We start from the raw sequence: 61,548 nt of genomic DNA, 5'->3' as shown, positions 1-61,548 counted from the left end.
GCGCGGCGCCTCGTGGATGTAAAAATCAGCCGATCACCATCCCTCCTCCAGCCGATCCTCCCCCTCCCGGTGACGGATAAATGTTATGTCCCACGAGTGTGACTTTGCCCCCCCCCCCCCTTTTGCTAGCGGCTGCGACCGCCAGTGTTCCAGAGTTACATGTACTTACTTACAGCCCTCCGCAAACTGCGTGGTAGGTATTCTTAATCGGTATTCTTGCTATTTTGACAATGTACCAGCTTTTGTGACCTTGTGACCTGGCCTCGGGTCACTGGAACATTAAACTCCAAGGCCAAGTGACAAACAGATGCTCCAAGTCGTGTCTTAAATTTGGTAGCGCTACGTGCTATAGAACTCACGCTATCAACGAAAAACTCTGGCATTCGGTTGCCGCTAAACTAGTCCAATTTTCCTCTGACCTTGTACGGGGTTTGTGACCTGGTGACCTGACCTGAAAAGACTAGAGATCTGAACTTTTCAGGACAAGCACTGGCGGATCCAGGCTTGCGTTTTGGGGGGGGCCAACTCATGCTGGAGCCAAACCTAGGGTACCCCCAAATCCTGTTTTCTCATCGGATTTAGGCCACTTATTTTTCGTCACAGCCCCGACACTATGATTTTTTTTTTTAACTAGAAAGAAAAATATATAAATGGTAGCCCACCCGATCCCATGCCTTTAAATTACTTTGTAAGCACTTACCATTGCTTTTGTCGACCAGTTAACCCGCTTCGAGTCAGTGCTTGGGTCCCTTTGCGGGCCGGGAGGTGGTAAAACACCCCCTGTCTAACTCGGCTCCTAGGCCACGCACTGATTGAACTATGTTTCATTATCGTTTGGGGGAGGGGGCAAACGGGCCACTTTAGACCTCTGGGAAGGTGGCATGGCCCTAAACGCCCCCTCCCTGGATCCGCCAGTGTAAGAGACCACTGGAGCTGCAGTTGGGTACCTCAGACGTCAGGGTACGCCCTCAGATGTATAGGACTCGCATGGAGACCTCTTATGCTATAGTGGACTGAAAGGACCCAAAGGAGCCTGTCAAGGGCTCCCGGAGATAGACGTGGGCCCTCAGGAGCCCGCCAGAGCCCCCAATAAGGGATAAGTGAGGCATACCAAGTGCCTGCAATTGCATATTGCATAAGCCATAACGCCTTTACAAATCAATATATTATGTATCAGTGGCAGATCCAAGGGGGGCCACATGGGTCATGACCCCCCTTGGTGCCCGGGGGCACCACAGGCGTGTCAGGGGCACCACCGGCCTAGCAGGGGCACCACCAGCCCGCCAGGGGCACCACAGGCCTAGCAAGTAGCAAGGGCACCACGGGCCTGTGAGGGGCCCCACAGGCTTGTCAGGGGCACCCCAGGTCTGTCAGGGACACCAGAGACCTGCCAGGGGCGCCGCCGGCCTCGCAGGGGCACCATGGGCCTGTCAAAGGGGCACCAGAGACCTAGTAGGGATACCACAGGCCTTACAGGGGCACCACCGGCCTTACAGGGGCACCTTGGGCCTGTCAGGGGCATCACAGTCCTGTCAGGGCCCAGGGGCACCAGCGGGCTAGCAGGGGCACCACAGGCCTGCCAGGGGTACCACCGGTCTAGCAGGGGCACCACCGGCCTCGCAGGGGCACCACCGGCCTCGCAGGGGCACCATGGGCTTGTCAGGGGCCCCACCGGCCTCGCAGTGGCACCACCGGCCTCGCAGGGGCACCACCGGCCTCGCAGGCATCACGGCATCACGCAGGCCCGCAGGGGCACCTTGGGCCTGTCGGGGGCATCACGGGCCTGTTGGGGGCACTTAAGGCTTGTCAGGGGCACCACAGTCCTGTCAGGTCCCAGGGGCATCAGCAGCCTAGCAGGGGCACCCTAGGCCCGCCAGAGGCACCACAGGCCTGCCAGGGTCCAGGGGCACCACAGGCCTAGCAAGGGCACCACGGGCCTGTCAGGGGCACCTCAGGCTCCCGTGCTACCCCCCCCCCCCCCGGATCCGCCAGTGATGCCACACCACGCGAAACACCGCCAACTACCAGCTGCCGCGCCATAAACACGTGCCAACAACAGTCTTTTTTTGAAGGTCGACTCCGCTCGCGCAACTTTTGACGGGTGGGACTAAATGCTTACTTCGAAATCTAAGCTACGTTGCGGCATTGGCGGTTATGTGCGGCGTGTATGCCGCATTATTAGTAAGAGGCGACCACTAAATTAAAGACTCAAACGCTCCGACCGGTTCTCAATGAATAACACTGCATACCAAAAATGCCAACCGCTCTCGTCATAAGATATTCAGCTTTAAATAACTAGGTTATCTACATCATCATTTTGAACCAAATTAATACTTTCAACTTAACTCACTCATTCCTTCCTTTGTTGTCTCCAAACAGTCGTTCGATTGTCTGGAAATCGTATGCTAAATCCCGTACCTGTATGCGACTGGTGCATATAAAGGCCGATAAAAGAATTTGAATAGGCTCTGGCATGCGATTTCCTGGCTACCCAAAAAAGTCTGTTTCAGTCTTGCTATCAAAACATGACCTCGCCCGCACAGGGGGGGGGGGGGGTTGATGCAACCCCCCTAAGGTTTTTCGCGAATAACTCGCTTAAAAAGCGGCTGATCGCGACGAAACTTTCAGTACCCTCGCATTGATCAATTTAACACCCATCCTGAAAATTTCATGACCCTGACCCAAATGACCTTTGACCTGTGACCTACTTTTCGAGACCATGTTTGGCCGGAACCGCGATTCAGCGTATGTCGGCTCGCATTAGCAGCGCGTTTGCAGTCTTTTCGTGGTTTCAAGCGTTCAAACATGTGATATGATGTTGCCCCCATGCATTAGGGTGGGTGTCAAGGTCACCTGAAGGTCAGGTCAGGTCATTGACCTTTGGTGACCTCGGTTCACTTTTTCGAGTTTGACATGTTTCTAGGTCAGTTTTTTCGAGCTGAATTCGAATTAAGCAACCCCATGAACGTTTACAAAGTAGTTTTGGTGCCTTCGTAACATGTTACGAGGCTGTCAGAGGTGGTTGACACCTACTACAAATACCTGGCAGGACATCTACTGGTTGACCTGACCTGACCTAACCCGACCTGGCCTAAATGAATGAAGACATCATCTGTGATCAAAACTAGCATGATGTTCGTGATCAGCACCCCGAAAAACCCCATAGCAGCCACACTACGACGTTCTAACAGGTCCCAATTTTCCCGCCTTTTGGGTCATTGACCTGACCTGGAAGGTCAACCGATAACCTAGGACCTTAAAATTGGGTATCATCGGCTTTCTCTCGTCACGGGCAACACGCTCGTTTTTTTTCCGCGAAGCTCTAGCTTGATCAGGAGCGAAACGGCAAGGGGTTATACCTTATACGTTCGCGGCTGAGTATTAATTTGGTTCAAAACAATGATGTAGATAAATTAGTTATTTAAATCTAAATATCCTATGACGAGAGCGATGGACATTTTTGGTATGCAGTGTTATCCATTGAAAACAGGTCGAAGCTATTGAATTTTTAATTTAGTGGTCGCCGCTTACTAATCATGCGGCATACACGCCGCACATAACCGCCAATGCCGCAACGCAGCTTAGATTTCGAAGTAAGCATTTAGTCTCACCCACTTTTGACTGACCCTCACTGCTACCATATTGCTTCCATATTATGCTGTGGAAACTTTACTTCACCAAGTGGCTAAAAACCTCCATCAAGGTATATTTTCTTAGTATTTTTTTCTGACGTTTTGGGGGGGGCCAAACAGGCCACTTTAGGCCTTTGGGGGGGGCCATGGCCCCCGTGGCCCCCCCCCCTGGATCCGCCAGTGAGGACAAGTGCCAAAAGGTTGCCCCAGAGGGTATGACAAATTTGAGCGCCGCCCTTTTTACGTTATTTGTGAAAAACCTTAGGAGGGTGCATCAACCCCCCTCACCGGGCGAGGGCTAACTAACATAATACATTGTATTAAAGGCTACCCGAACCGGTAATGATTCTTGCTTATTTGTTTAGCTCAGCCGTATTTAGAGATTTAGCTGGCTTTGTTCATGAATAACAATATCGGCAGGGGCGTAGCCAAGGGGGAGGGGCCATGGGGGCAATGGCCCCCTCCCTTGAGCGCAAAACGCGCCATGGGGGACCCCCTCAGGCCCCGGGATATTTTTTCAAACACTGGATAAAACGTCTTTTACTCGGAAGAAAATTGACATCGAAGTTTCATTTCTGTGGCCCTCTGATGACCCAACGGGCCCCTGCACTCATCCGATGACCCCCGGTTTCCTGGGGCCCCTGGTCGCCTAGAGGGCCCCGGTCGCTTGGGGGCTAGTCGCATGGGGGCCCCTGGTCGCCTGGGGGCCTGGTCGCCTGGCCCCTGCCCCCTGGTCGCCTGGAAGAACGCTTGTCACCTGCAGTGGCATAGCCAAGGAGGGGGCCAAAGGGACCATGCCCCCCTGGAAGCCAGGGGTCCTTATTCTATAGGGGCCCCTGGCTGACACAGTGGGCCCTTGGCGACGCAAAGGCCCCTGCGGCAGATCCTTTGACACAGCTGAGTAGTTATACTTTGGCCAAGAGAGCCCCAATTTTAGAGCCTTGGGGCCCTATTGAAACCAGGGGGTCAGTTGGATGGGATGGGTCCAACTTGGGTCCAACGGTGTGTAAACAGAATCAATGCGTTCCGACTGTTGGTCTGACCCCATATCGGTTTGAGGGAGCTCGGATCGGATCCACTGTCGATCTGAGGGGCCCCTATCGGTTTGAGGAAGCCCTCAAATGCCCTGAACGGGTCCTTAGTTTGTCTGAGAGCCCTCCGTCGGCATGACTGGGCCTCTGCAAGTGCAAGGAGGGCTTTTGTCGGTCTTAGTGGCCCTTAGGCGGCTTATATGACCCTCAGACGGCTTACGAGGCTCTCATGCGCTGTAGGGGCCTGTGACGAACTGAAGAACCCTCATCCGACCTACGGGCCCTCAGACCGCCCTCAAAACCGACTGGCGACTCTATGAAGCTATTCGTGGGCCTAGCTAACAGGGCCCATGGACTGCTTACCCCCTCAGTTCTAATATTTTTTGTTAATAGATATTTTTTTATTTGTTTGGGCCCCTCCAAAAAAAAAAAATATTGGATCCAACCAGATGGCTTTTTGGATTTTGAGGGGGTTATTTTGGGCCCCTGTGCGTTTGGCCCCCTCCTTGAGGAAATTCTGACTACGCCCCTGAATATCGGGCAACCAGAAAACTTTTTTTTACCTTCAAACAGCATCCAGTTTACCTTCAGTTTTGCCTCCAGTTTTCAAACAGCATCCAGCATCCAGTTTGCCAGAAAGGTAGTACCGGACGTCCGGCCGGACCAGAATTTTTGCATTTGCTTCTGCCTTCTGGGTGGGCAAATCGACGCCACTGGGTGGGCAATTGTGGTGACTGGGTGGGCATTTGCCCACCCAGTGGGTATGTTAGAGGAGGCCCTGTAATAAACACTCTGAAAGCATGTGGTGCTTAACCCTCGCCGGCACAGGGGTTGATGCAACACCCCCCCTAAGGTTTTTCGCAAATAACTCGCGTAAAAAGCGGCCGATCGCGACGAAACTTTCAGTACCCTCGCATTGATCAATTTTACACCTACCCTGCAAATTTCATGATCCTGACCCCAATGACCTTTGACCTGTGACCTCTTTTCTGTGACCATGTTTGGCCGAAATCGCGGTTCGGCGCATGTCGGCTCGCATTAGCCGCGCGTTTGCAAGCTTTTCGTGGTTTCAAACGTTCTAACATGTGATTTGATCTTGCTCCCATGCATTAGGGTGGGTGGCAAGGTCACCTGAAGGTCAGGTCAGGTCATTGACCTTTGGTGACCTCGGGCGACCTCGGTTCACTTTTTCGAGTTTTACATGTTTCTAGGCTAGTTTTTGAGCTGAATTCGAATTTAGCAACCATTTGAACATTTACGAAGTAGTTTTGGTGCCTTCGTAACATGTTACGAAGCTGTCAGAGGCGGTTGACACGTATTACGAATACCCGTCACAACCCCTACCGGTTGACCTGACCTGACCTGACCCGACCTGGTCTAAATGCTTAAAGACATCATCTCTGATCAAAACTAACACGATATTCGTGATTAGCACCCCGGAAAACCACATAGCAGCCACACTTTACGACTTTCTAACAGGTCCCGATTTTCCCGGTTTTCGGGTCATTGACCTGACCTGGAAGGTCACCCGATGACCTAGGACCTTAAAATTGGATATCATCGGCTTCCTCTGGTGACGGGCAACACGCTCGTTTTTTCCGCGAAGCTCTAGCTCGATCAGGGGCCAAACGCGAGGGGGTCGTACCAACCCCCCCCCCCCCCCCCTTGTGCCGTCGAAGGACTCAAAATGGCCTGTGCCGGCGAGGGTTAATGAGATACAATACTGAATGAGAAAATTGTTTTTTTTTGTTGGGGGCCATCTTTTTCGGTCTGAAAAGGCCCTTGCAGAGCTATGACATAACTATGCTGTGGTGTAGTAATTGGGTTGTGCGAGCCAGCGACAGTGATCTGCGGAAGCGAGACTGTTCCCGTGGGACGATTGCCCTGTCGGGACGGTCCGTCGCGCGATCGGTTTCGTCGCGATCGGCCGCTTTTTACGCGAGTTTTTCGCGAAAAACCATGTGGGTCCATCCGACCCCCCCCCCCCCTACACATGCGAGGGTTAGGGGAGAGATGTCATATTGCGCCCTGTTCTTAAAAGCGCCACACCTTCCTCCTGCCCAAAATACGATTCGAACGAATACTCGAATGTGTGCATTTACTCCACCACCAATAACTCGCTCTTATTCCGGTCCACGGGGGCAGGTGAGGTCTCTCAGCTTTCTCGCAGACCATTTTTTGTGATTTTCTCCATTTTCTTACGCGAAACAATCTATTTCGACCTTTGCTAGTGTCATGGTTTATCTTAGAGATAGTGATTCAACTAATCATTCAACTAATCAACTAATCAATCATTGTTAATTGTTCGTTTAATGCCAGCTTTGAAAGCTTATCACCACTGTGGCTTCGCTGTCGCCGCCATATTTCAAACTCATGAAAATGTGTTCCATTCGTAATTGCGCCCACCCTATTTGCGCCCTATTCTTCAACCCAGAGAAACAGCATCTGGTGGTTGGGAGACATTTCATTGAACACTTTGATCATTAGAGCGCTCACCTTAGTATTACCTTAGCCTTCACAGCATAAATGGTTAATGGGCTGACACGTTCAAATAGGCTACTTAGGTGGCAAACCGTTGTTTTTAACCCTCGCCCGTAAACGGCGATCTGCCACCTTCGCCCATGCAGGGGGGGTTGGTGCGACCCCCCCCCTTGGCGTTTGAAAACGGAGCGTCGTAGAGCTTAGCGGAAAAGACCAACGGATTGCTCTCGCCGAGATCTCGCGATTGGTGGTATATTTTTTGGTCCTAGGTCAATATTTGACCTACTTTTGACCGGTCAAAGGTCAAATTTTCGGAAAAATAGACTTTTTTCAACTTTCGGCGGCGATTGCGGCAAAACGGTGGGAGATATCGACTTGAAACCTTCACTATCGTGTTCCTTGATCAATGCTCTATCGTTTGGTATGTATTTCGTTTCCCTAGCTCTAAAAATGGCGCGTTGGGAGCGCCGGAAGTCGGCAAGGTCACAGTCGGCGGCAGAAATTCGAAAAATCAAAATTTAAATTTTTGAAATCTGATTGTATTTTTGGATTTGGGAGGTCCATTTGCTCCCTATAGAAGCTAATATTGCTGCATATTCCCATTGAGGTGACAAGAATTAACAAAATAGTGGTTCGGGCGCTTTTCAAAAATAGTACCGGACGCTGTTCCTCTTGTGACGTCATAGATCCGTGACCTGACCTGACCCGGTCAAGTTTCTTATACCATATGATAGCCAATACTTGCCCCAACATGCATGGGAAGTTTCATCACGATCCATCAACCGATGTCCGTACCACCGGCAGGAAACCTCGGGCGTTGGCACTCAGTTTGTGAAAATCCGGCCGGAGGTTGTTCCCTTTGTGACGTCATAACTCCGTGACCTGACATGACCCGGTCAAATTTTTTTTTAGCAAAAGATGCGCAAGGTTTGCCCCATAAGGTACCCAAAATTTGGCGGCGCTGCGCGCCGCCGTTTTTGCACTATTTCCGAAAAGCCTCAGGGGGGGTTGCACCAACCCCCCCCCTACATGGGCGAGGGTTAATAGGGCGCTTTTACATGGGAGGCATGGGCGCTTTTTGATGGGGAGTCCGTAAATGCGCCCTTTGCAGGTGTGTCGGAAAACTTTTCTCTTGTTAATTTTTCTGGGTGTGATACAAATTGGGAGTTGTTATTTGATGCCAAAATAACTGAGTTACAATTTGAGATATCATTAAGCATGACAGCTGGTCAACTTTAGCCGCAATAGGCCGATATCCTTAAGGTGGCGCAATATGACATCTCTCCCCTAAGTTATGAGATCATCTGAACTTGAGACTTCAGATTCTGAAGTGTTTGTAAAGTTCCACGGTACGGATCTAATATCCTGCTATGCATTATGACCATTTCTGGTCAGTCTTTGAACATAGGCCAAATTTTTCAAATGACCTTTAAAGATCAACTTTTGATTCATTCGAAGCGTTTTGATAAGAGGAACCCGAGGCTGGTAAAATTAATTTCATGCAAGGTTTAAGCTAAAAAATTTTAAGTGTTTGTGGAAAAGCAATTGGTTTTCTCATAATACCGATGGTGGCAGTTGTTGTTATTTACATGCTAAGCCGTTGACCCTAATTAAATCTGACAATATTATTCAGATTTCAGACATAGCGGTAAACGAGCTGATTGTTGTGTTAGGTTAGGCTCTTTCGGTCGATTTCAGAGTGGGAAGGATGATACGAATTAGGGGGAGACAGGGGGCCTAGGCGGGAGTCCTGGACCTCATGCTCCGCTGGGGCCGAGCCCATCCCGTGGGTTGGATTGCCCTGACACATGGATAGCCCTGGGCGGTGTTTCACGGCCCCGCGCTGCAGCACGCTGCGCTGCGCTGCTGCATTGTTGCGGCAGTTGATATGAATTCGGCTCCACGCTAGCGTTGCGAGCCATAGGCGCGGGAGCCGGGGGGGGGGGGCGGTGGGGGCAGCTTGCCCCCACTGCCCCCAACTCTGGGGCCGTGGGGGCGGTGCCCCCACAGCTTTGAGACGGAATACCACACTTTTTTGCAAATGTTTTCTTTTTTATTGACAAGCCAAGGGATGAAAAATAAGTGGCCTAAAACCGGTGAGAAAATAGATTTGGGGGGACCCTAGGTTGATCTCTATTATGGTGTGCCCCCAGTCGGAAAGTAGTTCCCGCGCCCCTGTTGCGAGCTTCCGCGTCTGCTGATGTTTCCATGGGAAATTGGAAACCCAATGCACCGGTGCGGGCAACGCACCCTGTCTAAGCAAAATTTTACCATCGATGACCTCTAGTGACATGACCTCTGGTTATGACCCGATCCAAAATTGGCTGAAGTATTATTTTTTCTTTTTGCTACTTTTGACGCTACTTCGAATACCTACCGCTTAAATGCCCAAAGCTGAGTTACATATAAGAATGATGCTCAATCCCCATTTCCCCTCCAACAGGGCGTGAGAGTCTAGGCATTCCTGTGGGGCATGGGCTAACAATGACTATCTCATAATCATTGTGGCCATGAACATCTACTGCCATTCTTTAACACCGGTTTCGCTGCGCTGAGCGGTGGCCGTCCCGTTTGTTGGATTCTACAGCTGGCTGGTGGAAAGCGTTACCGGCCGCCCGTCCACCGCCCGCGGGCCGGACCGAGCGGTCCCGCTGACCCTACCTGACCTGAGCCCGGCGCGATATGGGACAGGCAGACGGGGGTTCGGCTCAGCGAAGGAAGCGCCCACTGGTGCTGGGGACTTTTTTAACCCGCGCCGTGCTGGGGGGGGCGTTTTTACGCCCCCCCCTCAGGTTTTTCGCAAATATCTCAAAAACGGCGGCGCACAGCGCCGCCGTTTTTGGTACACGTGTTCCTACATCATTTCCGCACATGTTGTGAAAATTTCAGACCTAGGCCGTTCAAGGTCAGGTCACCAGGTCACGTCAAGTGACCTTACCTCAGAAAAAGTCCAAAGGCTCGCTATAGCTACACCGACTGAACGATCACTTTGAAACTTTCAGCGATTGATATGAGTAACAGTATGTATAAAATGTATATCTCGGATTTTTGATATCTGTGACCTAAGGTCAGGTCAATTTTGCGACCTCTCCATTATAAGTCAATGGGAGAAAATTGAAATGCGCCTCTTTTGGACGAATATCGTTCAAAACGCTCTCAAACATCGGTTCATAGGTAAACATGACACAATGAATAGGAAAAATGCACCTGTGACCCCTCTGTGTGCCCCTGAGGTCATCTCAGGTCATGAACGGTCGCCAGCAGTTTTTTGGCTATAACTTTTGATAGAGACGTGCTAGAGCGGTGAAAACACGTCAGATGTGTTCAGCTCGACGATACGGATCGACTGATATGCAACATGACCCTTTTCGGTCAGGTCATGACCTTGACCTGAGGTCAAATTTTCAAAATGACCTTTCAAGGTCAACGAATAGTTCATTCGACGCGTCTCGACGAGAGAAACACGATGCTGGCAAAAGTAATGTCATGGCGCTTATGAGTCAAAAGTTATTGACGAAAAAACGTTTTTCGTAAAAACGGCTATTTTTGGAGTTTTTGCCCTCTGGAGGCTAAACCGTTGACCTGAGGTCAAATCTGAGGACATTACTCAGAAAGGTCTGTAAAAGGGCTATCGAATGCGCTTTTCCGCGGCGCTGTAGCTCTATCGGTTCCCGAGATAGCCGTTGGCAGTTTCCAAAATGTTGAAATAGTCAACATTTTACCTTTGGTGACCTCTGGTGACCTAACCTTTGACCTGACCCAAAAAATGACCGAAGTGTTTTCGTCCTTATTTTTGACGCTCTTTCGATTGCCGCTTACCGCGTGTCGCTACGTGGCCCAGGAGCCGAGTTAGACGGGGGGGCGTGAAAACGCCCCCCCCCCCCCCCAGCACTCGGCGGAAAGTTCAGGCCACCAGACCTACTGTACATACGTGTATTTATAATAAACATTTAATCACTATGACTGGCGGAAATTATCACTGCATTTCATACAGCATTTTGAGCATTGACATCATAGCTCATGGTCGATGCAACGACATTGAAAGTGAAATGCCTAAAAGTCCCTCACACAACACAAAGTATTATAGCCTCTTCCACATAGCATACATGTAGCATAAACATAACAAAACATCAGACCGCGACAAGTATATCACACTGAATCCCAAAGTAGCGAGACAGCCGTGAGATCGGCGTATCCTGAGAACACTCCTCTACCCTCCGACTATCCACATGTCGAGCTCCTTGCTCTATCCCGAGCGAAGCTCTCAAGTCTCGATTCTCTCGTCCCCGATGAGATCACACCACCTGCACTGGCACCTCCTTGCCGCTGCGGCCACCGCCCGCTGCCGCTACCTTAGCCTTGGCCTTGGCCGCGCCGCTGTTGAGCTGCTTGGTGGCCAGCGCATTCAGTTCCAGCGAGTGATACAGCACGATCATGAAGCAGTAGGCGAGCAGAGCGGTCCACGTGCCGCCGATGGCCAGCACGGAGCAGTGCGCGCCCGTGGTGCCCTTCATGCCGGCCAGGGAGGCGGCCACCACGATGGCCATGGTCTGCAGGATCACCAGGATGGCACAGAAGATGAGCCACGTGAGCAGCAGCGAGCGGCGAGCGCGGCGCACACCGTGCACCAGCAGTGAAGAGAACACCAGGTGGAGCACACTGAGCACCAGCAGAGCACCGACCGCCTCCAGGGTCAGCGGCGCCTCCTGCGGCGTCTCCAGCAGCAGGTACAGCAGCGCGCAGAGGAAGCCGACCGCGCCGGCCGCGGAGGCGGTCACCAGCGCCACGCCGATGATGATCGATCCTGTGCGCAGGCTGACGCGGCCGAAACAGCATGAACTCTGATGGGCCATGGTAGAGCTGATGAGGGCTTCTCGTCTCTCGAACAAGTCACAGCACAGACGATCGATGCAGCGTCAGTGCTCGGCAAGTGATTACAGAAGCCCGGTCGGTTTTTCAGCCTTTTCTGTTTCTTTTTCCTATTTTTATCCGGTTGCAAAATATGCCGAGAGCACTCCGATTGACTGTGAGTTCGTTCAGTCAGGCTACTCCAGCTGCTAGCTCTTCCTCTCCTGTGAGTCCTCAGTAGCTGAGTCTGTCGACTCCCAACTGGTCTGCCTGCGCGCGCCTCTCCGGTTCGACTGTGGCTGGCCGCGTCATCGGCCGCCTATATAGCGGTCGGCGCCGAACCGGTCAGGTTCGGGCGGAGGCGGCGGCGGCGGCGGGATGTCCCGGCAGCGACGGCAAGCCCCGGCGAGCACCTGCGCCGGCCCGCCCGCTCTGCTGAGCTCCCTACCCGCCCCGCCCCGCTCTGCTCCTCGCACTACCTGCACCGCCCCGCCGCTGCACACGATGCTAATGCGCGCTGAACAGCGTCCGGTCAGCGCGCACAGTCCGGTCAGACAGTTGGGGGAGACGGGGAGAGGTCGGTGACCCTCCCTAGGGCGACTCTGCTGACGATCCGACACGGGACAATGGGAGAGCGAGCCGCGTGGCCAGACTGGGTTCGTGTCTCACTTAGACCAGAGTGGTATGTCTCATCTTCACGCGGCGACGGAGTTCTTGGAGTGTGAATAAGACGTGATTCAGAGGTTCTGAATTACGTGCTCAGGCGTAATAGCTATGCACTTCCGGCCAAGATAGCATCGTGCTCCCTAGAGTTTGAGCTGTGAATCGTATAAGGAAATTTCATATGTCTATTTTCATAGAAACGTGAGATACCTTTGAGCTCTATCGGAAGTCAAACTGCTCAGATTCCAGGTCATGGACAACAGGGGCGTCGCCACGGGTCCCCAACTTGTACGGACACATTCTGTCAGCCGTAATGCTCGTCAGATGTGTTAACCCACGCGGACCCAGGGAGGGTGTTTTTCGTCCTCCCCTCCCCCCCCCCCCCCCACACACACCTCGGACGAATAGTTGCGATAGCCCCGAATGCCTAGTGGTTTCGGGAAAAAATACAAACACATTTTTGATACCAACCTACATTAGGTCAAAGGGTTAGCGACATTAGGTCAAAGGTTAGGTTAGCGACCCCGAGCTGCGGCTTTTTTTTTGCAGATTTCTTCACCAAAAAAGGTCCTAGACCTAAAGCAGTGGTACCAACGCATTCGTCATGTCAAGACGCGTCGAATGACATATATGTAGGTTGTTTGAAAAGGTCAAGTTTTATGTTGACCTCATGTGACCTCGAATGGCCTTTGGTTGACGTTTACATTACACATGATCAGTCTCATTTGCTGTATTTGAAGTCACTGGCCACGATTTTGTCATTCCTTTTGATCTAAGCATTCATTTAGAGCCTCAGGATGACAAAAGTGACATGATTAAATGTAATATGACTGACGTATCAGTAAAATAGCATTTAGAAGGATACAGGGTGTAACGAAATTATCCGGTAACCTTCTTCCCGCTGCGATTAAGAAACAAGACAGCCTGAGGTTTTCCTTTTGATGAAGATATCGCCAGCTTTCATAAAATCATAATTAAAAATCCCTGGAACATTCCAGCTACTGGGTTTTCAAGCAGTAGGTTTGATGTGGACAGACGCCGTATTAGCATGTGCTCACATACAGTTGGGCGGTCCTGCAGTGCCGGGTGTCCCCTTATTCACCTCCCGCTGGACAAAAATCCTTAAGATCTCTATGAAATCAGGATGACAACTATTTCCAAGTCGTAGCCCGTTAGTTCAAAAGGATAAGAGCTTCTCTCGGCGTCACTTCTCATTCTCCTACGGACTTAATGTAGCGCTCCAGCCTGCACGAAGGCAGCGTGGCTTGAATCAAACATCAGTGCGCTTTTAGAAATCGAGCCCTCCCGTGCCGTCCGGTTGAGCGGCTCCAATGTTTGCCAGGATGCTGCTTCGGTAATAATCGTCACTGAAGGTGGTCTTCTGTGACACAATGCACAGCTGGAACATCGCACATAAGCTGAACATGTTCCAGCCTGGAATCCGGCCAAGATCCAGGTCGGACCTGGATCTTGGCCGGATGTTTGACGCCGGTGACGGCCGGCACGTTTGAGTTACTGGCAGCCAACACAAGGCCGCTTTGACGGCTCAAAGGACAATACAGCGCGAATAGCTGCCCACTCCACCAAACGCTCATGTCTTCCTTCGACCAGTGCAGTGGATGTGTCTTGGTGTGAGGCCAAAGGTGGTGCACTAGCTATTTTCCCGTCCATTGCGTTGTCTTTTTCAGTTTGATGGGCAGAAGAACCAAGTTAAGGGGTGGATAGTGGTGGGCCATGATGTGGGCCTTCTTATTATCTGCCTTGCCAAGAATACAAGTCAATCTGCAGATTGATTGTTGTCGTTTCCTTGTCGCTATCTTGACAACTCTCCTAACCACTTTAGCGTTCGCGGCCGGGCTGAGTTCTAATAAAAAAGATGTCCGAATAATTTCGTCACACCCTATACCTATACCTACTCTTGCGTGACATTGACTTTGGGGCGGCCTTGGATCGTAACTTTAACCACAAATAGGGGGTCTGATAAGCTTTAACCTGCTTCAAACATGTGCGAAGACTGCATTTTTGCGGTCGACGAAACTTGTACGGACATTCCGTACAAGTTTCCGGGCCTTCCAAAACTTGTACGGACACTGTCCGTAGTGTCCGTAGTGGTGGCGACGCCCATGATGGACAAGCACATGACCTTAAAATTAGCTGTAAGGCAACCTCCTGACTTTTCCTCTATCAAAAACTTACACAACCTCGCCCTTGACCATTCTTTCTAGTTCCTACTCAAGCCTGACGATAACGCCACCCAAATGTCCGAAGCCATATTCCACAGGTGCATCTAGGAGCCGTTTGAGTATATGGTGACCTCCCTTGGGTTCAGCGTTAGACACTGCGGCACACCGATCGGATGGTTGATTCAGCAGAAAGTCTTATTTCGGACCTCTATCGCATGGTCCTGAATCCTGATTGGTCACACCATTTAGACCGAAACGACCTAAACGAACAAAATGTTCCATTAGAGAGCTCAGCTTGTTGTCGAGAAATGCAAGTTCAAATGCACGGCTATTCCATTAAAATTCTGCATTATGTCATGAGCAAGCATTGGTATGATACATACGTTTTCGATGGGTGATGTCGTTGCCGCGTGGAAGCAATCAGTAGCAATTAGTGCCCGGCATTTACTTGCAATTAGTATAATGATGAAAGGAAAGCAAAGCCTCTGATTAATAACGAATATATTTTAAAGTACGATACAAAATCAAACGGATAAGGTTTTTCAGTAATATGCTAAGTATCCCTGGCCTCCAAATAGCGCTTTCTCATATCATTCAACCGTAGAAACAAATTAAAACTTTACTTAAAAAGATACAGCTTGATCATAAAACCACTTAAAGGTCCGTCTTAGCATCATTTCTATTAGACGTTTCTAAAATTGTTCGCCACATCCGCTGTTGAATGCCATTACGATCGATTACCGCATGGTTAACCCTGTGACGTTATTGGAAACCATACACCTGCACACTGTGCAGCTCAGTCATAGACACAATCCGCATTTCCAATTCAGGTCAGCCGGTTCCCGGAGTTAGCTGCAGCATGACGTGATCGACCAGCGAGTGCCACCGGGGACAAACGCGGGGCTCCAGCGAGGTGCCAACTGTGCAGCTAATCTGTCAGCTTGGTGTCCTCGCTGTGACGTAACCATAGAGCTATCACGAGCTTTGAATGCACGGCTTTTGAGTAGGATGCACCAACACGAGCGAGCCAGCGTTTTGCAACCGAATAAATAAAGCTTGGAGCTTGTTTGCATCGAGTTTCTGCGCAGTTGAATATGTGTAGGTGAACCTACGTGCCCCCGTCTATGTGTAATCGGAACGTCCCATGTAAGAGGAGGAAAACCACAGAGCCTTGAATGAACGCCACATCTCGCATAAGACACCGTCCGTTTGGAAACAATTATCACTGCGTCCCGTGCCGTACAGGTGAAGTCCTTCATTAGGAGGCCTGGGTAGCTCGAGCAGCCACACAGAACATGCATCCCCAGAGACGCAAAGACCGCACTGACAAATTAAATACCGGGACTTACAACGCCCTGGACGAAGATGATGACGGTGCTAAGGTGGCAGTTCATCCCATCCGTCTCTCAAGTCTTGTCCATGCTCGCCCCTCCAGTAGCGGCGGAACACCTTCAATTAAGGGGGGGGGGCATCGCCGACTTTTGGTCCGATTCTTTCCAATGCAACGCCCTATGTTAAAATGCCAAAATCAAAGGGGGCACGGTGCCCCGGTGCCCTCCCCGTTCCGCCGCCTATGCGTCCCTCTGCCTTTCCTTCCCAGCCCTTCTTTTTGTTCCTCCCGCCTCAGCTAGCCTCATCCGGACCATCTCTGCCTGTACTCTGTTCCTACCCTCTAGCCTTGCATAGGCTCCTTTCTTCCTAGCCCCTTCTGAGGTGTGTGAGAGAGAGAGAGAGAGAGAGAGAGAGAGAGAGAGAGAGAGAGAGAGAGAGAGAGAGAGAGAGAGAGAGAGAGAGAGAGAGAGAGAGAGAGAGAGAGAGAGAGAGAGAGAGAGAGAAGCTTATGGAGGTTCCCGCGCCCCAGCCTTACATCTCTCTCGCTCCGGCCCATTCATTCATCTCTCCCACCTCATCCCTTCGTCCCACACCCTAGCCAGCCCCTCGCTCGTCTCTCGTCGCCCGCGATGATGATACCTTCCGTGGTAATACGGGGAACGGCCGACCGCCGCCGGTCAGCGCCGCACCGGCACCGGGACCGCCTCCTCTATATCACGGCGGCACGCAACCACGAGTGACGTCATCCTCGGCGGCACGACATACTAGTGACGTCACTGGTGAGTCACTGGGCCCTCCTGAGCTGCGAGCCTATACATTATGGATAGGCATTGTTTGTATTTACATATTGAGGAGCCGACAAAAGTAGGTAGACTGAGATTATGCTCCATAACCTCTTCCAGAAGGCATGCCCATCATATAAATGTCGTAAGCGGAATGTTAACCCGCGCCCCACTGGGGTTTATGTATAACACGCCCCACTGGGGGGGGGGGGGCTATTCATAGCCCCCTCTTAACTCCGAAACTACTGGGCCGATCGTCAAAATTCAAACGGCGTCTGATAGCCCCGGAAAAAAAAACTGTCCAACGAAACCTAATTTCATTGACCTCGAGGTCACCTATGACGTCACAGGTCAGGTTAAAGTAAAAATTATCGATATTTGGCTTGTTCACTTTTTGGGCTCTGACTGCCGTCTTACAAGTTAGATCAGACTGATTTTTGTTTACACACTCGTGAACAGATGCTTTAGATACCCTGAGGTTACCAAACTTGTGCTTTTATTTTCAGGTCAGGGTCAGGTGACAGGTCATCATAGGTCACGGAAATCTTATGTCATAAGTCGGTCACGTGACACATGTTTTATGGTCCATTTAGGCCATAGATTTCGAATTCAGTGTCGCCTGTGTCATTTGAGGCCATTTTTATCTGAATATAGCCGAGGTCAGGTCACTTTCAGGTCAAAAAAGTCAAATTTCAAAGTTGCAATTTTTCAAAAAAAAAAAAACATGTCTGTCGGATGCAGTTGGAGCTCAGGAGCACGATGGTGCTTACTATATTGGTGTACCTACGATGTCAAAAACGTACTGAAAAAAATGATTTGAAAATATTATAATTGTGATTTTTTTGCAATGATGCGTATAACTTGGCCATTTTTGAAGATATTTAGCTAAAACTTGCTAGACTAAGTCATAACTATGTGTTCTATCACATACCAAGGTATATTCCTTTTTTTCGAAAAGTAAAAAAAAAATGAAAAAAAAATGAAAAGGAGAATTTTGAATTTTATTAATTTAATTTTATCAAGATTTTCAAACTTTTGAAAATCCGAGATAGCAGTTTGATAGCGCAGTCTATTCTGAGTCCTCTCATGCAAAGAAATTGGATCTAGCCTTAAAACTGAGCTCTTGGGAGCGATTGCCGTGGTTCAATGTTTTGCGTCGAAATTGGCCGAACATGACGTCACTCTGACGTCATTTCCGGCCGACCTATGGTAGCTACGCAGTTAATATTTTGACACAAGATGTCAAATTGATATAGCCGAAGGTACTGAAAGTTTGGTGTCGATACGTCAAGCGGTTTGAAAGTGATTGCAGAAAATGGAAGGGGGGGCTATGAATACCCCCCCCCCCTGCAGTGGGGCGCGGGTTAAATTAATTGTCTCTCCTTCATCTCCTCTCCTGCCCCTCCTCAATCTTTTCCTCTCTCTCTCTCTCTCTCTCTCTCTCTCTCTCTCTCTCTCTCTCTCTCTCTCTCTCTCTCTCTCTCTCTCTCTCTCTCTCTCTCTCTCTCTCTCTCTCTCTCTCTCTCTCTCTCTCTCTCTCTCTCTCTCTCTCTCTCTCTCTCTCGAGTCTCTCTGTTTCTCTCTCCTGTTGGCATCACGGCGGTGTTAGCACCGGAACCCCGACTTCTTCACACCATGACGCCGCGACGGCCTTCCAAAGCTGACACGCGAGTCGCGACAATGTCACGCGACAAGTGCCGGAAAAGCGATGGGTGAGGGTAGCTCCCAAATCGGACCCGGCGTCGGCTGACGCATGGTTAAACACAATGGTCATTTTTCACCTCCTCCCTAGTGTACCCACACCGGGTGTTTGTGGCGGGCGCGTTGAACCGGCGGTGGAGGTGCAAAGGACAAAGGAGCTGCAGGGTATTACCCGGCGCCGTCCCGCGCTCTATAGGGTTGACCGCAGTCCTGGAGGTAATACAGGGGTGACGCCTATCCGCAAACCGCGCGGTCACCGCGCGGCCGACTGGAAAGGTGACGCCCCGCTGCGAGTTAGAAATCTCCGGTAATGTACCCGCTCACCCCTCCGCGACCTTCACGGTCCTTCGACAATCTGGGCTGAGCAGTGCGAGTACGACTAACTCAGTGGAGTCTTGTTCTTTGTTAAAATTGATTGTTATCTTTTTCGCTTCCCGAATTTTGATAAATTGAAAGCATACCCAAAGAAGTGGTCTGAATTGCATTGCTTACGTTTCAATGTTCATGCGATTTGCGCCCGTTTCATGCAGTCAAATTATCGTAACTGAAATAAGTCTCATGCTAACTTATGATTGTTTATTAGAAATATGTCATTTTTAGTTTATCGTCTTACTCCTGCCTAATTTTCGAGCGAGTGATCGTTGGAAGCCGGAGAAAACAGTGTCAACGAAAAGGATCTTTCGAGTTCTACTGCACGTCAAAGTCTGGTCAACGTCACACTAATGGACCAAATTCCAAGTCTCTGTGTAATTGACACCCTTACCACTAGCCTAACTAGTGACCAATTGACTAACAAGTGACACTTGTCACCAGTGGCGCAGCCAGGATTTCGTTTCGGGGGGGTCATCGCTTCCAAAGCGGGCCCCCTAGTGTGCGGGCCCCCACCCATTTTTTCAGAATCTCTCCATATTTCATACGCATTCTGCTGGGCGGGCCCCCTTTACCTGCACGATAACCCTGAGCGAGTTTGAATCAGAAAATTTGCATAGAACAGTAGCTCGGTAATCACCCGGTCTTCACTTTTTACGCAAATTGACCACGACAGAAATATGTTACTATGACGTATGACTTCGTATCTTTCGAGTCCGATATGAGCCCCAATTCCGCAATATGCATAGCATATTATATGCAATCGGAACTGTTGCCTGCTTCTGTCGCACAAGATTTAAAAGTAGTCCCATGTGCCTGTCCTAAGTCATCTATTGGCTGCTGTAGTAGATTGTGCTTTTATTCTTCTTCATTACGTGAATTCGCTCGTAAGAAGTTTTAACCCTCGCCGGCACAGGGGGGAGGGGTTGATGCAACCCCCTAAGGTTTTTTTTCGCGAAGAACTCGCGTAAAAAAGCGGCTGATCGCGACGTAACTTCCATAGTGCGCTGAAATTCGCACAACTTATAGAACAAGGATGGGTAACGTGCCTGTGAAGAGTCACAGCTCGATCGGGCCGGTGGTGAGCACATGGCGCGTGCTCAAAAAGTGCAAATTCGCGTCATAGACTTTACATGCATAAATCGGCTTGCAAAAATGGGCGACAATGGCTCAACTTGCCCGACACCGGAGCGGGTTCAAACAACGCTTGTTGGCAAGAGAAATGTACCTACCGCCTCTCATGGGAAAATTGTGAAAAGCTAATTGATCAAAAACAAGGTGGAACAAATTGCTGGAGAAAATAGCATTTGCTTATGACTTACTTAATTACAGGGGTTTTGCTACATAACCTGGTATGTTTGACAATTGAAATGGGCATAGATTGGAAGAGCATTCAATTGTGACCAAGGTCCAATCATCGCTTTTGCATGACGAGCAACAATATTCTTAAGAATATAAATGTTTCAAACCTCTACATAGTAATTCATCGATGGCTTTCACCACAGATAACAGTAGTACTACTGTTATCTGTGCTTTCACTCTTCAATAACCTACGCCAACCTATGTCATGAAATACACTTGGCATGTTCTATAGTAGAACGCATGGTTATTATCAGACACGAGCACCTCGATGCGATGGATATTTTTTCCCAAAACCAAAATGCTTAGCCGTCAAAAGGCAATCGACCGTAATGGATACATAACCCACAGACACAAGACCAACCAAACGCCCACCGATCGAAAATACCCCTTATTCGCGTTGCGAAGCAAGCGGGTCACCCTAGCGGGCCCCATTCACCCGGGGGCTCGGGCCCTATCCACATGGGGGACCAAGCCCTATCCATACGGGGGCCCGGGCCACGTTCACCTGGGCTCCGGGCCTCGTCCACCCGGGGCTCCGGGGCCCGCCCACCAGGGGGCCCGGGCCCCATCCAGCCGGGGGCCCGGGCCCCGTCCACCCGGGGCCTGGGGTCCGTACTACCGGGGGCCCGGACCCATCCATCGGGGGGCCCTGGCCCCATCTACCCGGGGGCCGTGCCCCATCCACCTAAGGGGCCCGGGCCCGTTCTCCCGGGGCCCGGGCCCCATCCACCCGGGGGCCTGTGCCCTATCCACCCAGGGGCCCGTGCCCTATCCACCCAGGGGGCCCGGGCCCGTTCTCCCGGGGCCCGGGCCCCATCCAACCGGGGGTCCGGCCCCGTCCACCCGGGGCTCAGGGCCGTTCTCCCGGGGGCCCGGGCCCCATCCAGCCGGGGGCCCGGGCCCCCTCCACCCAGGGGGCCCGGGCCCGTTCTCCCGGAGCCTCGGGCCCCATCCACCCGAGGGGCCTGGACCCGTTCTCGCGGGACCCGGGGGTCCGGGCCCCGTCCACCCGGGGCCCGTTCTCCCGGTGGCTCGGATCCATCCACCGGGGCCCCATCCGCCGGGGGGCCCGGGCCCTATCCACCCGGGGGCCCGGACCCATCTACAGAGGGCCCGGGTCCCATCCACCCAGGGGCCGGGCCCGTTCTCCTGGGGGCCCGGGCCCTGTCCACCTGGGGCCCCAGGCCGACCCCTCACCCGAGGTGTCGCAGTGGGCATTTCTCGAAGCGGGCTCGTCCGATTAGATTAGGACCTCTCTCTCTCCTCTCTCTCTCTCTCTCTCTCTCTCTCTCTCTCTCTCTCTCTCTCTCTCTCTCTCTCTCTCTCTCTCTCTCTCTCTCTCTCTCACTCTCTCTCTCGAGCGGGCCCCTGACAGAAATTTCGGGGGGGTCAGCTGACCCTCTGACCCCCCCCTGGCTGCGCCACTGCTTGTCACCTAAAACGCTCCCATAGGTCACCGAGACAGATGCCTATATAAGACGCCATACAAAGCCAAAGATCAAGTGCAAGTCAGTTCACAAAACCATCGTAAACTAGCAATAAAAAATAATCGCAAGATTGGCTTTCTGTTTTGATGCTGACTATTTCAGAAGGAAAGACTAACACGCTAAAAATAATTGTATTTATATCAAAGGGAAGGAGGCACATTGCACTTCCATTGCAAAGCCATTCTTTCCACATTCGACGATGTACCTGGAAAGTCACGATGCACAGGTTGTTTTCAATTTGAGGCGTTTTTACGTACCTACCTATATTGCGCTCCGCATTTGTTTCAACCAATTGATGGTTTTGCTTGCATCACGTTTGCTATGCTATAGCTGAAGTTTGACAGCCACCAGAAAGGGCTGGAGACAACAGTTTTGTAGCCCTGTTAATTCTACACCTTTTATGTCTTGATCATGTCTCTGTATCTTCAAAGCTGTAGGCCTGACAGCTCTTCTCGTGAAGGTCTTTTTTCGGTCGAAAATGGCAGAACATGACGTCATTCTGATGTCATTTGTGGCCAACCTATCATAGCCTCTGGAAAAATTTTTGGTCGCAATGTGTAAAATTAATGCCCGGAGGGTCCTGAAAGTTTAGTGGCGATATCTCCCGCCGTTTAGGAGATATCGACGGAAAAGGACGGGGGGGGGGGGGCGTTTCAGTCCCCTCCCCCTACGGGGCGCGGGTTAAGCGTGTCGATTGTGAGCATTGGGACAAAGCTATAATTTGTGAACTCAGCTCGTGTGATGTGGCACAGCCTACTACTTCAGGCAAATAATTGCCTGTGAAAAGTGGAATAGCGTTCTGTAGCCGACTATACCTAAGCTTGCCAGAAAGCCAAAACACCAGCATGCAAGCTTTCAAACATCACATATAAGAATAAACGAGCATTTAGGTGTAAGCAATGGAATCTAAAATCAATAATTGCGAAGTAATCTTGTATTTCATATGCAATAAATGGCTATATGCATACCTACATCTATTCCAGCACTTTACTAGCATTACAGTTCTAATCCATAAAGCTTTCGCGATCATGTGAAGCGGGCGTTAAAGGCGTCCCAGGCCGCCACTTTGTAACAATTGCTGGTGTGTGCACATAATACTGTTGAAAAATCACGGCGGCACTCGCCAGTCGCCACTCCATCACTCCAGACTCCGGGGCAATGAAAATAACTCCGCGGACATAGCTGAGCTTTGCTCGGTGCATTACTCAACTAGTCAGTAGTCTGACACAGGTGAACGTTATCCACGATTATAATCAAACTGCCTTCGCTTCCACTGCTAGTGCACTCAACTGATTGAACTACCCAGAGCCGTCTGCTGATTCATTTAACTTTCACAAATAGTCGCTTAGCAGGGATGACCGTGCTTTGTCCTGTGCCGTTGGTTTTATGTTGCACCATTTCTTTTAGTGAACTGTGGCCTGTGAGCCTGTAATGAATGCAAGTTAATCCGTCTGCCGTCTGCTGTGCTCATTGGAACCTTTTACCGTAGCCTGCTACATCCAGCGCCTTCTACACACACAGGGAATTCCTCATTAGGCTGTCAGCCGCGGGTTAAGCTCAACATCTCCACTATACTATACGACAAACATTTTTCAGTTGTAACGAATGGCTTAGCGACTTTGCACAACGAAAATTCCTTGAAAAATGAATATATTAAGTACGATAGAAAATATAGCTCTCCTTTCGTCACATAACTCCCGTTTCAAAAGATAAATGCACTCCGCGGCGTTGTACCTCCAACCTGTGCGTCAGCCTCACCTTCCGTGGTACCTCCAACTTCCGATCGCTCACCTCCCCCTCCTCCCTGGTCACGTCCCGTCACCTCCCGGCCGCCGCCGCCGCCGCCTGGCTGGCCGCGAATTCGTCCTGCTGCGCCTGCAGCTGCGCCGCCTGGAACGCCTGCAGGCTGTTGTTCTCCTCCATAGCGATGGCCAGGTAGGCTGCCGACATCACGGCCACCAGACCGATGGCCAGCATCAGCGGGTTGCGGATGGCCGCAGCCAGCGCGTTGGTCCGCTCGGCGTCTGTCTGCGGCCGGCTGGAGGGTCGGGTGGAGGGACGGCTGGAGGGACGCGTGGAGGGACGGCTCGTGGTGGTGGGGGAGGTGGTCGGAGCTGCTGTCGGCCGGCCGTTCCCGTTCCCCATGTGCTGGTCCTGGAGGATGGGCCGGCTGAAGGTGGCTGCTGGCACCACCTGTATCCCAGCGCCCATCTGCTGCGGCCGCGCTGGTCTCGGCGGCGCCACGGGTCCGACTCCTCCGGAGCCGCTCTCTCCGCTGCTCCCTCCACCACCGACTGAAGCGGTCGCGTGACACGTGCCGCCGGCGTTACTGCAGGACGACTGCACGGTGTTGGTGGGACGATTGTGGGTCATGAGTGGTCTCAGCGGACCGGGTCCGCTGATCAGAGGACCGCTCACGGCCGCAGAGTCGCCACCAGGACCACCTCCCCCTCCGCGGTCGCTGTCTGCCGGCACCGCCACCGGGCCCAGAGCGACGCTCGGGTGGTGAGCCCCGAAATCAGCCTCGGCCAGAGATGCTGTCAGACCGTTGTGAGGCGCAGCACCGGCGGGACGGGACAGGTCAACGGCAGTCACCCTGTTAGCGCTGTTCTCCACTAACATGACGTCCACTATAGCTGGCGAGGGAGTAGCAATAGCTGAAGACGGGCTAGTTGACGCTGGCGACAGTTCAGGAGACACGTGTTCACCTCCCCCACCGTCTAGCGAGCTGACTCCGGACAACCCCGGGATATTTCCAGATGGGAGCGTCTGAGCTCCCTCCTGCGGTCTTCCTCCTGCTATAAGACCGTTCCCGGTGCCGGGGTCGCCGGCGGCACTCCCGCTCACCAACTGGGGCTCCTCCAGCGGCCGTCCCGGCCGGGTGATGCCCAGTTCGGCAGCCTCTGCCGGGGTCAGCTGGTTGAACAGCTCCGCCTGACTAAAGTAGTCCACGCCCGTGTAGTCGGGCCGAAAGGTCACCGTCCCAGTCCTCTGCTGGATGCTATCTGAACTCGAGCTGGGCTCCTCGGGACGAGAGGGAGATGACACTTCCTCCAGACGAGTTTCATTGGCCGACGGGAGGGAGTCAGACTCTGTCATCGCTGGATGTGGTGCGTTCGTTGGATCACTGATGACCACGGGAAGTTGCGACGACTGATTGTGCCGCTGCTCGCTGTGAGGTGGCAGCTGATCGTGGTCAGAATGATGAGAACCGTCGCTCGAATAATGAAGGACATGATCCGTGAGGTGAGGATCTGGGGAGGATGATGAGCTGCTGGGAAGATGATGATCACTAGAGGGTGGTCCCGTTGGTCGGTCCGTTCTCTCTGCCGCCGCTGCCGCCAGGTGCTGCAGGTTCATATTGGCCACCGCCTGCAGTTGCAGGTACTGCTGCAGCGGGAGACCCACGATCACTGCCTGCTGTCGCTGCATCTGCTGCTGCAGCTGGGCGCTGCTAACCAGCGGCACAGAGCCGGCTGCTGGGCCCAGCACAGGGCGCGCCTCAACCACCGAGCTGCCGGCCAGCAGCGGGCTGGCCAACAGCTGTTCGACCAGCTGCTGGTGCTGCTGGTGCTGCTGGTGGTGGTGGTGGTCGTGGTGCTGGCGCGGTCGGTGCGCGGCAGAGGAGGGCGCCGAGGACTGACCGGCTACTAGTAGCGTCGGGGCAGGTCGCACGCCCGAGCGAAGGGCGTTGATCAGTGCCACTCTGTGACCCGACTGGCAGACCAACAGGCGCCAGGATGCCGCTAGGACAATAGTTGCTAGCAGTAGGCGCATGGCAGTATCCGGATCACCGCACCAATGCAACGCCGTTCCAGCTCAATACAAATCAGGGCGGCGGCATCCTGTGAAGTGTGAGGCTGCTACAGCACCATGGGAAGCGGGATACCAAGCTGAAGCTGAAAATAAACTCCGTGTCTTGTTCGCATACCTCTACAAACACCAATATTTCGAATGCTCAAACTTCAAAGCAACGTGTAAAACACTTCTGGCACAAGCACACCACGGCGACAGCACGCGACGAACTGATGATTCGCAATTCGCAATGCCTGATCTCGGCACGTGGCAAAACGGTACCTCTAACCCACATAGCCCACCGAGACGCGCTCTCAGCACGGACGACATCCTCCCTGCCTCTGTGCAGTCATGGCCGTGTCGTCACACTCAATAGCCGTGATGATTGCGGCTGTGACGCTCGGCCGTCACGCCCGTGACCCGTGACTTCTGCCGTGACGTGACGGTTCATGAGGGTGTCTTGCATCTCTGAACGGAGTGCATTGAGGTGGTCGTGCAGTGCGGGGCTTCACTTCAGTGAGACGAACGCCAGTTGTGTGATATACATAGACGGTGCGCTAATACGGAAGTCAGCTAAGTGCATTATCCCGGAAGTCACACGTTTACTTCGAGAGCAGCGTGGAACAGCTTATTGGGTAAATGACAGCCCGTGTTTGTGAGTTATGAGATAGGGACTGATGTTCTTGGTACAACCGATCACAAGTTCAAGGGTGAATAAACCAAGACTAAAATAATACCTACCAAGAAAAAGACCATACCGAAAGTTTTGGTGTTCATTACAAGAATTGAGTGACTAAACGACCGCTTATGTGACCAAGAACTTGGCCGTGGCGTACCTAACTTTTATTCTGCTAACGTCGGTGGTCTTCCTCGCCTTCTGCCATGTCGATGATGGAAATGGCCGGGGACAGCATGGGCCTCAACATCGGCGACACGGACGACAACTTCAGAGCCGGTGAGTGTGCCTATTGGACAGCATGGGCGACACAGACGACACGACATTTTCAGAGCCCACGGTGAGTGCATCGCAAACGTCTATATCCATATCCACGCTTGTGGATACCGCTGTCCGAGACAACATCCAAGAATAAAAGCTGGACTAGACGCAAGGTGACTACAATAATACATAGGCTGTCGTTGCATTGATCAAGTCTGCTCGGAATATAGGACATTCGGAACATTAACACTAAACAGTAGGAGGGATTGACTAGGAATATGGGGATAAAGGGTTATTACTCATTCTTCATTCATTCATTCATTCATTCATTCATTCATTCATTCATTCATTCATTCATAAATACATTCATCCATCCATCCGTTCATTCATTCATTCATTCATTCATTCATTCATTCATTCATTCATTCATTCATTCATTTATTTATTTATTCATTCATTCAGTCAGTCAGTCAGTCAGTCAGTCAGTCAGTCATTCAGTCCGTCAATTAATCAATCAGTCAGTCAATTAATCAATCAGTTAGTCAGTCAGTCAGTCAAAACAGTCAGTCAGTCATTCATTCATTCGTCCATCCAACTATCCATCCATCTCTATTCACTGACGGATCCAGGGGCATTTGGGGAAAATATTTCCCCCCTCCTCGTAGCGCCCGAAATCGACGAAATTTTACGATTTTTATTTCCAGGAAAAAGATATCCAAATATGAAACAACATTTTTTTGTTAGAAATGTCTCGTGTTGAACTTTGCAGCAGTGCGTAAAGAATCAAATTCCCGATTTTTTTTTTTAATTTGGAAAAGAATTGCGGTGTATGCCCCAACAGCCACCAAGACGGTGCCTTTCTGGATCCGTGCAGTGTCCCTATTCAAGCATTTTCTCGTTCTTTTATGCAATAATTCACTCCGTGATCGTTCGTCTACTCGTGGACGGTGGAATCGTTAGTGCGTTCATTATAAACCCAAGGCTTATAAACCAGTAAAACGCCTTTTGGGCGAAGAACGAGCGAGCAAGATAGTGAGCGCTGCACGTGCGGACGGGCGAGAGGGTACTTCCAACGGGCTTGTGCAAAGCACCCTTCTAACCGGTCGCTAGCGGTGTACCAAATTTGAACGCAATCGGCCCAGCCGTTCCTGAGATCTGGAAGCGGCATTCTGCACGTGCGCACGTGCAAACGGGGTCCAAACTGACTTTTGCACGGCACCCTACTAACCGGTCCCCAACCGTGTACCAAATTTGAGCGCAATCGGCCCAGCCGTTCTCGAGATCTGGAAACGCCCCCTGCACGTGCGCACGTGCAGTAGCACCCTAACCGCAACACATGGGAATGCATTGCCTGGTGGGTGCCTACATGTACATATGCCAAGTTTCAGCGAAATCGCCCCAGAAATTACCGAGTTACTGAAATGGGAACAAATTTGGCACCTCTTCTTTTTGTATTTTGCACGTGCAGTGGAGATCACTCACATAAATCAAGAGTATCCGACCTTTGGTAGAAGGGATGCAGCTACCCAAGATTACTTTACTACTCCAGCTACCCTATAAAAATTACCGCAAGACAATCACTCAAGCCACTGCTGAGATATGGGCCTCTCAAAATCACTACTTTTGCAAAACTGCTTGAAAACCCTTGACTTTTCACGTGGCACGCGCCAGGACGGTCACTGAGATGAATCAAAAGTAGTCAATTACGGGGTAGAAGGGATGGGGCTACCCAGCAAAAAAGACCGCAGGCCAATCGGTCCAGCGGTTGCTGAGATATAAGCCTCTCAAAAGCGTTACAGGCCAGGCCGGGCCGGGCCGCTCATACTGAGATTTTCCGGTATATTGAAAAGACTTCGCTTCGCTCGCTGCGCTCGCTCGTAATTACGTTATTCTTTCGCTTTTTCCCATTAGTTCGTTCGGTCGCATGTAGTCATTTCTTTGTTTGTTCGTTCTTTCCTTTCCGTGGCGTTGCTAAAACAAAACTTCGTATGATAATTGGCTAATGACATGAGGTACCATATAATTCATGCTCGGATGCCATTGCTGGCATTTGCTATGTTTATGGAATAAATATCCGCAACGTTCTACGTAGCGTGTACTGCAACAATCCCATTTTTTGTGTTGATTATTTTTTTCACCCCATCCGCTGCAGGGATATGGCTGGTAATCGTTCTGATGCACAGTAGCAGCGGAACACCTTCAATTAAAAGGGGGGGGGGGTCACTGTCACTTTTGGTCCCATTCTTTCCATGCAACGCCCATAGGGCTAATGTTAAAATGCCAAAAGCAAAGCGGGGGGGGGGGCACGGTGCCCCGGTGCCAACTATACTGATGCATTGTTCCATACCCGTGCCTGATACCCTCGCACCTCGCTCGGCTGTAGGAAAGTGTGTGAGCTGGCTAATCTAATGCCTTCCCTCGCTCCGCCGCAGGTATGTGGCTGCTGGCCCTGGTGCTGACGCTCGGCGCCGCGTTCCCGGCACTGGTCAGCGGCATCGGTCTGGGATTCCGCCGACGGAGGAGAGAGACGTCCACGGTCCAAATCCATCCCGAACGTCTCATATCTCTGCTGCTGGCTTTGGAACGGGCAGTGGAGAAAAGAACGCGTCAGCATGTCGACGGCAGATGATCAATCACGGCGCTTACGTGCAAAGTAGACATTGGATATAATCTGGTATTTGTGCTACATGCAGTGAAGAGTGGAGACTCGTAGTTCGGACTTCGGGGTGATCTGTGTGGCAGTTGGAGCTCGAACAGAGTGTGCTGGGCCTGGAAACCCTCGATCATGGCGTTACTCGTTACTCGTTAGTGAAGATATTGGAATCAGATCCGATACTAGTGAATCACGTGGAAGCAAGTGGCTCAAAAAGATTTCTGGACGCTCGAATACAGATCATATGGGTTTTGAGGTGCAAAATTTATCTACCTTATACCTTTATATAACGGTATGCAGATTTCACGAACTATCAAAAGGAAAAAAAACACAAATTAGTAGCGTCTTCCTTTTTTATTCCGATAGAAAAATGGCGCAGGTGTTACATTCAAAGTAGTATGATACCACTGAACTCTATAATGTGGAATGCGCATCGGCCGCCAAATGGTGTCCAACGGTGCCGCCATGTTGCGCAGACCAGAAAGCGGCCGCCGCCTGTGCTGGGGAATAGGGAATTCGGGACCTCGATTTACGTTTGCGGTCGCTGCATCCGTTACGCTCAAGCTATGTGGACACGGAACCCGGCATCTTACGCAGAATTGAGTGGAGAACAAGATGAAATCCTTAAAAATCATCAGCTATTAGGAACTAATACGTTAAACCCTTATAAGTCAATGGGGAAATATGAAAATTGTTATTTTGGCGCCGAGAATGATCTGAAACTATCTCAAGCATATAAAATCATGATTTCATGCACTCTTTGCAAGGTTCTATGCTTCATATTTGCATTGTTGCCCTTGCGTGACGTCATTTGTGACGTCACAAGGGTCACCATTTTTCTTCAATAACTCCCGATCAAATTGAGCTAGCGAGTCGGGAAAGCCACCAATGGTCTCAGGAAGACCTGCCGAATCGAATGATATGCGACATGACCTCTTTCGACCAACTTCGTGACCTGGGGGTGCTGACCTGACCTTGACCTGAGGTCAACACCCTAAGTTGACCTGACCCGAACAAAAAGTATATCACTCGATGCGCCTGAGCTAGCTGAACACGATGATGCCAAAATCGCGGCTCTACGGCCATTTTTGGCGAAGTTATTTACCAAAAACCGAACCCCTGCCTTACATCACTTGACCTGACCTCAGAGGTCACCGGTTGACCTGAGACCCTTACAGCGGGTTCCTACCAGTCACTCTGCATTATACTTTGCCGCATACGACCACTTTACCGCTTAATTCTAGTTTAATTAGCGGTGCATTAGCGAGGTGGGTTCAATCAACCCCCTCGGCCGGGGCAAATGTAGGTCAGGCGAGTGAATTTGAGGAATTCTGAAGATACGATCGTGTTTCCCACTCAATTCTACGTAAGATGCCGGGTTCCGTATCTACATAACTTGAACGTAACGGATACGGCGGCCGCAAACGTAAATCGAGGTCCCGAATTCCCTATTCCTCAACACAGGCGGCAGCCGGTTTCTGGTCTGCGCAATATGGCCGCCACCGTTAGACACTACGGCCAATAGGGTTGAAGCGGCATTGCTCCCCTGTGTATGATACAGAGTGTTTTTATATACCTTGTGATACAGTATACAAAGTGTTCAAAAGAGCAGAAAGTAGGTAGTAAAAATAAAATCCTCTACAGCTATTCGATTCTTTACACAACTTTCATTGCTAGCCTGCTGATGCGATAAAAATTGAACAGTATTCCAACTGCCTTTCTTTTAGGCCCTGTCATCTTTTGTTTGAGTGGTCTGAGGCTCTGTGGCGTAACATGGGCGTAACCTGGGCGTAACCGTATGATATTTTTTTATTGGATTTTGCTAGTGCGTATACAATTGCATAAACTGATTCCTTGAACTGCTTTGCATGCATCATATGCTGTTACGAATGCGATTCCTGACCAATTTTTACATAGGTACCAACTTTGACGCTTGAAGTGACCATCCCACCTTGATCCCTAACTAATGATCCCACCTTGATCATTAGTTTTGAGTTGAGATAACCAAATTAGGGTCCCTGGCCTGCAATTGCCAGTTAGGGCGCTCACAACATCGAGAAGGGCATTCATTTGGAGATATTTATTTTCAAAGTTGCAGCACTTTGGATTCAGAGGGGCTAATGCATTTGATTGCCCCCTCTGAGGGACGCCGGTGAAAACAGGGCGCCAGAGGGCATATTAGTCACGTGACATTTGGAACTTCTCCCGCTCCATGGGCCTTCTATATCCCAAACGTCACGTGTAAATTTAACGAACCTTGATCAAATCGCCCCAGGGCCCAGGCGCCCTGTTTTCACCGTCGTCCCCTCTGAGCTAGTGATCTCAGCACAGACCTGGTGATTTTAGAATCTTATACTGACATCTTTGTGAAGCAGTGTTGGTATATGTTGTTTGCGCAGTACGCACAACATCTGCAGTGCAGCACTTCAATAATATCAAATTATCACTTCAAAATGATGTTGTGGGAACAGCGAAGGCTAAAAAAAATAAACAAAAGTAATTGTCTGAGATCTCAAAAACCAGTTGATATTTTTCAATGAAATTTGGTTTGGTACCTAGATATTCATTTTTGCTCACTCTAATCTAAGTGATACAACACCACTTTTATGCTAATTCATTATTTTTTTGAAGGTGGGGGGTCCTTTTAAGTGTTTACCATGGACTGCAGTTCACAACCTATATATATATAATGTGGACTTCTCAGTAACCTATCTATAGTTCGTTTTTTAATGTTCAACTTGCTGTAATTGTCTCTTTGAACACAGCACGAATTTGAGAGCAAATAAGACCCTCTAGGTTGTGTCTTGTGATATTTAAAAGTGTATAATGAAACATTTTGATTAAGTGTTTGAGTCTTAGGGAAGCCAGGCCTTATACAACTATAAATTATATCATTACTTTTAATCATAACTAATAAATTGAAGATGCTTTACAAAACTATATTGAAGGTGAATTATCGAGGACCATGGGTAATGTAATGCCTAATTTTGTACTGCTTTTAGCACATTTTGCTCCTGTGAAATGGATGATAATATGGTGTACCTAGGCTAGGAATACAATTGGTCCTAATATCTTGCTGCATATTTCAGTTGATATAACTTCTAAGGAATTATACCTATACCTTCTGCTCCCTTAGTACCAAGCAAACATGAATAGCTTGATGAAGAAGGGTCTTCTGGCTGCCTCAGTGGTAGGCACTGTGGTTGGTGGAACGGTGCTTCTTAGGTGAGTAACCAATGAACCATTGCATTCAAGTGAAGTGTACCTATACGCGCACGTGCAGTTTTCTGTCATTCCCACTGATTGAGACCAGTCTCCACTTCCAGTCTCGTTCACCTGACTATGTTACCGCGCCTCCAGGGACGCAGGCACGGCGCCCAAGTTTAGCACGGACGCCCGGCTGGACGGCCGCACGGTGGTGGTGACGGGCGCCAACACGGGCATCGGCCGAGAGACGGCGCTCGACTGCGCCCGGCGCGGCGCGCGCGTCCTGCTCGCCTGCCGAGACATGACCAAATGTGAGGAGGTACGCCAGTCGCAGCTGAGGGGAAGGAGGAGGTCTGTGGGAGGGGGAAAGAATGCGTTGGGGTTTTAACAGTTTCTTCGGCCAACGCATGGCTTATCGTGAAAAGCATGAATGGCGGAAATTTTGAAATCTGGTCGGTAGAATTACTCGGCGACGGGACAGAGTGTCCTGAGACCGCGCTAGCTTGTTCTGTGTGTATCGGTTCCCGACATGATGCTTTGTGTTCAATGTTTGTTTGAGATTTATTGATGAATTATAGTAATGTGGTTTCGTTACCTCCTATGTTGTTGCATACTCATCGCCTTTGAGCCTATTAGTCGATAAGAACACTGGAATGTGTTCCATCTAAGCGCAGTTATAAGTGTAACTTATGGATGTTCAACCTAGTTACCTTTGGCATACACGGTGTACTTACATTCGTGTTGCAGCAGCGTTAGGTGAATACATTTCTATGCATTCTTCATTCGTTGCAGGCCCGAAAGTTCATCGTACTGGAGACTTCCAACAAATACGTATACTGCAGGCACTGCGATCTGGCGTCGCAAGAATCGATCAGAAAGTTCGCTGAAGTCTTCAATAAAAGTATGTATTGGTCTTTTATCTTATGGCTTGTCACTGCAAGGCATGCTCATTACTCACCGTCTCAACAGTTTACATGTAAGCTTACTCGTGCAAAGGCTTGTCTGATTATTAGCTGTTTAGATCGATAAAGCTAACAATTTACATCCCTGAAATCTGTTAAGCTAGTGTAGAGTGGAGACTTATGCGTGGTTCACACCGGATCCGTAATGACCGTTACGTGCCGTAATGAATACGTCGGCGATTAAATAATATCTTGAAAGTGGAGGGCACAATGCAACGCGCATGCGTAGTTCAATTTTTTGGCGACGTAACGCCGTATTCGTTACGGATTCGGTGTGCACCGGGAGTTGCCATGTTGAGCGCCGTCCTTCGAATCAAGTGCGCCAACACTGTTTTGCTTATAAACAATCGAAAAATGGGCTAAAGCTAAGAGCTGTTTCTTAATATCGGTGCGTCGGAATTTTAATTGGTTTTGCTCTCTTCTTTTTAAATTTATTCCTATCACTTTTTCATAGTGGTTTATAATTGTATGAAGGCATATCATTGTTAATTAACTACAATTGTGGGCATGATACTATACAGAGAATCTTTTATCCTTTTTTGGCATAAATTACAAGAAAACATGCCCATGCTGGTCAACGCTGAAGTTCATTTTCTACACTCGTGAATCGGTGCTATCCATGGGCAAGATCAACGTACGCATCGTACAATTTGCTCAATTGGCTTGCGAGGAGGCGGTGCAGTGTCCGTCCAAGCATCAAGTCTAGCAGGGGCAATATGGGCAGCGAAGTTGACTCAGAACTGCATAAAAGACGTGGCACGAGAATCTATGTATTGGAATTTATTTTGTGGACTTTGAACTTGACCTGTAACATACCTACATGATTAGGGCTAGGCTAGGCCTACGAAGGAAATGTTATCTTTAAATAAACGAGTGAAATGTAATTACGGAACATGAATTTTATGTAGGTACGTCACTCAAGAGATACAAAGTAGGTTGTGACATTCTGAAGGCATAGGTACCTACATGAAATAATGCCTAAAAATCAGTCGGCGAGTTGATACGATTTTTTTTTTCAAGTAGAAAGGTCCGCACTTGTACACGAGCAGACCGCTACCCGCTACCCAGACCAACCCAATCAATCGCAACATGTGAGAAGGGGTGGGCACGTGCGCATGTGCCGACCAATACTCTCGCTGACCTTTGCAATCTGCATACTTTATATGCGTGGTGTCATTTAGCATACCAAAGTCCAAATGTGAGCGCTATCGGCCCAGCCGATCCCGAGATATGAAAAAGGGGTGCGCACGTGCGCACGTGCCGATCAATACCTTTGCCGACTTGTGAATTCTACATATAAGCATGTTATCATTCAGCATACTTGATATAAGCACTTTCGGCCCAGCCGATCCCCAGATATGAAAAAGGGGTGCGCACGTGCGCACGTGCAGATCAATGCTTTTGCTGACCTGTGCAATCTGCAAATAAACTTGGTGTCATTCAGCATACTTAATATGAGCGCTATCGGCCCAGCCGATCCCAAGATGCCAAAAAGGGGTACGCACGCGCGCACGTGCAGACCAATGCCTTTGCCGATCTGTTCAATCTTCATATGTACATGGTGTCATTCAGCACACCAAATATGAATGCGATCGGCCCAGCCGATCCCCAGATATGAAAAAGGGGCACGCACGTGCGCACGTGCAGATCAATGTTTTTGTCAACCTGTGCAATTTGCATATAAACATGATGTCATACAGCATACCAAATATGGGCGCGATTGGCACAGCCAATCCCGAGATATGAAAAAGGGGTGCGCACGTGCGCACGCGCTGAGGCAAATCGAAATCGTCCTAAGGTCACGGGATGTGTAGTGTGCACCCAGCCAAAACAACAAACAAATATTGAACCGTTTCCATTCAGCCGTTCCCGAGTTATGGTATGACGAGCTCTTTTGGAACCTCTCTCGTCGCACGTGACACGTGCTGTAACAGCCACTCATGAGTGATATCAATAGCACAGTTCAGGGTAGAAAGGATGCAGCCCCTCCCCAAAGAAGACCGCTCATCAAACAGTCAAACCGTTTTGGAGATACATGTCGATAAAAGTCATTACGGCGGCCGGTCGAGCCGAAAAGTTCAATTTTCCCAACTTCTGTTACGTTCCGTAACGAGTACGGTGGACGCTGCCAGTTTACGGCGACTGGTTGCCACATTTCAACTTCGTCTACAAAAGTCACAATCCTTGGGGAATCTTGAGAAATCTCTAGCTCATTACGTCCGTAACGGTTACGGCGTCATTACGGATCCGGTGTGAACCACGCATTATGCGTGGTTCACACCGGATCCGTAATGACCGTTACGTGCCGTAATGAATACGTCGGCGATTAAATAATATCTTGAAAGTGGAGGGCACAATGCAACGCGCATGCGTAGTTCGATTTTTTGGCGACGTAACGCCGTATTCGTTATGCGTGGTTCACACCGGATCCGTAATGACGCCGTAACCGTTACGGACGTAATGAGCTAGAGATTTCTCAAGATTCCCCAAGCATTGTGACTTTTGTAGACGAAGTTGAAATGTGGCAACCAGTCGCCGTAAACTGGCAGCGTCCACCGTACTCGTTACGGAACGTAACAGAAGTTGGGAAAATTGAACTTTTCGGCTCGACCGGCCGCCGTAATGACTTTTATCGACATGTATCTCCAAAACGGTTTGACTGTTTGATGAGCGGTCTTCTTTGGGGAGGGGCTGCATCCTTTCTACCCTGAACTGTGCTATTGATATCACTCATGAGTGCCTGTTACAGCACGTGTCACGTGCGACGAGAGAGGTTCCAAAAGAGCTCGTCATACCATAACTCGGGAACGGCCGAATGGAAACGGTTCAATATTTGTTGTTTTGGCTGGGTGCACACTACACATCCCGTGACCTTAGGATGATTTCGAATTGCCTCAGCGCGTGCGCACGTGCGCACCCCTTTTTCACATTTCGGGATTGGCTGTGCCAATCGCGCCCATATTTGGTATGCTGAATGACATCATGTTTATATGCAAATTGCACAGGTTGACAAAAGCATTGATCTGCACGTGCGCACGTGCGTGCCCCTTTTTCATATCTGGGGATCGGCTGGGCCGATCGCGTTCATATTTGGTGTGCTGAATGACACCATGTACATATGAAGATTGAACAGATCGGCAAAGGCATTGGTCTGCACGTGCGCGCGTGCGTACCCCTTTTTGGCATCTTGGGATCGGCTGGGCCGATAGCGCTCATATTAAGTATGCTGAATGACACCAAGTTTATTTGCAGATTGCACAGGTCAGCAAAAGCATTGATCTGCACGTGCGCACGTGCGCACCCCTTTTTCATATCTGGGGATCGGCTGGGCCGAAAGTGCTTACATCAAGTATGCTGAACGATAACATGCTTATATGTAGAATTCACAGGTCGGCAAAGGTATTGATCGGCACGTGCGCACGTGCGCACCCCTTTTTCATATCTCGGGATCGGCTGGGCCGATAGCGCTCACAGTTGGACTTTGGTATGCTGAATGACACCACGCATATAAAGTATGCAGATTGCAAAGGTCAGCGAGAGTATTGGTCGGCACATGCGCACGTGCCCACCCCTTCTCACATGTTGCGATTGATTGGGCTGGTCTGGGTAGCGGGTAGCGGTCTGCTCGTGTGCAAGTGCGGACCTTTCTACTTGAAAAAAATCGTATCAACTCGCCGACTGATTTTTAGGCATTATTTCATGTAGGTATGCCTTCAGTATGTCACAACCTACTTTGTATCTCTTGAGTGACGTACATAAAATTCATGTTCCGTTATTACATTTCACTCGTTTATTTAAAGATTACATTTTCTTCGTAGGCCTAGCCTAGCCCTAAATCATGTAGGTATGTTTCAGGTCAAGTTCAAAGTCCACAAAATAAATTCCAATACATAGATTCTCGTGCCACGTCTTTTATGCAGTTCTGAGTCAACTTCGCTGCCCATATTGCCCCTGCTAGACTTGATGCTTGGACGGACACTGCACCGCCTCTTCGCAAGCCAATTGAGCAAACTGTACGATGCGTACGTTGACCTTGCCCATGGATAGCAGCGATTCACGAGTGTAGAAAATGAACTTCAGCGTTGACCAGCATAGGCATGTTTTCTTGTTTATGCCAAAAAAGGATAAAAGATTGTCTGTAAAGTATCATATGCCCACAATTGTAGTTAATTAACAATGATATGCCTCCATACAATTATAAACCACTATGCAAAAGTGATCGAATAAATTTAAAAAGAAGAGAGCAAAACCAATTAAAATTTTGACGCACCGATATTAAGAAACAGCTCTTAGCTTTAGCCCATTTTTCGATTGTTTTTAAGCAAAATAGTTTTGGCGCACTTGATTCGAAGGACGGCGCTCAACATGGCAATTCCCGGTGCACACCGAATCCGTAACGAATACGGCGTTACGTCGCCAAAAAATCGAACTACGCATGCGCGTTGCATTGTGCCCTCCACTTTCAAGATATTATTTAATCGCCGACGTATTCATTACGGCACGTAACGGTCATTACGGATCCGGTGTGAACCACGCATTAGTGATTCGGTGTGCACCGGGAATTGCCATGTTGAGCGCCGTCCTTCGAATCAAGTGCGCCAAAACTATTTTGCTTATAAACAATCGAAAAATGGGATAAAGCTAACAGCTGTTTCTTAATATCGGTGCGTCAGAATTTTAATTGGTTTTGCTCTCTTCTTTTTAAATTTATTCCTATCACTTTTGCATAGTGGTTTATAATTGTATGGAGGCATATCATTGTTAATTAACTACAATTGTTGGCATGATACTATACAGATAATTTTTTATCCTTTTTTGGCATAAACAAGAAAACATGTCTATGCTGGTCAACGCTGAAGTTCATTTTCTACACTCGTGAATCGCTGCTATCCATGGGCAAGATCAACGTACGCATCGTACAGTTTGCTCAATTGGCTTGCGAAGAGGCGGTGCAGTGTCCGTCCAAGCATCAAGTCTAGCAGGGGCAATATGGGCAGCGAAGTTGACTCAGAACTGCATAAAAGACGTGGCACGAGAATCTATGTATTTGAATTCATTTTGTGGACTTAGAACTTGACCTGTAACATACCTACATGATTAGGGCTAGGCTAGGCCTACGAAGGAAATGTTATCTTTAAATAAACGAGTGAAATGTAATTACGGAACATGAATTTTATGTACGTCACTCAAGAGATACAAAGTACGTTGTGACATACTGAAGGCATACCTACATGAAATAATGCCTAAAATCAGTCGGCGAGTTGATACGATTTTTTTCAGGTAGAAAGGTCCGCACTTGCACACGAGCAGACCGCTACCCGCTACCCAGACCAGCCCAATCAATCGCAACATGTGAGAAGGGGTGGGCACGTGGGCATGTGCCGACCAATACTCTCGCGGACCTTTGCAATCTGCATACTTTATATGCGTGGTGTCATTCAGCATACCAAAGTCCAAATGTGAGCGCTATCGGCCCAGCCGATCCCGAGATATGAAAAAGGGGTGCGCACGTGTGCACGTGCTGATCAATGCTTTGCCGACGTGTAAATTCTACATATAAGCATGTTATCATTCAGCATACTTGATATAAGCACTTTCGGCCCAGCCGATCCACAGATATGAAAAAGGGGTACGCACGTGCGCACGTGCAAATCAATGTCTTTGCCAGCCCGTGCAATATTCATATTTACATGGTGTCCTCTAGCATACAAATTATGAGCGCTATCGGCCCAGCAGATCCCGAGGCATTAAAAAGGGGTGTGCACGTGCGCACGCGCTGAAAGGAATTCAAAACCGTTCAAAGGTCACCGGATGTGTAGTGTGCACCCAGCCAAAACAACAAACAAATTTTGAGCTGTATCGCTTCAGCCGTTCCCGAGTTATGAAATGACGAGCTCTTCCGGAACCTCTCACGTCGCACGTGGCACGCGCTGTAACAGGCACTCATGAGTTTTATGGATAGCACAGTTCCATGAAGAAAGGATACATCCCCTCTCCAAAGACGACCGCTCATCAAACAGTCAAACCGTTTTGGAGATACATGTCAACAAAAGTCATTACGGCGCCGATCGGGCCGAAAAGTTCAATTTTCCCAACTTCTGTTACGTTCCGTAACGAGTACGGTGGACGCTGCCAGTTTACGGCGGCTGGTTGCCACATTTCAACTTCGTCTAGAAAAGTCGCAATGCTTGGGGAATCTTGAGAAATGTCTAGCTCATTACGGCCGTAACGGTTACGGCGTCATTACGGATCCGGTGTGAACCACGCATTACTCTATCATGTTCCTTTGCCTTACAGGTTTTATTTCATTCTTTTATGTTAGCCATGCTCATCAAGTAAAAATTATGCCTCATGCTTTTGTCGGTATTTTGCGAGCGAGCCCGATACTCCGTGTCTTAGTGTACAAGTCAGATAGTAGGTAGTAGTATGCTATGTTAACCCGCGCCGTGCTGGGGGGGGCGTTTTTACGCCCCCCCCCCTCAGGTTTTTCGCGAATATCTCAAAAACGGCGGCGTGCGCGCCGCCGTTTTTGGTACACGTGTTCCTACATCATTTCCGCACATGTTGTGAAAATTTCAGACCTAGGCCGTTCAAGGTCAGGTCACCAGGTCACGTCAAGTGACCTTACCTCAGAAAAAGTTCAAAGGCTCGCTATAGCTACACCGACTGAACGATCACTTTGAAACTTTCAGCGATTGATATGAGTAACAGTATGTATAAAATGTTTATCTCGGATTTTTGATATCTGTGACCTAAGGTCAGGTCAATTTTGCGACCTCTCCATTATAAGTCAATGGGAGAAAATTGAAATGCGCCTCTTTTGGACGAATATCGTTCAAAACGCTCTCAAACATCGGTTCATAGGTAAACATGACACACTGAATAGGAAAAATGCACCTGTGACCCCTCTGTGTGCCCCTGAGGTCATCTCAGGTCATGAACGGTCGCCAGCAGTTTTTTGGCTATAACTTTTGATAGAGACGTGCTAGAGCGGTGAAAACACGTCAGATGTGTTCAGCTCGACGATACGGATCGGCTGATATGCAACATGACCCTTTTCGGTCAGGTCATGACCTTGACCTGAGGTCAAATTTTCAAAATGACCTTTCAAGGTCAACAAATAGTTCATTCGACGCGTCTTGACAAGAGGAACACGATGCTGGCAAAAGTAATGTCATGGCGCTTATGAGTCAAAAGTTATTGACGAAAAAACGTTTTTCGTAAAAACGGCTATTTTTGGAGTTTTTGCCCTCTGGAGGCTAAACCGTTGACCTGAGGTCAAATCTGAGAACATTACTCAGAAAGGTCTGTAAAAGGGCTATCGAATGCGCTTTTCTGCGGCGCTGTAGCTCTATCGGTTCCCGAGATAGCCGTTGGCAGTTTCCAAAATGTTGAAATAGTCAACATTTTACCTTTGGTGACCTCTGGTGACCTGACCTTTGACCTGACCCAAAAAATGACCGAAGTGTTTTCGTCCTTATTTTTGACGCTCTTTCGATTGCCGCTTACCGCGTGTCGCTACGTGGCCCAGGAGCCGAGTTAGACAGGGGGGCGTGAAAACGCCCCCCCCCCCCAGCACTCGGCGGAAAGTTCAGGCCACCAGCACGGCGCGGGTTAAATTATTACTGCTAATATTCTGCCCTGGTCAGGTGCATCATGCCGTCATATTATGACATCTAATATGTGTTTTCCAACACCAGCTGAGCCGCGTCTGGATGTTCTGGTGAACAATGCTGGCGTAATGCGCTGCCCGCGGCTGGTGACTCTCGAAGGTATTGAACTTCAGCTGGGTGTCAACCACATGGGGCACTTTCTGCTGACGAACCTTCTGCTCGACAAACTAAAGGTTAGTTTTCTAAATTATTAAGGTCAATTCAATAAGAATGAATGCTGTCATTAGGATAACTTTGCAGTTGCACCTTACCCTGAATGTTGAATTGAAACGCATAACAATTTATTCATTTATCTGCACTTTAAACCGTCTTGCATGTGCTCGTATGGTCGCCGTAATTATTGAACAAGGTCAGTTATACGTTAGAGCTTAGCACACGGACGAGTTGCATTGTCACAAAATTCGCATTCAACCAGAGAGACAGAACCATTTGTAAGTTTCCTGTCCGTAATCATGCGGCTCTGCTGCGATTATATCGTCCCGTCCTTACGACATCGTCCCCTCCCGGCCCCCACAGAGCAGCGCGCCCAGCCGAGTGGTGAACCTCGTCAGTGTGGCACACCGGCGTGGTCTCAGTCACAGTCACACAGTCACAGTCACAGTCACTAACACTCAGTCACAGTCACAGCCACAGTCACAGTCCTGTCCCACAGAGCAGCGCACCCAGCCAGGTGGTGAACCTCGTCAGCGTGACGCACCGCCGCGGTCTCAGTCACAGTCACAGTCACATACATTCACAGTCTCAGTCACAGTCACACTCCTGTCCTGTTTCCACAGAGCAGTGCTCCCAGCCGGGTGGTGAACCTCGTCAGTGTGGCGCACCGCCGCGGCGCCATCGACTTCAAGGACCTCAACAGCGATAAGGAGTACTCGCCCGTCGAGGCGTACAACAACAGTCAGCTGGCCAACATGATATTCACCGTGGAGCTGGCCAGGAGGCTCAAAGGTGGGTCAGATGAGAACGAAGGGGACGGGAGGGTCGGAAGACTCAAAGGTGGGTCAGATTAGAGCGGAGCTGACGGGGTTGGTCAAGCTTAGAGGTGGGTCAGATGAGATCGGAACTGCTGAGGCCGCTGGCCAGGAGGCCCAAAGGTGGGTCAGTTGGACGAAGTAGCTACTGGGGTTTAGTGACGGAGACATTTCCGGATACGGACAACATGCTAAAACTGTCTGAACTGTATTGATATAGGCATTTGTTCGTTTATACCACGCGCTTATTGAAGACCATGCGTTGCTGACAAATTTTCGTCACTGTTTCTTACTGATAAACATGGCGCTGACTTACGACCCGGCTACTGGCACGACACCCGATCCGTGACCAAACTCCTGCCCTAACCCCTTAGATGCTGACCCATGGCTTGCCTAACCTGTGAGGTAACCCCTGACACATAACCGGTGACGCCCCTCTTTTCCCCGCAGGCACGGGTGTGACGTGTAACGCCGTCCACCCGGGCCTCACCGCCACCGAGCTGAGTCGCCACATGAGCTTCTACAACAGCTGGCTGGCGGCGGTCGTAGTGAAGCCCCTGCAGTGGTTCGTGCTCAGGACACCCGCCCAGGGCGCCACAGCAGTCGTGTACGCCGCCGCCGAGCCTTCGCTCAGTGAGAGGACCGGCGAGTACATTAGGTGAGAGGGGAACGGTGGGGGAGTACGTATGTGAGAGGGGAACGACAGGGGAGTGCATTAGGTGTAGAGATGTCAATCGGATGCCAATTTTTTGGTATACCGATACGAAACCGATACCAACTTGGTATTTGGTATTTCAATCCTAATGTACTTGGTATTTTGTTGGTATTATGAACCCTCACTTATGTATAAGAGGCTGAGAAATTGGTTAAAAGTCGGTATTTCCCTCATGTTATGAAGTTGGTTCGGTATCGGTATTTCTTCACGGTTTATGTTGGTATTTGGTTTGGAATTGGTATTCATATTTTCTATAATTGACATCACTAATTAGGTGGGAGGGGATCGACAGGGGAGTACGTTATGTGAGAGGGAAACGACAGGGCAGTACGTTAGGTGAGAGGGGATCGACAGGGGAGTGCATACGGTGAGCAGGGAACGGCTGGGTAGTGCATCAAGCGAGCGGGGACGGTCGCCTATCGCCGGCCGGTCGTTTTGTTCGTTTACGGTCGTTGTGTATGGTGGGTTTCATCATAGTTAGTAGGTAGGTACAGTTTCAACAACCCTAGTCTGAGGTAACGATGTGGGTCTGCAGCTTTTATGTCACACAGTAATAAGTGATGGTTATATAGTTGCGATGTGTTGTGGCCTTCAGGAGTTGTGTACAATGTACATGAATGCATCAAATGGTGACACTGGCCCGTGCTTTCTATGACATTTATGTGACAGTTGTGTCGTGTCGGAAATGAGTGTAAACGAGTGTAGTTGTTTGTATACCGGAGTTGTGTGATCAATATGATAAGGACTGAGGAGTGACATGCCCGTGCCGTCTGTGACATTTCCCTCCGGCGCCGGCAGTGGGTGCGAGGTAATGTCGCGTATCGAAACACGTTATGTATAAACGAGTGCCGATATTGCTGTCTTTGGCTCGTGTCTGACAGTTTCCCTCCCTTTTCGGTAGTGAGTGCGAGGGCACCACGATAGCTGAGGAGGCGCTGAACGAGCGGCTGGGAGCGCGCCTCTGGGCCACCAGTGCACGGTGGACGGGTCTGACGGCCGGACCCAGCAGACCCGCGCCCGCCGAGTCCGCCCAAACTTCCACAGAGTCCACACCCACAGAGTCCGCGTCCACAGAGTCCACACCCACAGAGTCCACGTCCACAGACTCCACCGGCGCGGCCACTGACGTTCCCGTCGATGTGACCCTGGCAGCGGCGACGGTTACCAGCGTGGCATCGTAGCGTGCTAGTCAATAGTCGAAGGTGGAATTTGAATAAACGTGCTGTTGAAAGCACCCTGTGAATTGGTCAATTATGTGCCGATGGGGGCATTTGGTGAACACAAGCGTACAGTCGTCGATGAATAATTGACACTGGTGCGTCGCTTGAGTCGCTCCGTCGGCTGGGTGTACACTCACCTACTAAGTGATGTTCGCCCCCCGACGGCCCAGCGTTTGACTGGAGCGGTAGACTGCGCCGTCTCACACCCAGGCTCAGCGGCACAGCACATCCCTCTGGCCTCAACGGTAGACTGTGCCGCCGCACACCCAGGCTCAGCGGCACAGTATATCTCTCTGGCCTCACACTCGCTACAGACGCGTTTGACCGGGTCAGGGACGCGCCGCGCTGGTTGCCTTATCGCTCACAGTCACATATCTGTGGCTAGGGGGCCTGCTGCGAATCGCTGGTCTTTCTGTGTCGACTCGAATATGATTCTTGTAAGTGGTCACGATCGCATTTAGCTCAGTGAGATTAGTTATAGCAATTTATATCGTTTATTTTCTCCCGGGTGAGGTGTGTGGGGGGGGGGTGTTTGGCCACACTTGCCAATGTTTGTGTGTGTCTGTAACGGAAACTGCGGCGCACAGCGACGCAAAACTTGGCACAACTTATGAATTTCGTATCGTGTCTGGAATTGTTGACACCTGGTCACATCATAAAGTCAGGTCAAAATGCTCCTCTTTTTAGCGATGGCACCCGGATACAGGTGAATAATGGCACACCGAATCACAAAATTCCACTCTTGACCCATTTTATGCCCCTGAAGTCATCTCACATCATGATACGTCTCCGTAACCCTCGCCGGCACGGGGGGAAGTTGATGCACCCGCCACCCCCCCCCCCCCCCACCCAAGGCTTCAAGCGAATAACTCGCGTAAAAAGCAGCCGATTGCGACAAAGCTTTCAGTACCCTCGCATTGATCAATTTCACATCTACCCTGAAAATTTCATGACCCTGACCAAAATGACCGTTGACATGTGACCTACTTTCCGAGGCCATGTTTGGCCGGAAGCGCGATTCGGCGTATGTCGGCTCGCATTAGCCGCGCGTTTGCAAGCTTTTCGTGGTTTCAAACGTTCATACATGTGATTTGTTGTTGCTCCCATGCAATAGGGTGGATGGCAAGGTCACCTGAAGGTCAGGCCAGGTCAGGTCATTGATCTTTGGTGACCTCGGTTCACTTTTCGAGTTTTACATGTTTCTATGCTGGTTTTTGGAGATGAATTCGAATTTAGAAAGTATTTGAACATTTACGAAGTAGTTTTGGTGCCTTCGTAACATGTTACGAAGTTGTCAGAGGCGGTTGCCACCTACTACGATTACCCGGCAGGACCCCTACTGGTTGACCTGACCTGACCTGACCTGGTCTAAATGCTTAAAGACATCATCTGTGATCAAAAGTAACACGATATTCGTGATCAGCATCCCCCCCCAAAAAAAAAACATAGCAGCGACACTCAACCAATGACCTAGAGCCTTAAAATTGGGCATCATCGGCTTTCTCTCGTCACGGGCAACACGCTCGTTTTTTTAAGCGACGCTCTAGCTCGATCAGGGGCCAAACGGCAAGGGGGGGGGGTCCAACCGACCCCCCCCCCCCTTACACTTTAAAAGCTGGCAAACGCCGCACATATGCGAGGGTTAAAATGGGATATAATCGGTTTCCTCTCGTGACGGGCAACACGTTTGTTTTTTCCATAAAGCTCTAGCTTGATCAGGGGCGAAACGCGAGTGGGGTTGTACGGCCCCCCCCCCCTCCCCTTGTGCCGTCGAAGGACGCAAAATGGCCTGTGCCGGCGAGGGTTAACAGTTTTTGACAATGTCTTTAGATAACACATGATAGAACGCTGAACAACACCGATGCGTTCAGCTCAATGATATGAATCGAATGATAGGCACAACATGACCTTTTCTATGAGCTTGACCTGAGATCATTTTTGTAAATTAGATTTCAATGTATGGTTCATTTGACGCGTCTTCACGAAAGAAACGCGATTCCGGTTAAATCAACGTAATAAAAGCATGACGCCATAGGTTATTACAGAAAAACTATCCGCAAAACGTCAAATTTTGAAAGTTTTTGCCCTCTGGAGAAGTTTGCCCTCTTGTGAGAAGTTGTCAAAATGGGGAACCAGAATTCGTGATAATTTTAATGCTGGTGACCTGCAGTGACCTTAGCGATAATCTGATGGAATAATAACCCATGAAAAAATCCAACAGTGGGCTATAGATTGCTTTTTACTGCGTCTTTTTCTTTTTTGCTTTCTTACCTTCCGAGATAACCATGCGTGGTCAAATACCTACTTGTGTGGCCCCCTCCCTCACCCCCCACCATGGTAACGTTGGCTGAGAGGCCCACCTGTCAATTGCTCGGGATTCACCGACCACCGGCGCCACGCAACCACTCGACCGTTTTCTCCGAAGCACCAGTGAACAACCTCGCGACCCACGTTCTCCCCTGCCTCGCAGACAAGCTGTGGCTGAGCCCTCACCTCGAACTGGTCACATGACTGACCTCGCCCGAGGCTCGCCAAGTGACCAAAGCGCAGACTGGGCGCCGCGGTGCCATGGGGTCGCCACCTATCAGAACAACAGTTTCACTGCGATAACACTCGAAAACCACCACAGGTCCGTGGCGCTGTGGTTAGAAGGTGGGCTTGTAATTGAGAGGCGGTGCGTTCGGATCCTGCGGACGTCGTAACTTTTCTACAGAAAGGAGATCCGTGCCATTGAACTCATAGCTGGCTGTATGAACTCATAGTTTCCTGTATGTCGTTGCATGCCTTACCTGTTAACGCGTAGCATTACTTTAAATTATCTACTAGTGTGTATAGAAAGGAAGCATATTGCAGCGACTTCATTAGATAAAGCCCAGTTACTTATGTCTGCAGAGAGATGTCATCAAGGATGCTGAGTACGGTGTCAAGGCATGCCGCCAACACCTCCACACGTTCCACCATTTACACAGGCTTTGGCCTGCAATTGCAAACTGTAATTGATACCTACGCTGTCATCCCACAGCCGTTAGTTATAGGTCGTGGGCCCCGGACCTGGCTCCGCCTTGTGTTTACAGTGTTAAGTCATTTACCACCGGTCGGCCGGTCACGTGACTGACCTAGCCCGAGGCTTGGCCGGGTGACAGAAATGCGGGCCGCGTGCTGACTGATCGTTTCGCTGAGTTCGATGCACCTCCACGGGCGTAAAACGCTGGGCTGCGCGGGCCTACGAGGGTGTGCCGCAGCGGCAGAGATCGTAACTACCGATAGTGGGATGGGAACGTCCCGATAGGACAGCCCGTCCTGCCGCTCAAACGGTCACCCCGGAAATGGTGTAATCGAATGAGGAGTTTCCGTCACCTGCACCGGTCGTGTGGTGGGGTGACCGCCGTCTGGAAAGGGAAACGTGAGGAGCATGATGACTTCGTCCCGAGGAGGACAAGAATTAATTTAATGCCGCGCTAGGAAAAACAAGTTCCCAACAAAAGCAATCACCCCAGCGTGGCCCGAACACACAACCCTCCAATCTATAGTCCAGCACCCTGCTGCTACGCCACGGAATACGCACAGACCAAGGCACAGACTCCCAATTTGAAAGTAGATAAGTTTGTCGGAAGCCGCGGAGGTGTATCAATTGTGGGCGAAACGATCAGTCGGCACGCGGCCCGCACTCTGGTCAGACAGCCGGGGCTCGGGCTAGGTCAGTCACGTGACCGACCGACTGGTGGTGAAGGACTCCACACTGTAAACACAGGCGGAGCCAGATCCGGGAGCCAAGGATGTAACTAACGGCCGTGGGGTCAGGGGTGCCAGATTATGTGTGACAGGTAGGGCCTTGGCCTACAGTTTACAAATGCAGGCTTAAGTGAAAATGGTCCTTGTTATTGCATTGGTGCAACGAGCAGAGATGTAAGCGGCACCTTTGACACCATTTACGTAACATTTAGGAAATGACATGTCTATGCAGTTGTAAATATCTGGGATCTAAGTAGATATGCAAGTCGCTGCAATAGGTATGATTTTCTATTCTTGATAATTAAAATAAATGCAACGCATAAACACTAAACAGGTAAGGCACGCAACGATAAACACGAAGCTATTAACCAATCAGCTGTCAGGTTACAATAGCACAGATCTCCTTTCTGTAGAAAAGCAACGACTCCCGCCGCCCGCGCGATCCGAACACACGACAATTCAAAGGCCAGCCCGACGCCATACCACAGCGCCACGGATCCGCGGGCTGACCCGGCCCGGCCGGCTGCAGTGTCGATAGGTCGCGACCCTATGGCACCGCACCGCCCAGCCTGCGCTTGGGTCACTTGACCAAGCCTCGGGCGAGGTAAGTCATGTGACCGGTTCGAAGTGAGGGAACCCACACAGAATCCAGTAGTGAGTGAGATACGGAGCCCCGGGGCATAGCCACGTGCCTGTAGTTAGGGACTTGAACCACCACCAGGGTCCCGAGGGCCGAAGTTTATACGCGGACAATATAAATAAAGTTTTTTATAGTCTATATTACCTATAAAGTTTATATAGTTATCCTACAAAGCTGCACTTGTTTGTGGGCGAGTGGCTGCTGGCGGTGGTGGGTCTCGTGATGATGTATGATTGATGCGTTTTATAAGCAATTAAATAAATAATCAGGACACAAGAGACGGGCCAACACAGAAGTGAGAGCAGACTTTGGGTTTGTTGCTTTCCTCACTCTTTTTTTTTTAGCGGGATAGCCGGGTTGTTTTCCATTGCCGCGCAGTTCCTTTCAAGCGCTGACGGATTTGTTCAGCCGCAGCTTGGCTACGGGCAGGGGAGAACGAAGGTCGCGAGGTCGTTCACTGGCGCTTCGGAGAAAACAGCTGAGTGCAGTGGTTGCGTGGCGCCGGTGGTCAGCGAATCCCAGCATCTGACAGAACCAAGGAGCTGTTCGTGACCGTTTCTCTCACTCTCTCTCTAGACCAATGTCAACGGCCAGATATCTCGACCATTGTGTCAAGGCCACAGGTAGGGTTCGCTAACGGACCACCACGGAGGGTTTTTGAGAATATAGAGATAATATTCTGATAATATTAATGTGAAATATTGCCATGAATGGGCTACAAAGTGCCGACATGGACCACAGCCCAATCTAGCCGTCAAGGTATTCCATATTCTTCATAAAATAGTTACAATAAACACAGTTATAGCATAGTTATAATGAGCCTTGTATTAGGCATACTATAAGAAAGGGAGAAGGAAAATTAGGAAGGAAATTTCGAATAAGTATGAGAGTGGTTCAGATGTTCAGAGATTCTGAGGGCAAGGCAGAAGGATGCCGTGTTTTGAAGCTGCACCGGCAGTTTTGTAGCCTATCCGGATGAGATGAACGGCATGGCATCGCTCTGGCACGGTTCGTCGGAAAGTCAAATCATTCACAAAAGAAACGACATATACCTACCATTCGAAAGCTGACGGTGGGACGATGCCATAAATGTGTTTTTATCGAAATCGTTTGATGGCCTTTTTCAAAAATTGTGTGTTTGTAAAAACGTAATAATTCTTTATTCAACCAGCTGTCCAGGACATTCTTAAAAACATATGCATGTTTGTTTCGTTTTCCAGTGAAAGCTGAATGCCAAAGAAACAATATGTAGCAATAAAATATCCTCAAATATTAATATGCGCTTCTCACAGCCGGCAACAGGGCGCAATCACACAACTGAGCGTCACGATGGATCAACGTCATCCACACAGACGGCGTGAAATGACCCTTATCGACTCGCCGACCCACCGCTACACAATGATGCAAATGGGGTTCACGACTCACGAGTGGCCATAAATGCCGAAAAGGCCCAAATTTCAAGTTCACCTTATCGAATAAATCGTAAAATGGCCTGTCAGGCAAATGTTTGGAGTGTCTGAAAAAAACATGATTTTCATGTTTTTGTCAAAACCGACCTCGTGCATGATTGTCAGAAGTCGTGACATTTTCTATGTCGTAAAATGACTGTCAGTTACTCGCAACTTCAAACGCCGCTAGCGTGCGTTCATTTCATACAAATGGCAAAAAAAAAATATATATATATATATGGCAATGATCCACAAAGTCTTCTGCTTTTAATGCAGGGTCACAAAAAGCCGTATCTCTTTTGGTTTGGCGTTTATCTAACTATTTGTCATCATATTGCAATCGCAGTTTTTTATTTATAAATATTTGCTTTCGTTTCACCTACAGAAGTTTACACAGTGTGAGCCCGTTAGTGCACCATACTATAGCATTCCCTAATCATTTCTAAGCCGTACTGTGAAAGAATGAAGGCGCTAGCACAGGGCTGACCGGCGCTACTAAAGTTTTCGTCCGTTGCGGTCGGGTGCCGCGGCGCGGTGGTCGGCCCGGGCGGCCGCGCCGCGGGCGGGCGGCCACAGCGGGGTTTCGTCGGTGCATCCCTCTGCTGTTCCTAAACGAAGTGTCCTAGCGCCTCGCGACAAAATCCAACGGATTGCTCTTGACAAGATCTCGCGAGTGAGCATATTACTTTTGAGTTAAGGCCAATATTTGACCCACTTATAGCAGGTCAAAGTTAAACGTCTGTCGAAATTGCAATCCGCGGTGAAAGCAATCCGCCCCGACTGCGACACCCGACCGCAACGGACAAAAACTTCAATAGCGTCGGTCTGCCCTGTGCTAGCGCCTTAATTCTTTCACGGTGTGACTTAGAAATGGTTAGGGAATGCTATGGTATGGTGCACTAACGGGCACACACTGTGTAGACTGCTGTAGGTGAAACGAAAGCAAATATTTTTTAGTAAAAAACTGCGATTGCAACATGATGACAAATGATTCGATGACCGCCAAACCAAAACAGATGCGGCATTTTGTGACCCCGCATGAGAAGCAGCAGGCCTTAGGAATCATTGTAATGCATAATTTTTGCAGTTTGTATTAAATGAACGCACGCTAGCGGCGTTTGAACTTTAAAGTATCTGACAGTCATTTTACGACATAAAAAAATGTCACGACTTCTGACAATCATACACGAGGCCGGTTTTGACAAAAACATGAAACTATGTGATTCAGATGCGACATTTATTTGGTTAGCCATATAGTGATTTACTCGGTTTGGTAAACTTGACTTTTTTGGTAGGTATTTATAGCCACTCGTCAACCCCATTTGCATCACTGTGCGCTAGGTCCGCCTGACCGGCCACGGAATACGTTCGAGTCTCGTCCTACTAAACAAGTGTCATATTTGTTTGTTTAACGATCCATATCACTATCAAAGTTTTTCAGGATACCGGTGAAGAAAGTTCATTCTTCTGCTAGATTGACTTACAACATGCTTTAACTTACATTTTCTTATACAGGTTTTGCTCCGTCCCGCTGCGCTCAATGCCCGCGCGGGGAAAGTTAGCGGGGTTTCACTGTCAGAGGTTGTACCAGTGACAACTGTTTGGCCCTGTGACCGGTCGAAGGTTACCCCGCCCCGCCGGGCACTACCCCCACTTCTGACCAGTTGAAGCCGATACAGCCTCTGACAGCTCAGCGCGGCCAACTCTTCTTGTATGGGCATAGCTGAGTTGAGCAAAGTAGACAAAAACAAATGCAAATTCATACATGATGTGAAAATGACAGAGCAATGAAGCTTCCTCTCAGGTATCCTGAACAGCTTAAGTACCGACTTGAATTGTTAAACTAACAAAAATGACGTCTGTTTAGTAGGGCGACAGCCGAACGTCTCTTCTGTGGCCCGTCAGACAGCTGAGAGCGCCGGGTCTGCGCGTCGATAAGGGTCATTTGACGCCTTTGTGTGGCTTACTTTGATCCGTCGTGACACTGAGTTGTGTGATTGCGCCTTGTTGCCGGCTGTGAGAGACACATCTTAATATTTCAGAATACTTTTTCGCTACATATTGTTCTTTTGGCATTCAGCTTTCACTGGTAATCGAAAAAAACATGACTATGATTTAAAGATTGTCCTGGACAGCTCGTTGAATAAAATAAAAGATTTTTACGATTTTACAAAAACGCAATTTCTTAAAAAGGCCATCGAACGATTTCTATATAAAATACTGTTTTGGAATCGGCTCACCGTCAGCTTTCGAACGGTATATTTCGTTTCTTTGGTGGATGAAATGACTTTCCGACGAGCCGTGCTGGTTCAACCGCCAACGCATTCCACCTATAAAAATAAAACCAGCATAACGCCTTTTGGGGCGACTAACGGAGCGAGCGAGAGGGTGGGCCTTGCACGTGCGAAATCGCGAGGGGTATCTCCAACTGACTTGTGCACAGCACCCTACTAACCGGTCTCTAGCGATGTGCCAAATTTGAGCACAATCGGCCCAGCCGTTCTCGAGATCTGGAAGCGGCACCCTGCACGTGCGGACATGCAAAATGGGCCCCAACTGACTTTTGCACGGCACCCTGCTAACCGGTCCCTAACCGCGTACCAAATTTGAGCGCAATCGGTCCAGCCGTTCTCGAGATCTGGAATCGACCCCTGCACGTGCGCACGTGCAGCAGCACCCCAACTGTGGCACATGCAAAGGCATTGCCTTGTGGGTGCCTACCTACATGCCAAGTTTCAGCGCAATCGGCCCAGTAGTTACCGAGATATTGCAATTGTTACAAAACTGACACCTCTTCGTCTTGCACGTGCCGTGCCACGTGCATAAGGGGTCACCCACATGCATCGGAAATAGTCCAATACTTGGTAGAAGGAATGAAACTACCCTACAAAAATTACCGCATGTAAATCGGTCAAGTGGTTGCTGAGATATAAGCATCGCAAAAGCGTGACCACGGCCGGCCGGCCGCTCATACTCAGAAATGTCCGTTATTCTACGTAAGACTTCGCTCGCTCCGTAATGAGTGGTAAGGCGGCCAGCGCAGTGCGGCGCGTCCCTGACCCAGCCCAACGCGTCTGTGCCGAGCGTGAGGCCAGAGGGGTATACTGTACCGCTGAACCTGGGTGTGAGGCGGCGCAGTCTACCGCTCCAGTCAAACGCTGGGCCGTCGGGGGGCGAACATCACTTAGTAGGTGAGTGTACTCCGGCCAGGTGCTATTTCTATGGAGCACTATCTGGCGGGTGGGCGAAACCGATGCCGGGGTGTGATACTTGTCAGGGTGCTCGTAGCGCTTTTATTTATACGTGGAATACAGGTATATGTGCGCAAGCATGTCTGTGACGTATTGGACTTCAGCACAGTGCAGCTTCAGCCTTTGTGGATACATGGAGCACTTAGCTGTGGAAGTGGATACAAACTAAGAAATCGTTAGACCACATGCTCATGCTCACGAACGATTTCGTCGTGGTAGACCTGGCTTATTGCTGTGGACTGCACGGCCAGTCTTCATGGAATAAAGCGCTGTGCAGTGTGCACGCTATTTGGTACATACATTAGATATTCACGACCATATACGTGTGCTCTTTAACTGTTAATGGCGTCACGTTGCGATAAGGTTTGCCGTACGGTATTCATTGCTCTCCTGTTAGTTACAGGCCGTGCGTTTTGGCTCAGTGATGGACAGTTTATTTGGGACCTTTTTGGGAATGTTACATACTATCTAGGCGCCGTTCAGCTCAGAGTCGGCTTTTTCCGTGACCATCCTCGTAACTACCTACTTTGCTGAAAAAGGTAATGTATTGGTGGTGCCGGGTTCTGCTCATTAGGGTTTCGTGGTTGTAAGCCGAGTGGCATTACAGGCTTGGCACGGTCTGATAATTGATGACCTAGCCCTCGCCATGCCCCCGCTCGTATTGGCGTTAATAGGTACAGCCGCGCTAATGATGTCATAGTGTTCAGCTCGTCAAGGCGCATAGAATGATTGGCATGACGACCTACTAGAATCAATCTTTGAACTTAAGCATTGAGGTCAACACATATATTTTTCGATGTGGATTGACAAGTCTGGTTCCTGATGGCATGCACGCGGTTAGTTTTGTCCTAGCTTGATTAGATCAATGACATAGGTAAAAACATTATAAAGGTTATTCGCAAAAAAACTACCTCTACGTAGCGCTGTTATTTTGACCATTTTGACCCCTGTGGCGTCATCTTTGACCTGACCTGGAAATAACCTTCGTACAAATGGTAGGCCTTGCCCGCATGTATCCCATGCCGTTTACCGCTTGTCGCTAGCTTGCTTTATTTTCGAGATCTTAGGGGGGGAGGGGGCGTCGGCATGAAATTGGCGCAGAACCTCGTTCAGCCTGAAACAGGCTCTTCCCGCAGTCAGGAAATCGCATGCGAGAGCCTATTCAATGCGATTGATGCGGGCAGAATGATAATGTATTTGAATAGACTCTCATGCGATTTCGTGAATGCGGAAAGACCGGAAAGAGTCTGTTTCAGCCTTTAGTCGCGAGTTAACCGTCGCGTTGGTCTCCGTCACATATGCTCGAGACGGGTACATATAGTCTCTCTTGAAAGTATCGCGACTCTGGGGGGAGGCGCCACCTGCCCCAGCCGCGGTTGAGCGGAAAATTTTGAGAACCGCCGTTAGCACTGACCGAAGCCTGACACGGGGGCGAGGGGAGTGGTTGCGGACTGCGGAGGGATGAGGGGAGAGGTGGCAGTAGCCGTCCGGTAACTTGTGAATTCAGTCAGCATATGGTCAACGGAAGCCACCCTACTCGCAGAGTATTCGCAGAGGACTTGTTGAGATTTGTTTCATTGCAAAGTTTACAATTTGACCGGCACCACTGTCACACCATCGGCACCACTGTCACAGGTTTTTGGTAAAATCCGGAAATCCGTGCCCGAATACAAAAAAAATCATCAGTTGCATCCGCTAAAAGAATGCATATTGCATGCATCCGTGTTGCAGATGCACCCGCGAGCGGATTCAAATCACAAAAATTCTCTCTCTAGGCAATGAGTCATATATTTGAAGTTATCTCTTTTTAATGAGCCGCTTACTGAGCGGCGCAAAAAGAAGAATATTCACATTTTAGCCGTCTTCTTTTTAAAAGCCCTATTTGCTGCCAGGCTGCCCCTTTCCCCTCCCATGACCTGTTTACGTCATTCGGAAGGCCTCTTCACTGCAGGGTTATTGCGGAACTTTGCTTCGTTGTGATTTTACGCGTCTCGCACACTGAATGATTGGCACCCACTGGCAGACCAATGGAGCTTTAGGGCGCGCCGACTGCCGGAGTCATTTTGCCTGGCAGACCAATGAGCGCCCGGGCTGGTGAACCCAAGCGGCGCCGGTATCCGCCTGGGGCGGGGGACGGGGTCAAGGAAGAGCGATACGAGCATGACCTTTGGCCGGCCTCCACCTGTTTTGACCCAGTTGTCAGCCTCTGGTGCCTGCGTCATATACCAGTTTTCCTCCTACCGCTGGCGTAGAATCGAGGTACTGCGTACTTTTTATGATACAGGCCATGACCTCACTGCTGGGGTCCTCAAACTGAATGGAATAGTTCGCCGAGCCGCCGCAGCCCATGACGCGATACTTTCAAGAGAGACTATACCTACCTACTATGGTTCGCCGGCGGGGACACGGCGGACGCAGCGCGGGGTCGTCGGTCCCGCGGGTCCGCGGCACCCCGACGGTCCCACGGGTCGTCGGTCGCGGGGTGGCCGCGGTGTCCGTCAGTCGAGGTCTGGACTCGGGGACGAAGCGGCCGAGGCATGGTGGCGACCTCGGTGGTGACCTGCAGCCTTGCGTTCGGGTGGGTCGAACGACCGGAGACGGTTATTTTTTTCTTTACGTTTTTTCAGCTTACACTTATATTAGCCGCGTTTACATAGGGTTAGTTGCCAGATAGTGAAATTCCGATACCGAGACATTAGCCGCGTTTACATAGGGCTAGTTGCCAGATAGTGGAATTCCGATACCGAGACATTAGACGCGTTTACATAGGGTTTGTTGCAAGCTTATATCTCCGTCCGTGATGTTGCAAGAGATGCCAATGGTGCTTAATAATTTATAAAATGATCCCCTCTAAATATTTAAAGACCACTGCATCGAAATTATCGCCAAATTAACGAGCTAGAGCCTCGTCAAATATGTTATGTAAACCGGGTTATTTATTCCACTAACGAGACATTTCAGGCATATTCTGCTAGTTTTGACGACCTATGGCCGGATAGGTATTATTTTTATTATTTATTTATTTTTATTTATTTTATTTTTTATTATCTTATTGCTTATTTTTCACGCCGAATCCGATGGTTATGGTTTTATGTGACCCCAAGTCACTGTGCTGGTGATAAGTGTGCATTGAAAGCATAAAAAATCGTTTTTACCATACATAACCGTCTATTTATCGGGAAACGGGGTGGGTGAATGGCTATGCAGGTGCAAAGCACAACAAAATTTCAAAACTGGCGTATGATTGTTACGAGAGATGGAACCGATGGAACATTTAGTACGACTTCTTGTTCACAACGCGGCGTTTCTTCCACACGGTGTTAGCGACCTTCTTGGAACCTCTGGACTTGCTGCGTCCACGGCTCGATCCTTTGCTTTTCGCGTAAGTAGTAGGCTAGCTCTGGATCGGCCATAACGTCGCGGCTAGTCACGTTCTCGAGTCTTTACGCCGTTAATTCTTGTTTCATTCGACTGAACAGTTCACGATAACGTGCCAAACGAGCGGATATACTAGGGATGTCATCTGACATCTGATGGAGGTGGTGGAGTCTGGAGAGTGACTGTTGGACTGGTGTGGACTGGTGGTGGTGTAGCATAACTCTATGTTCTCGCCGACCTGTGACTCTGAGAGGGGTGCTGACCGGCTAGCGGTGTTCTCCGGTGTGGTAGCCCACCCGGGGTCAACGTGGAGCTGGTGGCGCTCTGCCGGATCAGTGAGGTGCGTTTCGCCTGTTGCCTGCTTCAGGGGACCAGAGCTAAATGGCGAATGGAGGACACTCGCTGCATTGCACCGTGTTTTAACGCTGGCCAAAAACTGGCCAGGACGCGAAATATCGACTATTTAACCCTATTAGTGGCAGGCTCCTGGCTACCCCTATTAGTGGCAGGGGGGGGCTGTTTACGACCCCCCTGATATCTCGAGATCTAACGGGCCGATTTTCAAAATTCAAACGGCATTCGATTTCGCTCAACGTGATCTACATTTCTAAAAAAAACAAAAAAAAAACATTGAGGTCACTGATGACGTCAGAGGTCAGAGGTCATGAGCAAAAATTATCAGCATTTTGGCTCGTTCGCAATTTAGGCTCTGGCCGCCGGCTAATAAGTCCGATCAGGCTCATTTTTGGTTTACGCATTCCTTGGTAAATGCCTGAGATACAGATACCCTGAGGGTACCGAACTTGTACTTCGAATTTTTCATGTCAAGGCAAATTAAAAAAACATGATTTTTTTTCAACAAAAAATCTATCAGATGCATTTGGAGATCAGAAACGCGATAGCAGTAGCGACGGAACACCTTCAATTAAGGGGGGGGGGGGCACTGCCGACTTTTGGTCCCATTATTTCCATGCAACGCCCATGGGGCTAATGTTAACCCGCGCCGGGCCGGGGGTGTTTGAAGTTGAACACCCCCCCCCCCCTGCGGTTTTTCGCAGATATCTCAAAAACGGCGGCGCTCCGCGCAGCCGTTTTTGATGATGATGCACACCTGTTCGTGCATCTTTTCCGCACATGTTGTGAAAATGTCAGACCCAGGTCGCCTTAGGTCAGGTCACCAGGTCACGCCAAGTGACCTCACCTCAGAAAAAAATAAGAATGCTCGTCATAGCTACACCAACTGATCGATTGCCTTGAAACTTTCAGCGATTGATTAGAGCAACACTATTTATAAAATGTATATCTCGGAATTTTGATATCGGTGACCTTAGGTCAGGTCAATTTTGCGGCTTCTCCATTATAAGTCGATGGGAGAAAATTGAAAAGCGTCTGTTTTGCAAGAACAATATTCTAGACACTACCAAACATCGAGATGTAGGTAAAATGGACACACTGACCCGGAAAATGGCATCTGTGACCCCTCGTTATGTCCCCGAGGTCATCTCAGGTCACAAACAGAATCTAACAGTTTTTCGCTACTTACTTCTGATAGAGGCGTGCTAGAGCGCTGAAAATGCCTTAGATGTGTTCGGCTCGACGTTGCGGTTTTGTTTTATTTTTAGTTCCCGCCTTGATATCTTCCGGAATGGCGGGGTTTGGTCTCGCCTTCGAGTTTCCGGGGCGGGTTGCGTATGTTCGGGTCCCGCTAACCGTGCGTGTTCACTCTTTATTTCTTCATTCGTATACATGCAGCTGAACAGATTCATTCCAATGGAGTCTACCGTCCCGATGAGAAAATCGACATTTACGGCGGAGCAGCGGTGAGCTCTTCTCTGCCGGTTGGCAGCGATAAGCCCATACAGTGCGGATGATATTGTATTGTATTGTATTGCACCGTATTTACATTTCAGAGCGATCCACATACAACGTGCGTGGCGATTACTGCTCAGAATCCATATCCGCGGTTGCTTATCTAATCATTCAGAACATTGCACATTCACTCACGGCGGGAGGCAGCTGCGACAGGTGAGGTGGCAGGCTGTTCAGCCGAGCTGCAGCGCGATAGCCGAACCGCCGCTTGCCCGTTTCCAGCCGCGGACGGGGAAGATGGAGGAGGTGAGCTTGCCTGGATTGTCTCTCGCGGGGATAGCGCTATTAGCGACGAACAGGATTGCTAGTTGCTCGGGTTCTCGGCGCTGTAGGACCTTGTACCTATGTGAGGACAAGGGTGTGGAAATCGGACATACCGCGCGGGGACAACCACCCGAGTTTTGTTCGCAAGTTGGAGACATTGTCAACTTTACTGCGACCGAAAATAATTCTAGCGGCGAGTTACGAATTCCGGACACATATTCACTAATAGGTGTTGCCGGTCGAGCTCGGTCAGCTTCTCTCACACCACGATCGGCTTCTTGCGTGAAGGCTTCCTAACAGCTTTTACCGGCGGGGCTGCGGTCAGCTCATAAGTATCACGCCGTGGGTGGTCGGTCCGGCCCCTATCGTTGGTACGATATAACAACTGTTACTGGCTGCCGCTTCCGCCGTGCGCGTTACTGTCTTTGGTGTGGCCCGTGAGCATGATCCAGCTCAGCTGGTCGGCGGTCCGCGAAGGTGTATACTTTGGGCATCTCCTCTTAGCCGGCTATTGACGCTGAGGACTGACTGCGATACAGATACAATGTCACACCGTGTGGTTCGATGGGTGCGTTTGGTTTTGCTTTTGCCCTGTTCGCTTCAAACAGGGCTGATGTTTCCAATTGCCTTTACATCTATTCCCAATGACCACCCTGCATCTGTCCACCTCACATGATAATGTGCTTTTATTCATTCTGCTTTTGGCATAGTATGTCGGTTTACGATGCTCCCACGAGTTCCTAGTGTCGTACCGCCCTCACTGCATTTCTCAAAGTATTTCCTTCGCTAGTGCCCCTGGCGGCGATGATGGCACCGCGGGGAATACCTATCGCTGTGTATCATTGCATTTGTTTTCACTGACGTTTATGTTTACCTTTGTTTCATGGCACATCGGGCATGCCGAGAAACCCTCTACCGGTCTGCGTCGACGGCGGGCTCAGGCCGGCCCCGCCGCGCTTGGTCACAATTCGCGGACGGGGCTGGTTGCGGGGTACTGCTGCACGGAGCGGGGCGCAGCTTCGGCAATTGCCTCAGCCGCCTCCCACTACGGAGACGGTGCCTACCCAAACGGTGCTCAGCGCGCGGGTAAACAGCCGGCGTCACCTGGTCCACGAGGAGGTCGGCGGGTGCTGCTGGATGGCGGACATTGCGATGCAGCGACAAGCGCTACCTCATCGTGTCAGGCTACCGCTGCCGTTGCCGCCCCCTACGGAGCAGCTGCCGCTGCCGGAGATGCAAACTGTGCCTACGCTGGCCCCGCTACCTACCTCCTCTCTGATCGCCACACCACCTCTTTGACTTCCATACCGCGACACGACACCGTCGTTCTTTCCAGCCGATTCCTCTTTCTGTGGGCGACTCGGTTGCCATCCAATAATTTGGATGGCACGGTTTCATCGTCGTTGAGCGTCGTAGGCAATACTAACAGCTCCCCCTCTGCGGTCGCTTACCGACATCCTCATCTAAATCGCCCGCTTTTTATGTGACACTTGCCCAATCAGTTCTGTTTTGAGCTCCTTGTTTCTTATTAATTGGTTTCTTCCGCGATGATGGTAGAGGATTTATGTCTCGCTCTCAGAATGTTTGTAACGCTCGGAGCGTACCCTGGTGCCCAGTACAGGCCTGCCATGACATGCCTTGGAGTCGCGTTACACGATTGTGATCGTCTCTTCCGGCTCCCGCTAGGTGATACTCCGGCATCCCAACTCCGGCATCACTCCGGCTGGCCCGACTCCGGCATCAAACTGTCTCACTGCTCCACCTGGCGCGCGGCTCATATACGACATCCTATCACGGTCTGCGGGCCCCGACACGGCGGGATGGCACGGTCCCGGCCGCGGGTGCTCAGTCATTACTCTCATGACGTCTTAGGATCGTTGTGTCTTCCGGCCGTGGGTTCTCGTGGTATGACGCGAGCAACCTGCGAGCTTTGGATGGCACGATGAAACCGTGCCATCCAAATTATTGGATGGCAACCGAGTCGCCCACAGAAAGAGGAATCGGCTGGAAAGAACGACGGTGTCGTGTCGCGGTATGGAAGTCAAAGAGGTGGTGTGGCGATCAGAGAGGAGGTAGGTAGCGGGGCCAGCGTAGGCACAGTGTGCATCTCCGGCAGCGGCAGCTGCTCCGTAGGGGGCGGCAACGGCAGCGGTAGCCTGACACGATGAGGTAGCGCTTGTCGCTGCATCGCAATGTCCGCCATCCAGCAGCACCCGCCGACCTCCTCGTGGACCAGGTGACGCCGGCTGTTTACCCGCGCGCTGAGCACCGTTTGGGTAGGCACCGTCTCCGTAGTGGGAGGCGGCTGAGGCAATTGCCGAAGCTGCGCCCCGCTCCGTGCAGCAGTACCCCGCAACCAGCCCCGTCCGCGAATTGTGACCAAGCGCGGCGGGGCCGGCCTGAGCCCGCCGTCGACGCAGACCGGTAGAGGGTTTCTCGGCATGCCCGATGTGCCATGAAACAAAGGTAAACATAAACGTCAGTGAAAACAAATGCAATGATACACAGCGATAGGTATTCCCCGCGGTGCCATCATCGCCGCCAGGGGCACTAGCGAAGGAAATACTTTGAGAAATGCAGTGAGGGCGGTACGACACTAGGAACTCGTGGGAGCATCGTAAACCGACATACTATGCCAAAAGCAGAATGAATAAAAGCACATTATCATGTGAGGTGGACAGATGCAGGGTGGTCATTGGGAATAGATGTAAAGGCAATTGGAAACATCAGCCCTGTTTGAAGCGAACAGGGCAAAAGCAAAACCAAACGCACCCATCGAACCACACGGTGTGACATTGTATCTGCATCGCAGTCAGTCCTCAGCGTCAATAGCCGGCTAAGAGGAGATGCCCAAAGTATACACCTTCGCGGACCGCCGACCAGCTGAGCTGGATCATGCTCACGGGCCACACCAAAGACAGTAACGCGCACGGCGGAAGCGGCAGCCAGTAACAGTTGTTATATC

At 50.0% G+C, this 61,548-nt stretch overlaps 3 protein-coding genes across 10 annotated transcripts; 1 reads left to right on the top strand and 2 right to left on the bottom strand.

Annotated features, from left to right (window-relative positions):
* Positions 1 to 11,070: 11,070 nt before the first annotated feature.
* On the bottom strand, positions 11,071 to 23,684 carry LOC122379696. The gene is made up of 2 exons (XM_043362089.1): positions 23,630 to 23,684; positions 11,071 to 12,216 (listed from the first exon to the last, which is right to left on the bottom strand). Exon 2 carries the CDS (start codon positions 11,995 to 11,997, stop codon positions 11,440 to 11,442), a length of 558 nt encoding a protein of 185 aa, XP_043218024.1. The 5' UTR covers positions 11,998 to 12,216; positions 23,630 to 23,684; the 3' UTR covers positions 11,071 to 11,439.
* A 5-nt stretch (positions 23,685 to 23,689) lies between these two features.
* LOC122379721 (translation initiation factor IF-2-like) lies at positions 23,690 to 24,970 on the bottom strand. Its single transcript, XM_043362126.1, has one exon. The coding sequence runs from the start codon at positions 24,968 to 24,970 to the stop codon at positions 23,690 to 23,692; it is 1,281 nt and encodes a 426-aa protein (XP_043218061.1).
* Positions 24,971 to 30,798: 5,828 nt separating this feature from the next.
* LOC122379741 (retinol dehydrogenase 13-like) lies at positions 30,799 to 44,024 on the top strand. 8 transcript variants are annotated; one of them, XM_043362157.1, is made up of 8 exons: positions 30,799 to 30,871; positions 32,346 to 32,481; positions 32,617 to 32,782; positions 33,256 to 33,364; positions 41,126 to 41,271; positions 41,875 to 42,043; positions 42,517 to 42,724; positions 43,683 to 44,024. In XM_043362157.1, exons 2-8 carry the CDS (start codon positions 32,405 to 32,407, stop codon positions 43,960 to 43,962), a joined length of 1,155 nt encoding a protein of 384 aa, XP_043218092.1. In that variant the 5' UTR covers positions 30,799 to 30,871; positions 32,346 to 32,404; the 3' UTR covers positions 43,963 to 44,024. The 8 variants fall into 8 exon arrangements, with proteins under 8 accessions (XP_043218092.1, XP_043218087.1, XP_043218093.1 ...); XM_043362152.1 differs by having other exon boundaries at positions 30,803 to 30,871; positions 32,393 to 32,481; XM_043362158.1 differs by lacking the exon at positions 30,799 to 30,871 and adding an exon at positions 30,973 to 31,081.
* The last annotated feature ends 17,524 nt before the right edge of the window (positions 44,025 to 61,548 follow it).

Source organism: Amphibalanus amphitrite, unplaced genomic scaffold, assembly GCF_019059575.1.
Source record: "Amphibalanus amphitrite isolate SeventyFive unplaced genomic scaffold, NRLGWU_Aamphi_draft 000083F_arrow, whole genome shotgun sequence".
NCBI lineage: Eukaryota > Metazoa > Arthropoda > Thecostraca > Balanomorpha > Balanidae > Amphibalanus > Amphibalanus amphitrite.
The sequence above is the reverse complement of the archived record's forward strand: the minus strand, read 5'-3'. Positions and strand labels throughout refer to the sequence as shown.

Excerpts from the sequence above, each read along its gene's own strand:
- LOC122379696 (XM_043362089.1), bottom strand. The coding sequence starts at position 11,997 with ATGGCCCATCAGAGTTCATGCTGTTTCGGCCGCGTCAGCCTGCGCACA.
- LOC122379721 (XM_043362126.1), bottom strand. The coding sequence starts at position 24,970 with ATGACAGAGTCTGACTCCCTCCCGTCGGCCAATGAAACTCGTCTGGAG.
- LOC122379741 (XM_043362152.1), top strand. The coding sequence starts at position 30,809 with ATGATACAGAGTGTTTTTATATACCTTGTGATACAGTATACAAAGTGT. Across the intron at positions 32,783-33,255 it reads ACATGACCAAATGTGAGGAG|GCCCGAAAGTTCATCGTACT; the intron begins GTACGCCAGTCG and ends CATTCGTTGCAG. Across the intron at positions 42,044-42,516 it reads GCTGGCCAGGAGGCTCAAAG|GCACGGGTGTGACGTGTAAC; the intron begins GTGGGTCAGATG and ends TTTTCCCCGCAG.